This window comes from Camelus bactrianus, chromosome 31 (genome assembly GCF_048773025.1).
Source record: "Camelus bactrianus isolate YW-2024 breed Bactrian camel chromosome 31, ASM4877302v1, whole genome shotgun sequence".
In the NCBI taxonomy this organism is placed as follows: Eukaryota; Metazoa; Chordata; class Mammalia; order Artiodactyla; family Camelidae; genus Camelus; species Camelus bactrianus.
In genome coordinates, this window is record NC_133569.1 from 10,242,970 (window position 1) to 10,315,058 (window position 72,089).

Sequence of the window (72,089 nt, forward strand, 5' to 3'; positions counted from 1 at the left end):
GTAGTTCATTGAGAAGACAAGTGTATGCAACATGTACCACTCATTGGCTTTAAAAAGTGCTCAGAAGTTTTCTAACCAGGGCCTGACTGTTATTCCTAATTAGTAGCTGTTCCTCCAAAATTCAGTACTTTTTTTTCTCATTAAGCATTTTAGCTATCAGGATTCCTCTAAATATGTCTTCATTCAGTTTTATGCTTTTATCATAAAGTTACTTTTTTTATTATGTAAGAATTATGTACTTACCAAGGGCAATCTTTGAAAAAGTTTAAGTGAAAGGAAAAATAAAACTCTAATTTCACAACTTTAAAACAATTTTTAAATTATAGTGAAATTTTAATAAAGTTAAGAATGTGGAGAATTACTGTAACATGCTTATGAGATATTTGGAAAATCTGAACCATCTTTGACGTTAGTTTTGTATGAATAAAAGTTCTATGCTAATAATTTTCAATCATTTCTAAATAAAATGATTTTAACATTTTAATTAGTTGAAAATTGGTTAATCTCAAGATTTACTTAAAGCTCTTAAAAATACTACTCCATTTTCAAAGCAACCTACTAAATTCTAAAGTATATGTAGCTCAAGACATTGAGTGTTTTATCATGGCTGGCTACTTTCTGGCAAATGAGGTTAAGACAGACTTTACATAGAGTAGTTATTTCAGAGTTTCATTTTTTATATCATTTTATTTTCATTTTGGCTTTTATTTTAAATTCTCCTTTCTTCAGTTGTTGTCTCAAAATAGAAAATTTTGATATTTCCCCAGAAATTATGAAGAGCTATAACAAGACTATTCAAAGCATACTTTTGAGAAAAGTGTGGTTACATAGTTACACATTCTGTCAAAACGTGTCACTTGCCAGGCATTCGTTGCTAAAAACCATCTGTAGATAAATAATGAAGATTGATTCAGGGCCATATAAACGGCTTACTATTTCACTTTTTCTTTCTAATGTGTTTCTTTTTTCCCCCCTGAAATCCACATGTATTCATGTAAAAAAAAAAAATCCTCAAAGGATAGAGAAAGAATGTGACCCCTACTTCCCAGAGCTCGCGGTCCCCACCCGGTGCTCCCCAGGGAAGTGAGGGCGATGACGCCCACTCTGGGGTGTAGGTGTCATGGGGGCGAGGCTCTTCTGGCCCGGAGTGACCCACCAGGCACCTTCCTTAGAAGTGAGGGCAGGAAGGAGGGGCAGGGGACTAACAGGGCCCTAGGAGGGTGAAGGGAAGGAGTTAATGTGGGGTGCTCACCCCAGTTTAAAAAAATTAAATTTCTAAAGATAAAAAGTTAAAAAAAAAAAATCAGTGTCTTGGCCTCCTGCCCTCCTCCCAGCACCCAGCCTGGCCCTGTGGCCATAGAGTTCACATCCAGTTCAGAGATTCATGTTCTCCTCTTGGCTCTCCAAGTCAGCACCAGACAGATGCCCGCTGCTCCCAGTCACGTGACTATTGCTGGCACAGGCCACCAGATGCCTGTCCCCTAGTCTCTCAGGTGTCTTGCCCAGCAGGCTCCAGCAGATCCCCTGGGGCAGCCTTGCCCGCTGCTTCTGACATCCCTGGGCCAGCTGGGCCAGCAGCTGGGGCTCCTCTTCCACCAGCTGTTGTAGGCCCTGCTGCTGCCTTGCCACAAGGCATTCATGCCGCTGCTTCTGGGCCTCCTCCAGCCGACGGATCGAGTTGACTGACTCAGTGATGTGCCGCCGGTTAATCTCTGTCAGTTCCGCCTCCTTATTTTTCTCTCTCGTCTTGGCCTCTGAGATACTGTTGTGGTGCTTCCCATCCAGGATCTTCTGCAGTTCCTTCTTCTCCCTGTTGTTCACCTCCTTCAGTCTCTTGAGCTGAGTCATGTGAGCATCCATGACGACCTCTCTGAGCCGCTGCTGAGTCTGTCTCAGATGCTCCAGTCTCCGCTCGGCATCTACGTCCGCCTGGGCTTCCTTCAGCTCCAGCAGACACTGCACCTGTTTCTTCTGAAACTCTTGATACAGCTTTACCTCTTCGTCCTCCTCCTTCTCGTTCTCCCCGCCTAGGACACCTGGCCGGTGCCGGCACGTGCCCTCGGCCGGAGCTTGGGCCAGGCCATCGAGCAATCGCTGAGTGAGGGCGTCCGCCTTCCGTTGATGCTGCTTGCACAGCTCCCACAGGTCTCGCTCCTTCCGGCTCCAGAGCTTCGCCAGGGCTTTATGGCCTCGGAGCTCAACCCGTGGGACCAGGGCCACCTCTGAGAGGATGCTGGCAATGAGGTCGTGGCGCTGACCTGGGCTGCTGATGGAGGCCCTGGTGGGAGAGGTGGCAGGGCCTGAGGGCCAGCGGAGGGAGACATCCAGGGGGCTGGGTGTAAGATTTGGGGTCAGCTGGGGCCCCAGCTGCTGAGGCTAGGTCTCTTGGCATCCTCTGGGCCAGCCTGAGCCTCACTCTCCCCAGTGAGGACGGCCAGCTGCTTGGCTCTGGTCCACCAGGCCAACATACTTGGTGGGGTTGATGAGGGCCTCTGCGAAGTGGATTTTCTCTGTGCCCACAGCGCCCTGCATTTCTTTTATGTCTCTTATCTCACTGGTGTATCATGATGTTTACTTGTCTGATTCCCTTGTCACACTGCTAACTCCCTGAGGCTAGAAACCACATCTATCTCCAGTGCCTGGCACATGGCCGCCACCCAGAAAAGGCAACCCTGATCACTATTACAAACAACTAATTTATTATAAGGTGATCTTATACTCAGTGTATTTTAAATGAGAATACTTTAAGAGGTTCAAGGTAGGATGTAAGCGTTAGATTTGTAAGAAATGCCAATCAAGAATTCAATTGAGAGAAATTTTTCATGAAAGAGATGGTGTTTGGAATGAGCAGGGACCACGTGTTACGCTTCGAGGTTATCAGGACCCTACCTAGTACTGGGGACTGGTACTACCCAGCCATCAGTAGCCACTAGTTGATTCCCCCTTATAAACACAGGCATTTCCAAGAAGCATTCTGAATTTTAGTTTATTTTCTTTCGTGACTTAAGATGAAGCAACACCACCTCTAAAACTGTACCTGACAGTGGACTCACTGTTACAGTGAGCTTCAGGGGTAAATATCGGGACACTAGTGTGGCCCAGCCTCATGAAAGCTGTCATCTAGTTTTAGTGAAAAATGATTAAGGTCCTAAAACTGCTTTTTGCCTTTCAGAAATGGCTTCACAAACGTATTTGAAGATGGAATATTAATACATAAGAAGCAGGCAGCAGGTTGACTCTTAGACTCCCCTTGTACTTGTTAGCTCATTTTAGAGCGCTCTTAATTATAAGTTGTAAATCATAATCAGGCTGTATTAAGGGGCTAAATAGAAGGTTATAATCTTACCCTCCTCCCCATTTCCATACTCCAAGAGACTAAAATAAAACACATCTATCTGCATTGCACTCAATAAAAATAAACACTTTAGAGTCACATAATTGAGAAATACATTTTTAAGTAGGAAACACTGATTAAGATTGTCGTTTTAAAAAACACAAAAGTTATTTGTGTTTTTGTTTCCTTCTGTAAAAGACGTTTTTCTTTTTAAATTATGTGAGAGCTGAGATGTTTATTTTTACTGTGGACTGCTAAGTGTTGGGTTTTTTTTTTAATCAATACTTAGATTGCTAAAATCATGAGGCATCTCTTGCCATGCTTATTACACATAGATCTTTAAAAATGACAGGCTGTAAGACATGTACCTTGATAAATCCACACTGGAAAAAAAGATTTTTTTTCATTGTGGATTCTCCCCTAGCACTACCATCAAATCTACTTATTTAAAACTATTATTGTAAGATGGGAAAAGAGTTATTATGTATTAAAATCCTTTGGGATTGCTTTTAAATGCAGAACTTTTTTTTCCGGATGACAGTATTTTTATTGATGGTTAAGTGCAAGCAGGTGTGAGTGGCTATTTCTCTTTCAGAGGGTGCTGGGCTGAAAGAAGCCGGGAAGGGAGAGCCAGAGCTGAGTTGTGGATGCAGGATTCACTCCTTATTTGGGTGGGAATGCTGCATTCGGAGAGGAAGATTTACTGTGGGACCAGGCATAGGCACGGGGGAGGCCAGCGGCACCAGCTCAGGCCGCACTTTCTATCTGGAGCACAGCCGCGTCGGCAGCCTCGGGTCTCCCAGGATCTTCCTCGGTGCCTCGCGGAGGTTCTGGCTCTGGCTTGGCCTCCAGCGCAGGCTGGGCTTCGGGCTGGCCCTCAGCGCTCCGGCCAGGCCCAAGGCGAGGTGGCTTAACAGGCGTGGGTGCCGGCGCAGCAGGGCCTTTACAGCCCGGTAGGGCCCCTCGCAGGCTCTGGACCTTCTGCACCCGGTGCGCCGCAGCCGCCGCAGCCGCCGCAGCCGCCGCAGCCGCCGCAGCCGCCGCAGCCGCCGCGCCCTGGCCTCCGCGGGCTCCTCGTCGGAGCGCTCCTCAACTTCGGCCTCGGGCTGCTCTGGGCCAGCTTCGGCCTGTTCCGCCGGGCCTGAGGGCTCCGACGCCTTCCGGAAGGCTCTGGCTGGGAGTTCTGCCTCCTCCCGGAAGAGCAGAACGCGGAGCTTCCCGCGCGCCACCAGCAGCCCGCGGTCGGCCTCCCGGCGCTCCTGGGCAGCACCCGCGTACGCGCCCAAGCGCTCCGCCCTGGCCAGCAGCCGCGCCGGCGTGCTGCTCGGGGTGTCGTGGCTGCGACTCGGCGCACCCGGGCCACTCTGGATGCGGCTCACGGGGCCTCCCAGGCCCCGTTGCCGCTCGCGCAGCGCCTCCAGCATGGTGGCCAGCTTCTCCAGCCGGGTCACCGCGGCAACCGCGTGCACCGGGCCCCGGGGCCCAGGCCCCAGGCCCCGGCTCCAGCGCACTCTCCCCCATGACCCCCGACCGCCCGCTTGGCTCTGCGCGCAGCCGCTGTCTGCGCTCTGGGCTGGGGCTGCCTTTCCCGGCTCCTCCCCAGCTCCGGCCCTGCAGAACATTTTTTAAATAACTTAATTAACGTTTGGTCTGTGCTAACCACAGCAAAAAGAAGTTTGCAAGGTTGTGAAGCAACTAAAATTCTCCGACAGTCTTGTTGAATATATAAATTGATACAGCCACTCTAGAAAATTATCTGGTAGTTTTTTGTAAGATTAAACTTACACCTACTTTGTGACCCAACAATTTTGCCGTGAGGTGTTTATCCAACAAAAATGAAAACGTAGGTCATAAAAAGACTAGTACAAAGCTGTGATTTTTGTAGAACTTTTGTAGAAAGTCTATATTTGATCACCTGACCAAAGATCTGTGGCGTTTGATCTGCTGCAGGGAAAGCCTGTCTGCTAGTGTGGACGCATGTGCATTTCTGTCATCGTTCGTGTGCTCCAGTGGAACTCAGAAGAGGCCTGCAGAGTCAGGAGCAGCATCTTTTCCTATTCAATGACCTGTTTGTTGTGGCCACAATCAAGTGAGTATACTCTATACACTCTCCCCTGGTTATCGTTATAAAATTGCATTTCCACTGACAAAGGCAACCTTTCTGTTCTTTGCTTACTATTAGACTGTCTGGACTCTGTTACCATAACTAATATCTGAAGTGAGTTTTACGTTTGATTTGGTTTGGTTTTGAAAAGTGTTTCAGTTATTTATTCATTCAACAGGTGTTCATTGCCATGTTCATGCCACTCTGTGCCATGTTCTCTATGAATACAGGGGATGCAGAGAAGACTGTGATGGACATGACCCCTGCTTTCATATTTTTATGTGTAGACATTGTCTTCATTGTTATTTTTAGCAGTTTATTCTTTTAAACACTTTTTAGAATACTAAGCATTACGTTTGGACTCCAGACATTTTCTCCCAAGACACTGAGGTAAAAGCCTAGATTGCCCAAATGTTCTTTCCCTTTCCTTTTATACACTGTGGGCCTCTGAATTCTTACACATCAACAAGGACTCCTTTCTCTGAGTCGTTGTGCAGAGGTGGAAATGAATACTGTGCTTAGAACACATGATGTTGTAGAACTCAGCCTGATTGGCCAACCATTTTACATCACACCAGTCATTGTTACTTCATAATCAAGATGCTGTCCAACTGGCTTGTAAAACATTCACTCTGCCTGCTTCCAGTCACCCAGCACTCTGGGCTGAGTGTGTAGTGTCAGCGTGGTCACCTGGGTCAGGTCCAGCACACTTTGCTGCAATAACACAGAACAGTGAGAGCCGACTGGCCAGCATCCCATTTACTGGAGGCCTAGTCCACAGCTCTGCAGGTCTGCATGGCAAGAGGAATCAGCTGCCCACTACCCGAAGTGATTTCTTGGGGTCAGTAGAGTCTCTCTCTCTCAGTCTCTGCTTCCTTGATGCTTTCATTCTAATGTGTGGGGGCAGACATTATAAATTGTACTTCGTGTTGAGAAGAAAATAGGGTGCTGGTTGAAGTGAAATATGGGATAGATGTTAGGTGTAGTCAAGGGGGGGAAAATCAATGAAGGATAAAAAACAACCAGCCATTCAGATATTAGGAAGATGGGCAGAGGAGGCAGCAGGTACAAAGGTGGTGGGGAAAGCTTTGCCCTTTGGAGGAGTTAAAAGAAAGCCTGTCACTGGAGCATGATATGCAGGGGAAATAGGCAAGGATCAGGTTATCAGGACCTTTGGGGGCTGCTTTAATTGTCTATTGTCATATAACAAATTATCCCAAAACACAACAGCTTATGAGTATGAATGTCTTTGTACATTTTCTCTGAGCCAAGAATCTGAGCGTGGCTTAGCTGGTCGTTCTGGCTCAGAGGCTCTCATGAGGTTGCAGTCAAACTGTTGACTGTGGTGACAGTCATGTCAGAGCTTAAATGGAGCTAGAGAATCCCCCTCCCACCTCACTCAGGGGGGCTGGCAGGCCTCAGGTCCTCAGCGGCTGTTGGCCCAGGGCTGTAGGTCTTCTCCAGGTAGGTCTCCTCAAAGTGAAAGATCCAAGAACGTGAGGAAGAGAGTACATAAGGGAAAGACCACCCAAAACAATAGCTGCAGCCTTATAACCTGTTTCAGCAGTGGCATACCATCATTTCCAGTGTCTGCTGCTGGCCATGGAGACCAACCTTGGTGCAGTTGGGAGGGAACTACACAAGGGTATGAATATCAGGAAACAGGTGTCATTGGGGACCATGTTGGAGACCAGGTACCATAAAGGCTATGATGGGAGTTTGGATTTTATTCCAAAGGGTTTTAATTAGTTCATATTTAAAAAATATTGTTCTGGCTATGACAGATAATGGATTAGAGGGTTGGCAAGAGTAGAAGCAGGGAGACTCGACAGGAGGTTATTGGCCTAGACCTGATAAGAGATAGTGAGGGCCTTAACTGGGGAAATGGCAGTTACATGAAGGATACCAACCTATTTGGAATATACTGTAGAGGTAACCAAAAGAATTCACTTTTCATGCAACACTAAATGCCAATGCAGTTAACATCCAGCCTAGAAAACAGTGTTTGCAACTTGCTCCATCCCCCATTCTCATTGTTTATGAAACATCCTAAAAAGTAAGAGTCATTTAACAAATCCAGTCTCATCAAAGAGATTGTTAGTCACTAGAGAATAGTAAGCACTCTTTTCTACTCTCCACATCCTCATACCTAAGTTATGCAGTGTCACAGATAAGACATGGGTGGGGAGGAGATCCAGAGAGTGGAGTGGGAGGACGGTGAGCTCACCTACCCCCGAGAACATGTCAAAAGTACAGCTACATGTGGAGCAATTCTCACTGAAAAGGTGGAGACTGGCAGAAAGACTTTTCTACAACCAAGGCTGCAAAGAAAGATCCTCAAGGAGTCAGGTAGAAAGGGAGAAGAAGCAATCAGGTCAGGGCCCCCACCCCTAAGAGGGGACACAGAAGAAGATGGGGATCTCATGGGCTTGCAGATCTTACCTGGGGAGCGAGTGATTTGAAACATATATTGGGCACCGTAGCCAATACCAAGAAGACAAGTCCCTTTGAAAACCAGTAGGAGGGCTGTAAGAAACTGAGTCCACTCATGAAGAATGTGCACACACTCTTGCTTACTCCTCAAACCAAGTGGAGGAGGCAGATTAAAACTGCCCAGGGCTCTGACCCAGTGCACACCCTGGCATTGTCTCTGACAAGCTCAACTCCCAACCAGGGCATTGCCAAGAAGAGTGAGCACTTGGCGGACAGAGAACCAGCTCAGACCCAGCACTGCAATCAAATGAGCCAAGGACATTTGTTACTGGCACTCATGTAGGCGACAGATTGGGAGCTGTCTGGGGCTCTGACTGATGTACTGGGGACTGTCCCAGTGTGCACCCCAGCTGCACCAGGCGGCCACACCAAACTCCTCTTACTCTATCACTGCTCCCCTCTGTGGCAAAGGTGCCACTGCTGGGAGAAGGAAGAGTACACATTTAGAGGGAACAGCACTAGCTCAGACCTGACCCTCAGGGTTTCTGTTCCAGCACCTTTGGACCTGACCCTGCCCCCAGTAGGGTGGTGACGGCCACTGAGCACAGGAGAAGCTCCAGCTCACACCTGGCTCAGGGTGTAGCCCCTCCAGCTCCAGCCCTACCTCTCACCAAGGTGACAGGTGGCAGCGTATCCTGGGAGAAGACGTGACCCACACTCAATTAAGATCCAGCTCTCCCACCAAAGCCACTCAGAATATGCAGACTTCCATAGGCATGCCCCCATACAAGGACACCCTTTTAAGACTAAAATAGGTAAGTGTTTTACCTAATTTCATAGAGACAGAGAAAGTTAGACAAAATAAAAAGACAGGAATTTGTTTCAAACAAAAAAACAAAGAAAAACCCTAAAAAATGATGAATGAAACAGGTAAGTAACATACCAGATAAAAGTTCAAAGCATTAGTAGTCAAAATGCTAACCTGAGCTTGGGAAAAGAGTAGATGAAAACAGTGAGAATTTTGACAAAGAACTAGAAAATACAAAAAGCACCAGTCAGAGCTTGAGAATACAGTAACTGAAATGAAAAACATACTAGAAGGAGCTAATAGCCAGGTAGGTGATACGGATGACTGTATAACTGATCTTGAAGACAGGATAATGGAAATCACCCAATGAATAAAGAAAAACAAATTAAAAAATAAGGACAGTTAGAGGGAACTATAGGGCAACATGAAGAGTACTAATACTCATATTATAGGATCCTAGAAGGAGAAGGGAGAGACAATGGGGCCAAAAATGTATTTGAGGAAATTATGGCTGAAAACTTCCCAAACTGAAGAAGGAGACAGATAACCAGGTACAAGAAGCACATGGGATACTTCCAAAACAAAATGATACCAAAGAGACCCACACCGAGACATGTCACATTAAAATGGGAAAAGTTAAAGAGAGCATTCTAAAGGCAGCAAGAGAAAAATAGAGTCACATTAAGGGAACCCCCTTAAGGCTATCAGCTGATTTTTCTGGAGAAACTTTGCAGACCAGAATGGAGTGGCATGATATATTTAAAGTGCTGAGAGATAAAAACCTACAATCTAGGACACTCTACCAGCAAAGTTGTCACTCAGAATTAAAGGAGAGTTAAAGAATTTCTCAGACAAGCAAACTAAGAGTTCATCAAAACTAACAACCCTAAAACTTGTTAAAGAGTCTTCTCTAAGTAGAAAAGACAAGGCTACAACAAGAAGTAAAAAGTTAGCGGAATGTATGTGTGTATATGCATGACTGGGACATTGTGCTGTACACCAGAAATTGACACATTGTAATTGACTGTACTTCAATTTAAAAAAGGAAGTAACAAGTTACAGAACAGGAAAAATCATACTTGTAAAGGAAAATACGTAGTAAAGTCTGTGGATAAGGACTTAAGTAAGCTAGTATGAGGATTAAAAGATAAAAATTGTAAAAATCAACTATAACTAAAACAAACAGTTAAGGGATAAACATGAAGTTGTAAAATATGACATCAAAAACAGAAAATGTGGGGGAAGGAAGAAAAAATGTAGATCTTTAGAATGTGTTTGAATTTAAATGACTATCAGTTTAAAACAAGTAGATATAGATCAACATATATAAACCCCATGGTAACCACAAATCAAAAACCTACAACAGATACACAAAATCTAAAAAGAAAGGAACACAAGCATTCTGCTAAAGAAAATCATTAAACCACAAAAAAAGAGATAGAAGAACTACAAAAACAACCAGAAAGCAAGTAACAAAAATGGCAATAAGAGTGCATACCTATCAATCACTCTTTAAATGTCAATGGAAAAAATGCTGACATCAAAAAATACAGGGTGGCATCTATTTATATAGAGAGACTGATTTGGATTAAAAAACAAGAAAGACCCTTCTACATGCTGCCCACAAGAGACTCACTTCAGAGCCAAAGACACAGACAGTCTTAAAGTGGGGGGGGGGGGGGGTGGAAAAAGATATTTCATGCACATAGAAAAGACAAAGCTAGAGTAGCAATACTCATATCAGACAAAGTAGACTTTAAAACAAAAGCTGAACAAAGACAAAGAAGGGAATTACAATAAGGGAGTCAGTACAAGAAGAGGATATTACCCTCATTAACATATATGTACCCAGTACAGGAGCACCTAAGTATATAAAGCAGATATTAGCAGATGTAAAGGGAGAAACTGACAATAATACAGTACTAGTAGGTGACTTTAACACCGCATTTACAATGGACAGATCACCCAGACAGAAAATCAGTGCAGGTGCTTTATAAGAATGGCAATAACGAGGGCTTGTTATAGATACACAATGGTTATGAGCATAATAAGTAAGCTTGAGTCCACTCTGCTCAAGCTCAGATTCTAGCTCTGCTAGTTAAGCAGTTTGACTTTTGACAAATTACTTGATCTCCCTATGACATTTCCTTATCTATAAAGTGTTTGAGGAGTAAACCAAATAATATGTGTAAAGTGTTTACAACAATGAATGGCAAATGGTAAGTTCAATAGATGCTGACCAGTAGAATGGAAGTCATTCTTCACGCTTTCAGACAGCCACTTGTTATTTGTATAAGGAAATGGATATTCTTGGCACTTCACTGATCTAGGGAAGGATTTTTTCCAGATCAATAGACACATAAAGCACCCACATGGTATCTGAAGTATCTAATAGAAAGAGAGGTCTGCATTAAAAAACACAAAATGTATGAAAATAGATATGGAAACACATTTTTCCTTCCAAAAGATTCATAGTGTCAGTTTTATGTTACCTAAATAGCTGCCATTAAGAAATAAGATTTTTAATAGAAAAAAAATTTATCTTCAGTTAAGTCTGTTTCATTTTAAAAAATCTAATGATTCATAGCAATGAAAAAATATTGAAATGAAATATAGAATAAAGCCATTGTGCCACAAAGCACTTTACTGTTACACTTAAGTGGTGTGCCCTACAGGAAGCGTAGATGAGGCTTTGAATCTAGACTGTCCTTCATGTATATAGTTCCTGCAAAATCGCCTTTCATTCTATAAATCCTGCCGAAGAGTTTTAGCTCTAAATATTCCATGCGGAGTTTTAGGGGTACTTTCCTGTGAAATATCTTGGCATTCGCTTTAGCTTCTGGTGTTTCCACAAATGGCTCTGAATGATAGGAAATACCCAGGTTTCCAGAATATCCTCTTAATCCTTCCCAGTGCCTTCCATTTAAGTCTCGGGTTCATTATGAGCATTAACTCTGTGAACTAGGCCAAGAGATATAACGGTTTCAATACCAAGGTTCTAAGGAGGTTATGTAGAAATTGTCAAAAAGCAATTTCATTGCCATCTTAAAGAAGATCAACTTCTGAGTCTCCAGGTATAAATATTAATTGTATCAATTGCTTCTTAATATTTTTTTTTCAGTTTAGTGTAGAGTCTATTTTTAGGCTACAGTTTTTCAATTTTAGTCAAAATATATGGGGAAATGGTATGGACAAAATCTTAAGAAACGAAACTTAAAATAATCTTTGCTTCTAAAGATTAGAAAATCTTAAAACTGCCCAGTTGGAAATGCATTATAAATTTCTGTAATTAATTCCAGGTTATATTTTTTAGTGTATCTATTGCTCTTAAGATGAAAATTTTATAAATATTTTTAAAATAATTTTTTCTTTTTTTACTCTTTTGTTCAACCACTAAAATATTTTTGGAAGTATGCAAGTTATAAGTAGTAAATGAATTAATTTTTTGTAACAGCAACAAGTTTAAAAGTAGGGGGCCTGATCCAAATGCAACGCTCAATACAGAAGAATAAAGTCACAAGTTTATGACTATTTGCTGTCATAAATGCAGACATTTGGACTAATACACCAAACGTCTCAAAGGCCTTTTTGGGCCAAGGTAGCCAACCATGTTACCGTTTACCATGGTAGACACCGAAGATAAAAACAGTGAATAAGACGTTCTTTGCCCATGATTAGTGAAAACTATCCTTTTATCACAAGTGCAGAAGTTGTCATAAAATTTAACAAGCCAAATTACAAGAAGTCCCTGTCTGGTTTTTATCTTTCTAGATACAACAACAACCTTAAGATAAAAAATAAAATAAAATAAAGTGACATGTGGACAGCAAGCTGCGTGGATGAAGTGGGAGAAGGCAGCACCAGCGCCGTGGGATCCTTTGTCCTGGGCTGGCCCACCGTGAGCTTGGCGGCCACTTTCAGGTGAGCACCACGGCCGGTTCGTGGGCTGGCTGCTGCGAAATCCCGTCAGCTATGGAATGTCTAGGGTGGAAGGAAAAAAAATTAATCAGATTTTGTTCCAGTTTTGTTATTCTGCTTTTTTAAAGGAAATATTTTCTTCTGATTGATCTGTTCTGAAGCCAGTAACTCATCTTTTGACACACCCCACTGAAGGCTCCTATATGCCTTATATTTTTTCCCAAAGAGCTTTTTATTAAAATATGTGAAATATATTGGTAGATACTGAGAACTCTTGGAATCATTATCTTGGTTTGAGTGATGATTTCTAAAGGGGCTACTGAAACATCTCAAGCACTGTGGAAGAGGAAGGGGGTGGTCAGAGCTCTAGGACCCCCTCTCCAACATCTCTTCCCTTGTGGTCAGGTATTGCTTTATATATTGAGCTTTCAACTTGGCTTTTCAAACCACTGAAGCAGACCTTTACTGAAACAAATTTTATAAAATCCTCCAATTAAGTTTGAATAACTGGTTTATACTCCAAAATTTTCTTAAAAAAATTAATTATAGAAATGAATTTAATGTCATGAAATAATGTGGTTCCTGAGTTGTAGATCATGTTCTGATTTGGCATCTATAGAGATGTGACAATCAAAAGCAAATACATGATACAAGGAGTGAAAGTCCGTTTCCTAAGACTCACTCCTTGGTGGGGATGGAATTGGAGAATGTATGAATAGAGAATCTTTGTGCTCTCATCCTGAACATGCTCAATTGGCACTTTTCACATCAAGGTGAGCCGACCAGAACTCTAACTTGTGATTTTGAACAACTGCATCCTCAAGTCCAGTGTAATGTTGAAAGAGCTGGTTTTCATCACATGCACACAATGTTTTTCTTTCTGCTGCTTCTCTCACTACCATCAAACCCCTCAGACATCATCTTAAAGCTAGAGAACTAAAAATTTTTAAGCTATTAATTATCTGATGAAGGAAGAGCATGCCATGAAGTTCTGTTATGCACCACTGGCCTACCAAAAGATGTTAAGAACTTATTTGGAAGAAAGCATGTGTTTGTATCATTCTCAGCATATCTTCTTTTCCATGACAGATTTCTCTAGATATTATCATCTCCTATTGTTTATTCTCCTTGGAGTTTACAGCTGAAAGGAAGCGATTTCAAGTGAGGGCTGGGACTACATGACATCTTTAGTTGAGTAGTTTTTTCATGAAACTTTTTTTAAGAAGAAGGGAAAATGTAGAAACAAGTTATACAATACATTGTAATTCCTGGGAAAGTACAGCACTTTAACCAAAAGGTTAAGTTAACATTACTAGTGATGTTGTGTGAATATCTGCCCCTTGAAGAGCAATTCACTCCTGTAGCATCTCTCCCCAAAACCCGTAACCTCAATCTAATCATGAGAACAGAATCAGAGAAGCTCAAATTGAGGGATGTTCTGTAGGGTTACCTAACCAGTAAGCCTCAAAACTGTCAAGGTCAAAAAAAAAAAAAAAAAAAGGAAAAGACATAGAAACAGTCACTAAGGAGACATGGTAACTGAATGCAATGTGGTATCCTGGAATGGATCCTTGAACAGAAAAAAGGACATTAATGGGAAAACTGGAGAAATCTGAACAGTCAGGATTCCTGTAGAGGAAACGAAAGCTAGGAGTGAGGTATATAGAGACTTTCTGTACTATCTTTGCAGTGTTTCTGAAAATTTTAAATTATTTCCAAATTAAAAGATTACTTTTGTTTAAAAAAAGTAGTGTTGAGGAGTTCAGACTCTGGTTTGGCAGAGTGAGGTCTCAACAGACTGACCACTCTACAGATAACAATTGTAAACTCTAAGCAAAATACAAACAGCAACAAACTACCTGAAGGTCCTGAAAAGTGAGCAAAAATTAGCATATTTTGGAGAAGAAATGAACCTTGGAATGAGGCAGCAACTTTAGGTGAGTTTCCCATTTTTAAGGCATTAGCTTGAGGGCAGGCTGCAGGCACATGGTGGTGCAGGAAAACCAAACCAACAAAAAGCCGCAGTCTTTCTGGGCTCAAGAACCAAAGTACAGAGTCTGGGTCAGCCACCACCACAGGAATGTGAAGGGGGAAATCTCAAAAAGGAGAGTATCAGAGAAGAGAAGCTCTAGAATTTTTGTTTAGACTGTGTCCCAGCCTCTGGCTGAAGGCTGAACCGCACATGCATGGAACAGACTTAAAGCAGTCTGGAGCTAAGGCTAAAAAAATTGAACCAAGGTGCTGCTCAACACAGGTGAGATAAAGTTTTCAGCTTGAGTCTAATTAAGTTAGTTGTCTGTTAAAACAAAAACATGAACAGTATTTAGCAAATATAACAAAGCGCAGAGTCTCCAAAACAAAGCATTTCTAATGTCCAGAATGCAATCTAAAATTTCTTAACATATGAAAAACCTAGAAAGGAAAAGATAATAAACAAAAGCCAGTCCTCAGATAATTCATATGTTGGCGTTACCGTAAAAGAACTTCAGGCGGCCCCGCCCCCGGCGCGGGCATCTCCCACTCCACCCGGCAGGGGAGGCTGGCGAGCAGCCAGTCAATGCGCGCGCGGCGCTTTCTCGGCGCGCCTCGCACGGGCTCAGCCGATGGACAGTCTTGGGCAGCAGCTGCGAGGGCTAGAGCCCAGGGATGAGTGTGCCCAGGGGAGGTTCCCAGCTGCTTTCCCTCTGCCAAGTTGCCCTGCTTTTGCTTCTCAAGACGCTCTCCAGGCCTCTGCTGTCTCCTATTCACAGCTGACCGGCCCGCTTTGAGCCGTTTTCTCCCGGTGGCAGAGATAGGGCCCTCGCCGGGTCCTGTCAAAGGACAGTGACCAGCTTGGCCTCAGCCTGCTCTGACCCAGGCCTGCCGCTCTGGCTGTGCAGTCCTGGGCAAGTTGCCGCTTCTCTCTGAGCTGCTTGCTGGGCGCAGGGCATCCCTACCCGAGGTGGTGGAGAGGACCCCGCTAAATGGTGTCTAGAATAAGCTTGAGCAGAGTACATGCTCAGTGAATGTAAAAACGCAACTCAGGTGCTTTGTTTTCAAGTCCTGTAGCCAAATGAAGGATCAGTCTCAAGCGAAACTTATGCGAGCCCCAGGGGCCTCCCTCTGACCTGTGGCTGAAGCACGCCCCCCGCCCCAGGCCCAGCATGCGCCTGTCGGTGCTGAGGGCACTGCTGGCAGCTGGCTTCGCCCTGGCCCTGGTGACGGGAGGTGCTGGGGGGCCCGCTGGGCCCCCGAGGGACCATGCAGCCGGAGCAGGAGGACCTGGTGATGGTGGGCGCGGACCACGTGGAGTACCGCTATGGCAAGGCCGTGCCTCTTATCTTCGTGGGGGTCGTGCCCCGGAGCGGCAGCACGCTGATGCGCGCCATGCTGGACGCCCACCCCGAGGTGCGCTGCGGCGAGGAGACCCGCATCATTCCCCGCGTGCTGGCCATGCACCAGGCCTGGTCCATGTCCGGCCGGGAGAAGCTGCGGCTGGACGAGGCGGGCGTGACGGAAAAGGTGCTGGATGCCGCCATGCAGGCCTTCATCCTGGAGGTGAGCCGGCCCACGTCCTCTGCAACAAGGACCCCTTCACGCTCAAGTCGTCCGTCTACTTGTCGCGCCTGTTCCCCAACTCCAAGTTCCTGCTGGTGGTGCGGGACGGCCGGGCCTCTGTGCACTCCATGATCACCCGCAAGGTCACCATCGCCAGCTTCGACCTCAGCAGCTACCGCGACTGCCTCACCAAGTGGAACAAGGCCATCGAGGTGATGTACGCCCAGTGCATGGAGGTGGGCAAGGACAAGTGCCTGCCCGTGTACTACGAGCAGCTGGTGCTGCACCCCCGGCGCTCCCTCAAGCTCATCCTCGACTTCCTCGGCATCGCCTGGAGCGACGCCGTCCTGCACCACGAGAACCTCATTGGCAAGCCGGGGGGCTTCTCCCTATCCAAGATTGAGCGATCCACAGACCAGGTCATCAAACTCGTGAACCTGGAAGCTCTCTCCAAGTGGACCTGCCATATCCCCAGGGATGTGATTAGGGACATGGCCCAGATCGCCCCCATGCTGGCTCGGCCCGGCTAAGACCCCTATGCAAACCCACCCAACTACGGCAATCCCAACCCCATTGTCGTCAACAACACACACCGGGTCTTGAAAGGGGACTATAAAACACCAGTCAATCTGAAGGGATATTTTCAGGTGAACCAGAACACTACCTCCTCCCACTTAGGAAACTCAAGATTTCCAGATCTCTGCAAATGGCTTTGTTGCCGGAAGAGAAGAAACTTTACATTTGAGTGGAAATTGGACCTCTAATCCAAGCATATTGCTTGCTGTTAATTGCCAAATCAGGACTGCTCGTGAGAAATGTATTTGCATATATTTGCAAAAAGCTGAACATTGAAAACTTAACCTTAAATCACTCTATCTTACGATACTCCGGGGTAGAGAAGCAACAGTGTGGAAGAGTTCGGCTTTTGAAACTTAGGTATTTTGTATGTTTCCCCCTCGAGAACTTTTTCTTTTGAAGAAAGGGATTTGCCATCCTCCTTAATTTGCAGGACCACCGTGGTGGCTTTGTTTGTCAGGACAAGGCCCACCACCTGTGCCTCTCCCGTTAACCCTTAACTTTTGAATTCAGAGAATCTATTTAAGAATTTAATATATGAGGCTTTCTTTGATTCCTCCTCAGTTCTACTCAGTTTCACAGAGGAAAAAAATATATATTATTTGAATCAAAAAAAAAAAAAGAACTTTAAAGCAGCTCTTATGACTATGCTTAGAGGGTAAAGGGAGAAGCCAATTAAAATAAATGAAAAGATGGGAAATCTAAGCAGAGAAATAGAAAATATTTGTAAAAGCCAAATGAAAAATCTAGATCTAAAGCTGTAATATCTTAAATTTTTTAAAATCCCCCCTGTAGCCTTAGTTGCAGAATGGAAATTATAGAGAAATGAGTCAGTGAATTTGAAGGTACATTGATAGAAATTGTCCAATCTGAGGAATAGAGAAAACAGATTTTTTTAATGCCTTGGTGCCTAGGAAGAAGCCTCTGCACCTGCTCCTTATAACCATTTCCTCTAGGGTCTTCTGTTTCCTTAGGCACCTCAACTGAATGACACGTGATTCCTAGCTAACTCTCAGGGATGGTAGACTCTTAATCACCTTCCAAATTTGAGGGGATCTTCCCAGACTGTCTTCCCCTTTTTCTTTCTCTAAGATACACTGCTTGCTTCTCTCCTGGCTCTTATCTTAGGTGTTTATGAAACGCTGAAATAACCTTGATTTGGGAGTACTTCTGTTTTTAGTTCTACAAAAATGCCTGAGATTAGGAATTACTAGGGAAGGAAAGCCCTGAATTCTTGTGTAGAGCGAGAGCTAGGGGAAAATGCAAGAAGATTACCAAAATAATCTCAGTGAATTAATTTGTTTGTTCATAATTTGTTTATTTTAAAGTAAAGTATGCTATATATTCAAACAATGGAACACGATGCAGCACTGAGGATGAATGAGCTAAAACCACATGCAGTAAAATGGATAAGTCTCACAAACACAATGTTAAATAAAAGAAGTCGGTAATAAAATATTGCATGCTATATGGTTATATTTATATAAAGTGCCCAAATAAACAAAACTATTGTGTTTTATTAGAAGTCAGGATAGTAGGAACTAGTGCCTGAAAAGGAATACAAGGAAACCTTCTAAGGTGGTTTTCTGTTTCTTAATCTGGGAACCTGTCAAACAGGGTGTGTTCAATTTGTGAAAATTCTTCAAGCTGGACCATTAAGCATTGTACAAGTTCTCTCTGTGTACTTTATATGTCAATAACAAAAGTTTACAATACTGATTGTTTAAAAGGACAGTTTTATTTAATTGCTTTGAAAAAGGTACAAGTCTAAAGAAAAACTTACCTAATTTTTTCAACATAGATTTTTTTTTGCCAAATAAATGCAGTATTTAACATAAATGAACCTAGAAAATCTTCTGTTCAGGAAAGGAGAAGACATCAAAGATTGTAAGGGATTATGAAAGATGAAAATTGGTCAGTGGCAAAGAGATATAATGAACTTTCTGATGACCAATCCTGGGAGATTGCTCATGGAGAAAATTGTTAAACAACAGAGTTAGAAACAAGTTACAAATATCTGTTAAGTGTATTTTTCTGGAGCAAGAAAGTCAGTGAGGTTTCCAACTTCTTGAAGATTAGAAATATGATTTTAAAAGCTACTGAGTAACAAGACTATGTAGAAATGAACTTTAAATTATTTTTAACTTTAAGAATTAAATTAAATGCAGCAGTGACTTCAGAAAAATTATTAATCAATAGTAATTTAGTTGTAAATAAGTTGATCTTAATCAGAGGATTACAGTAATTAAGTTTTCTATGAACTAAATAACTGAATTATAGTTCTGCCATATATAGAGAGAAATAAATGTTTCCTTTCCTGACAACAAACTGGTTTCTGAGCCAAGATATTTCCATCAGTATGCCAAATTTCTCCTTAATCTCTTTAATCTCAAATTAAGCACATTTTCTGTTTGCATGGCACTTAAAACTACAAAAACACTCTTGAGATAATTAGCCCACTTTTACAGATGTGGAAACCAAAGCTTAGAGATGTTAAGTGATTTGCCCATGATAATACGTCCTGCATATATTTTTGAAGCCAGGTGTTGGAATTCCAAAGCAAGTAATTTTTCCAATATAAGGATTTTACTTGTAAGAAAGCCATAAAGTAAGAAAGTGGATCTTTCTTGGATCCTTCCAAGAGGTTTTTGTTAAAAACTAAAACCTGACTGTGTAGTTTTTCCTAATGGATATTTTCACTTCTGGGTTCTCCAGAGCACAGGTTTGCCCAGGGTTGCAGTACCGTGCACCCCCATCAGCAACAATGGGTTGCTGATATTTTGTCTGGATTGATGCTCTTAATTTGTTAGGATAAGTATTCTATGAGTTTAATTGTTCTCTCCCATTATCTTTCATTGCAGTTCTCCAGAACAAAAGGGCAAATGGCTCTCTCTCCTTCAGAGGTATTTTTTCAGTATACATATTTTTAATCTTTCAGGTATAGTTAAATGATTAAATTCTTCTCTGCAGGGATGTGCCCCTGACTATTCCCCTTCCCCTTAGTGGAAATTGTTCATTTGTCCTCAGAATAATCTGAGGTTTAGACTGCATGCCAAACTATGTGCTGTAAATAATGTTCTCTCATTACATGTATTTCTTACTTTCTAGGAAGGAGAACATTGAGGTCTGGATCATGTTAGACAGAATTTAGTTAATAATCTCTCCCATCTCTTTCTTTGTCTCCAGCCTGTCACTTGCAGCTCACAGTTTCCTCAAAGCATGTATTAAGTTTCCACACATGGAGGGTTTTCTGCTGAGCACCTCAGAATTCAATTAATACCCCTACCTCTGAGCATACAGACTAAAATGGTCAACTTAGATCCATCTCTGATTCCTGTGGGCCTTCCCCCTTCCTCCCTGCTCCCCCTTTCCAAGCAGTGGAGATAACCAAGATGCACACTCCCCTGGAGAGCTCAGTGAGAAGGGAAAGGCCACTGCTTTGGTTTGGTCTAATAAAGTGTTATAAATGCTCCTGTGCTGATGAGCCAGGTTCTGGGCATGTCCAGGGAAGGCAGGGAAGCTTTGACGATAAAACATCACCCAGAGGTGCCTAACCTGAATCTGCTTCTCAAGCCTTGCTTGGAATGGATCTTCTCTGTTCTTTTTTGTGCCCATGCCTAATGTCCTGAGAATTTTTAAAGTGATCTTCCAACCCATAATGTAATCTGACTTTGCTGAGTCTTTCCATCTGTCTTTTAAAAAACAGCGTATAAGTATATTGAAAAATATTAGCAAAAATAGATTGATTTGAAAATAAGCCATTAGCAAAATCCATCTGACTCTGTGTTGTTTTGGGTTGTTGTTGCATTTGATTAGATACATCAATCTAGAGAAAGAGAAGGACTACCCGAAGAGCATTCCACTCCTAGTCGTCACCAAGGATGTTGGGAATTGCACCTGTGTAAGTGTTTCTAAGCCAGAAAAAATTAAATTCCAGGTCCCTACATAAGGCAGAGTGCCATGGATAAAAAGAGAGACAGGCAGGTAGACAGAAAGACAGACAGACTGTGTACGTTCTACAGAAGGTAGGCATTTAGAAATACCATGTGGGGAAGTGCATTTTCCTGGGTGTATGTGTATCTTTGTATAAGTGAGAAGCAACCCTAGAGAAAATGAAACAAGAGAAATCCTTATTAACTACAGTGTTGAACACTGACGCTTGGAAGGATATTGCCTGTCAGGTGTCTCTTGCCTTCCTCTGGCGTCCTTGCTTCTCTGGGTCCATCCAAAAGCTGCTGCAGAGGCTTGTTGTAAAGCCATTTCCATAAGGAGATATTTCCTATTAGTATTAAGCAACTTTTTTCCAACTTGTCACTACTTAAGTAGAGATAAGGAGAGAGTGGTTTTGGAAAGTTCTCCATTCTTTGAGTTTTTAGGGATTGAATACCTCAGGTTATTAATAAATGGATGAGCTGGGAGAGATGGTATTTTTAATGGATCAGCATGTTTCTTCCTCACAATTATTATCATATTGGTCAAGAAAAAATTCAGTCTATTTAGCCCTAGTCATTATGTGGAAAGTGATGACTGAAATACAGCAAAGTGCCGCGATGTTATCAGCGATGAGCAAAACGGAAACATGAATATTTCCATGATACTGTGGATTGTCACACATCACAGGAGCTCCAGATCACACAGAGTAGTTTTGTGTGTGGACAAGTATGTAGTACAAAACAGTTATATTTTGGGCAAAAGTTATGCAAAGGTCTGATACAAGTGCCAGATGTCACTGCTTGAGGGAAATACTCAAATTTTTCTCTTCTTTCACTTCTCTTCTAAAACCAGTTCTTTCTCAAGGACACACTTTCCATACACGGCAAGTGTTTAAAAAAAATTTCAAGGTATTTTTCCATGAAAGTCCTGAATGTAACCAACTGCCATAACCACTGAACGAAAGCCAGCAGGAAAACGGTGGTGTTTTTTCTCCCTCTTACTTTGCTACAGAAGGTCTGTGCAGTCTCACACCATAAAAACTTGAGTGGTTGAGTTACCAGTGGATTTCACTTAGCTTTATTTTTATATCATACTGTTTGTGGTCGGGTTGGGTGCTCTGTTCTATCACTAGACCCTGGTGAAGTCCACGATGGTGCGACACACTGTCCTTTGCCCTCAGAAGTTGTTTCATGGCAACAGTCTCCTTTTGGGGAGCCCTGCTGCCAGAAAGAGTGATTCCCCCAAACAGGACTGTGTGTATGAGAGTGTTCTTTATCCTTGGCCTTCAGTTTTGTGCCACCTGTTAGTGACTTCTGCTAATATGGGAAAAACAGCCACATTTTCAGTTTTGTCTTTATTTTGTGTACTAGCCAAAGAAATCTTATCTGCTAAAATTCATTTGTTTTGTCTACCAGAGAGGCATGCAGGGAAAAATACACATCCTATAATTACTGTTTTGAGCAGATGTCTCTAATATTAACAAAAATCATCATCTTAGAAACCAGATAGATTGCGAGTGATTATTAGTATTACAGGATAGATGCTTCACTTTACAAAAGATTTTATATTGAGTGTTTCTTTATATGAAATGGAAAGGTTTTTCAGACTTTAAAGTAAAAAAGCAGAAGCCTTTCATGATAGCTATCTCAAGTTTGCAAAAACATTTCTGCCATTCTGGTAGAAGGTGAACACTGAGCCCTCCCTGTTGGGTTCTGAGACACTTCTGCATAAACCTTGGAGCTGCAAGGAACACAATTTGAAATCAGTTAACAAATTTAAGCAATTTTTCATGTTAAGTAATTGGCTCATAGAGAAGAAATGCTCTATAACAGAGGGATGAGTGATGAGTTATCAGTGGCTTTCACTTAGCTTCATATTTATACACCATTTTGTTTCCATTTATGCTACCTTACTGTGCCATTTAAGCCCGGCTGGGCACACAGCCCTAATTGCTGATTTATCTGATCATTGTAACTTGTAGAACCTACCTATAGTAAATACTTATTTTTTATAGCATAGCATTGTCTTATATTTAAATAATGTCTTGGAATTCAGTGAACTCTATAGATATTTCAGAATCTTGTTATTCTCTTTGTTGTGAACTGGATTTTTAAATAGTCATTTCTCACTGTGGCTTAGTACAGAGCTGTTACAGATACCCTGTTCAAGGGCAAAGCTGGTAACAGGACTGAGCTTTCTGAAATGTTCAGTCTCTTTGCTAGACTCATTGGCTTTAAGGCCTCTCCAGATTTCAGAAATGAAAACCTCGGTAGCTGCAGTGCCTGACATAGAGGATGAGCTCAATAAGTAGTGGGGCTTTTTAATGCTAAACTTGAAATATCTTTTGTAACCAGTTCTAATTCTGATTTTACCTAAACTGGCTTTTTACTATGCAAAGAAATAAAAACCCACACTGTGAAAACAGTACACAGGAAGAAATAGGAATTAATCCAGCTCAGTCCCTTCTTTACTAACATGTTGCATTATGGAAGTAGTCATGGGCTGGATGATCAGCCTCACTGATTTTTTTTCTTTTGGTTGGGAGGGTGATTCATGTAACCTTTCTGAAATATTTTATTCTTTTTCTGTCTGGCTTAAGGTCTTATATTCTGTGAGCCACATATTCTTTATTTTAAGAGAAAGAGATGCTGTATTAAAAGGCATCATATATAATAGAATGAAAATAAATTATAATCAAGGCTTTGTGTTCTATTCAGGCCATGTGCTTTACTCTTTAAACACTTTAAACTAAGATTTGCCTGTAGATAATCATTTGATGATAATTATTTGTTCACCTGTTTAAAATTCTCTATTTATAGCTGTGTTTTTCTATTTCTTTTTTTTTTCTACAGTCTAAAACTATAACAGTAACAAATACAGATACTGCAAATGATGTTATCAATGGGGCGCTACCAATGCTAGGGGTAACTGTAAGTTACTCTGCTAGACATTCTTAATTAAAAACAAACTTTGATACTTTAGATTCATGTAAATATTATCCCTTCCATCTTAAGACAGCTGATTACTAGAGATACTAAAGTTCTGTTTTGTCCCCAAAAATGTAGAAAATAGGGACAGTAGTTTTTTTTTATTCTTTTTGAGGGTTTTGTTTGTTTGTTGTATAAGATTCTTAATAACCTCCTTCCCCATTCCTCACTTATCATTGTATGACTATTCTTTCCCTGTTTCCTCTCTTAGTTCATCTTTGTTATCTGTTATTCTCTTTATTATCCCAAAATTCAATTCAGTCTTAGGATGCAATTCTGAAGGATTTACTCTATAGAATTTTTACATAAATAATATATAGCTAGAAACCACATTCACTGGCTACAGGTTCAGAGGATAAGAAGGATGGTGCCTTTGATGAACTGGTAAATTAAAAAATAAGCTTTGAATTAGATCATGGATTTGAAGACCTTTAGTACTCACACCACATTTTTGTTAGTGGAGAAGATTGGAATGTTTGAGGATGAGGTAGGGAAAGAGCATTGGGGAGTCCCATCTCCTTCTTACCGGTGTATAAACACCACACAGTGGGTCCTTGTATTAAAGTGAATGACTTTCAAAAGGATGGATGCCAAAGGAAACACTTGGACAATACCATTTCTTGCATAAGATTCTCTATATATACGAAGACACGGTGTTACTATGATGTGACATGACATATATTTAAGATATGTCATAGTCTTAAGTATTTTGATTTGCTTGTACACATTGCTATTGTTAAGCCCTTAAGAAAGAACCAAAATTTAGAATAAGATATCTGATTTATTTTAGTTCAATTTAGAAATATATTTAAGGTATAATTAAATATATATGCACTGAGTAAAGCAGGCCCCTCTGCATAGATTTCTAAGCCTATAGAATTATACATTGGAAGAGAGTGAGTAGCTTGAGGGGAAGGAAGGGAGGTTAATTAATGACATGACTCATTTTCTTATTTATGCTTTTCTTTTGGATAAGTGATCAGTCTTATCACACCAAAAGTATTTCTATTCAGTGTGGGATTAGGAATTGAGTCTCTTTGGTTATACTGCTCTAAGGAATTATTAATGTGTACACTACCCTACATGAAAAGAAAGGATTTTTACTAGATTGCTCTTCCTGTTTGCAATAAAAATGTTTGACTAGAGGATAGGAAAGGAAGTGACAAAATAGGGGAGGGGACTTGGCAGGATAGTCTCCTAGCCCATTCCCTTCATTATAAGGTCAGGGTCATGATTTTTAATCAGAAGATAAAGGCAAGAATATTAAATATTGCCATTCTGTTCTGACTTCATTTTAAACATTTTTGCTTTATCCTCTTTTAGAGGATACAGCAAAGTCTGTATAATTTGGTATTATTTCTTTCAAATGGGATTTTTAGTTTTACTGGGTTGTAATTCTGCTAGTGAACAGTTTCATTGTTTCCCACAACTGGGCCTGTTCTCTAGACAGAATTCTTGTCCTTTCTGTCCCCAGGACTGGACTTGCCCAAAATAAAGCCAGTGTACACTGTGCCAACTACCTGTCTCCTCAGAGCCCCTTGGTCAGTCTTTTCTTTCCACTCAGAAGCAGCTGAGTTAATAATCAGCCTTTGAGATTTTACTTTTTCATCACAGACACAGCAGTGTTGTGGTTTTCTGGATAACAAGGTTGTCTTTGCAGGGGCACATTGGAGATTAATTCTAGTGTTCGCTATCAAGTGCAGAGACCTAACAGAAGTCAGGACTCTAAATAAGATCAATTAACCTTTTAGTAAACCAGGAAGGTTTTGGGTTTTTCTGGGGTTTTTGTTGTTGTTGTTGTTGTTGTTGTTGTTGTTGTTGTTTTTACTTTACAAAAGGGCGTGTGTGTGATTTCCCATTCTGTGGGCTACCCATAATACTGAGAGCCTGATTCCACTGAAGTTCATGGATCCCTCGTCATCACTAGGGGAAAAGGGCAAGATTTCTGAGTCCTCTGTTAGGGGTTAGAGGAGAGATGGGTTGTAGGAATCAGCATTGCCACCCGCAGAAACCATATCACCCCCATGAACCATGAAAGCATTTATAGTGGCCCTATGTTTTTGCAAAACATAGAAGTGCCAAAAAATATGTCTTTGTTCAGTTATCAAATGTGAGAGAGTGATTGTTAATTCTTTTATCTCCAAGGGCTCTGAGAAAGAGAACAAGTGTTGGGTGAATTCTGGCAAAGAGGAGGCACCATACCCACTTATTGGTAAGTTTCTGTGAAAATATAAGATGGATTGTGTTTTAATTATAGTTCTAAATGTCTCAGAGAATTGGTCATATGGTCCTAAATTTAAATACTATTAAATAATAAATCTCATGTAATATTCATTTATTCATTTAATAAATACATATATCAAGTATATCCTATGTGCAGATAAATGATAGCTCTTCATTCAAGTAACTAGTGGTATAGAGGGGAAGAGAAATGTAAATTTTCCTTTCTTTTTTTTTTTTTTTTTTCACTTTACAAATAGACCTATTTTTGTCAAACCTTTTAAAAATTTCTTTCTAAGAGAAAGCAAGAAGTGCTGGAATTCCGTTTTCCCTGTATATTTATTTTTCATATTTAGTTCTTGAATCTCCTTTCCTTTTCCTACTGTTTGCCTCTATAGAAAACCTTCTATGATCCAGTCATGCCTCTTAATGTATCAGTGAGTATTTAACACCTGCCCTGTACCCAGATCTTTGCTAGGCATCAAAAAAGAAAATGAAATTAAACCATTTAGATTCCTAAAAATCTTTATTGACTTATTTAGCAATAGGTACTACCCTACCAACTAACTACTTTGCTATTTCTCTAGCCAAATTTCCCAGCACCTGTTTTGAGGAATTACTGGAAAATAGGTCACATCTCACCTTATTTAAATCATTTAGCTACAAAAATATTTCTTGATCAGTGAAGTCCTTCAGTATGGAAATGGAAATAGGGCAATTAAAATAAGGGACAGCATCTGTAGCAAATCTTGAGGTGATGACATTGATGATGATGATGATTTCTGTTAATGATTTTTAAATGCTTGCTATCTGCCTAGCATTATGCAAAGCATATCACATGAGTTATCTCATGTAATCCTTTCATTTACCTGTGAGATCACTACAGTGTAATTCAGGTTTCAAATGATCTGAATAATCTAAATCCAAACTTTTCTATGAAATGTATATTCTCAATTTTTATATCAAGCCATCATGCACATAGCTGAGGACAAAAAATTCCTTGCATTTCCAGTTTATTTCTTAATGTTGTCATTTGTGTAAAAGTCAATGAGCAACAATTAAAGCTGTGATGAAAAGTCAAATAAGTACTTAAAATAGTTATTTTAATAAAATATATTAATTTAATTAAAACTATGTAGATAGTAACTGTCAGGCTTAAAACAACATGAAGCTTCATTTCTAACTCACTAAAAAAAAAAATAGGATATGGGACATGGTTGTTACTTAGCAGCAATTCTCCATTGTATATTTTACTGCACCTTGCAAATTTCAGTTGTGGATTAGCTACTGGCTATTTTGGTAAATCAATTTTGTTTTACTGCTGTCGTAGAAGTCTTTTTTTATTTTTCTGCCTTAGTCCCTGAAAGTTGCTGTAGTACTTAATATCAATGAAACATTGACACTATATGCCTATGCAAGATGAAAAGGAAAAGTTCACTGAATTAGATTCAGTGATAAGTCTGGAATGGAAGAGACCTTACTCTCTGTACTTAAAAAGTAAACAAATCTACAGCACAGTGGTACTTAAGAATTGAGAAAATGAAATTACTCAGTGTACTAAAGATCAAAAACTTATATTGCAGTCAGATGTCCAGGGTTTAGTTTTTCTAGCTTGAAAATTCCTTTTTGAATCTTGTTCTTGTGTCTCTCATACCCTACAGTCTTCCTTCTAACTGTTGCCTGTGAATAACGGCCTCAGAGTGGTGTGGTGGGAGGGAAGCATAAGTCAGACAAGCCAGCCCTTGAGTAACTCTAATTGTGTCTATAACTAATAAAGAGTATAAAATGTCTTCTTTCAGGTAGATATCTTGTATTGAATAATAGTAATAATAGTGATCTTTGAAATATATAGTTATTTGCCCTTTGTATTTAAATACTATCAACCACTAAATTTTACTTATTTGATCCTTATAATACTGAGTGATGGGTAGGATAAATATTTTAAATCATGGATTTAAGGCTGAGAGAGGTCAAGGATTTGCTGAAGATTTACAGAGGTAGGTAGTGTCAAAGGAGAAACTAGAATGCCTTTCAGTATTCTCAGATGTGAACATAGGGAAAGTCAACATGATGCAACTCTCAAACTAACCTGTGCATTCCCAGACAAGATATTCTTTAAAGACTTTTTTCTCTTTGTTTCTCCTCTCTACCCACCCACCCCAAAAAAAAACTACTTTGGTGGGGCCACCTGCATTACACAGTGGTCTCCAACTGTAAGAGTGTGCATGGCGATCGCTCAGTCAACAAAAGGATTCTTTATACCAAAAGTCCCAGGAGCAAATTGCAGGACACTCCAGTCTGTAGCACACATGCTTATACTGACACAGTGCCAGTCAGCCTAAAGTCTACATTTAGATTTTCCTCTGTGTAGGACATGAATTCCCCTACAGGATTACAATGAGTCACCTTCAAGACACGGCACTCCTGATGCAGGGGTTGAAGGACTCCCCCACACCTTCCAACCTCCAAGAGCCCTTCCTCATGGAACAACTGCCCAAAGAGAAGCAGTGCCAATTTATTCTGAAGCCCAGCCGGCTGGCTGTGGCCCAACAACTGGGTGGTGAGTTTTCTCCCTCTTTCATGAGAGCCTTTTTTTAGCAAAATTTTTCACTCCTGAAAACAAAGTTTTCAAAGTTCTTTGCCTTTATACAGGCAAAGACCCAAACTTCCAGCCAGATGAGGTATTTTTTTTTCTTTTGAGTTTTCTAAGTGTTTTGAAAGGAAAGATGGAGCTTTAGAAGATGGGTTTATAAATCAGCGGTGGGGGTGACTGACGGGTAATCAGCAGCTGGTTGTGGTACAGCCTGTTCTTTCTTTCTTAACTGTCCTTCCCCCTTTAGCCTTATGCCCACTGCAGAGTCAAAGGCACCAGGCATGCCTTCTTTGTACTGTAATACATTGCATTGTGTGTTCCCCCTAAATGATCACATTATTAAAAGAAGGCCATCAGTGATGGGTGTCAGGAGATGCTGGTGCCCTACCTGGATCCTGGTACTGATAATCATGTGAAGATGAAGGTAATTTCCACGGAAATCTCTCCTTAGTCTGCTAAGCTAATCTGAATTCCCTGGGAACATAGCCATCTGTTACCCTCCCCATAATAAAGACTCCAGAGTGATAAAAATTGGTGTTCAACGTAGGAGGGCCATCATTAATTACCCTAACCCGTATTTCAGCTTTACACCCTCAGTCTGAAAGTAAGATTGTATAGAAATGAAAGCAAATGTGTCAGACCAAAAAGTGTGAGGTGGGGGTGGGGGGATAGCAGAAAATTGATGCTGAATTTTTGGAGCTGCTTTTGTAAACCTGAACAAACTGGGATGCCCCATGGACAGTGGCCACTGTTTTATGCTCATCCCCCGACACATGCATGTCCAGCCCTGTCTCTTTCGGTTGATGACCTAGCCTCAAACTTTATACTTTATTGAAATCACTGGTCAGGACTCCTTCATCTTGCCAACACCAGCTATAAAAACTGACCCAGCATTTGCACCAGTCCTCCTCTCTCCCACAGAGTTAAAGTGAGTTTTTGAACTCTAAGGCTGTTTACTCACATCTTTGGGGGGTTATGGAGATATTACAGTTTTCCATCCCCTGAAACATGAGCTCCATGAAGGCAGAGAGTTGAGTCTGTTTTGTTCACTGCTATGCTTTCAGCACCTGAAACAGCATCTGCATATATAAATTGAACTCAATAAATATTTGTTGAATGAATGATTTTATTGACAGGTCTGTTGCTGGTACTCATTGAAGACACAAAGGGAATGTCGCCTTTATAACTAAGCTGAGGAAAATGGTGTTTTACTCTTCAATCTTTCAATGCATGTTGTTCAAAATGATTTCTCTGGGTCTCTTGTCAGTAAAATAAATTTATTTTAACTGATTTGACCAAAACAATCAGGGGTGAAGAATCCTAAGAGTTTTACCCAACTTTCTCAACAGCTTGCTTAATTAAACTGTAGGCATCCTCTGTGTGTGAGTCCTCTGTTTCTCTCTGTTGGAAGTTAGGATGATATTGGTTGCAGCTGTAAGACAATTCACACTAAGGGAATGGAGTGACTACAGACCCATGGTGGCAACCTACCTGTGAAACTGAAAGTTTAACAAGTGAATCAGTTTTGTATTTTTTTAATACACAAGATTTGGATGAACAGCTACTTTGGAAACCACTGACTTAGACCAGGGCTCAACAGACTTTTTCTGTAAAGGGCCAGATAGTAAAATTTGCAGATCAAGAGACAGAATTGATGGTATCACACAGGTACTTAAATAACAAGAGGAAAAACAAATTTTCACAAATTTTTTATCGATGACATTCGATACATAGTAATAGAGTACAATTTTGTGTAGTACAGATCTGCTAATGAGAGGAATTGGATTATTTTGGTGGAATAACATTTGGCTTAATTGAAGTATGAAGTTAGTATTCCAATTATCACCATTGAATGGAAAGTGTTCTGATCTGTAGTGAGGTTTTATGTATTTCATCATCTTTGAAAATATCTTTTCACATAAGTAGGTACTGCCAAATACTGACATACCATGCTACAAGCGTACAATTTTAATCGAGCATATTTCTCTCTTCAGAGACATTTGTAGAATTTTGTTAGATCCTTCTTTTGATGTTTGCCTTTTGGCATGTCATTTCATTGCAGATTAATCACTTCCAATTGAAAGTTAGGTAGAAGTGAAAGGCTTTTGAAACATGAAATTCCCCTTTACACAGGTCAATTGCACAGTTAAAGGATTTTCAAATATAGAAATATCCTTTGCACTTACATTGAGGCAGGTAAATACTGCTAGACATGTAGTTTGAGCTCAGAAAATATAACTGCTGCAGTTTTTTTTATGGGAATGGAGATCTTGCTTCTTGTTTTCACTTTAGAAGGCGAGAAAAGTGTGAAAGTAGCTTGACATTACTTGTTCACTAAATGTCATTAAATGTCAAAGTAGTGTTTTTGTTTCCTTTAGATAAGTATGCAGCAGTGGAATTGCTGTGTCATATGGTTGTACTGTTTTTGCTTTTTGGAGAAACCCCCATGCTGTTTACCATGGCAGCTGCCCCAAGTTGCATTCCCACCAACAGTGCGTGAGGGTCCCCTTTCCCCACATCCTCACCAACACTTGTCATTTGTGTCCTGTTGATAATAGCCGTTCTCACAGGTGTGAGTTTCTATCTCATTGTGGTTTTGATTTGCATTTCCCTGAGAATTAGTGATGTTGAGCATCTTTTCATGTGCCTGGTTGCCATCTTTATATGTTTCTTGGAAAAAGTCTCTTCAAATCCTCTGCCTATTTTTAATTGGGTTTTTGTTTTTGGTTTTTTTTTTTTTTTTTTGCTGTTGAGTTATGTGAGTTCTTTATATATTTTAGACGTTAATCTCTTATCAGATATGTGATTTGCAAATACTTTCTCCCATCAACTTATTGAAGTAGGTTGATTTTTCATTTTGTTGACGGGTTCCTTTGCTGTGCAGAAGCTTTTTAGTTTAATGTACTCCTTCATTTTTCCTTTTGTTGCTTTTCATTTTTGGTTGTCAAATGCAAAAAAAAAAAATCATTGCTAAAACCAGTGTCAAGTAATTTACCCCCATGTTTCCTTCTAGGAGTTTTATGATTTCAGGTCTTATATTCACATCTGATCCATTTTGAATTAATTTTTGTGTATGGTGTGGTCCAGTTTCATTTTTCACTTACTGCTCTCCAATTTTTACACTAGAAAAAATCATAATAAAATTTATATGGAATCACAAAAGACCTAGAATTGCCAAAGCATTACTGAAGAAGAAGGAGGAGGCTGGAGGAATAAACCTCCCAGACTTCAGACAACACTACAGAGCTACAGTAATCAAAACAGCATGGTATTGGTACAAGAACAGACATCTGGATAAGTGGAACAGAATAGAGAGCCCAGAAATGAACCCACATCACTTTTGAAGAGACTGCCCTATCCCCATTGTATATTCTGGGGGGTATCCCAGCAGCCCTGCCCCTCAGGCCAGTGCCTTAAAATTAGGAAATGAGTCTCTTTAACACAAAGTCAGTGATTTGGAAAGAACTGCTTCTGCCCTGGGCCCTGGGGTGGGTAGTGTGCACACAAGTGCTTTAAGAAGCATTCCCCAGTCCACCACGGCCCACAGATCTCCTGGGCGTGAGCTCTCTTGGCCTTCAAAGCGAGATGTTTTAGGGGCTTGTCTCTCAGGTGCCAAACCTTAAAAGTTGGGGGGTATGAACCTTTCACTCCTTCTGGAGAAGGTCCAGGTTTTGAGGAGATTTTAAGTTCCCTCCCAACTGTGGGTTGTTGCACAAGGGGTGGGGTTTGTGGTGAGATTGTCTCAGCCTTTTCTAGCCACTTGCCTCTCATTTGCCCAATGTGACAGTCTCTCTGCCAGTTTTTAGGGTTTTTTTCCAGAGAAAACTGTCGCATAGGTAGCTGTAGATACGGTGTGTGCATGGGAGGAGGTGAGTTCAGGATCTTCCTATGTTACCATCTTGCTAAAATCTCTCATTAAAGGGTTTTTTGTTGTGATTATTCTTTAACAATCTATGAGGACAAACTTCTGAGAATTATACTTTTTAATATTCAGCTTCCTAATTGAAGCATGGAGAAACGCCGGCTTGGACCTTGTCGGGGCTGTCTGGGCTGCTAGGCCTTCCTGAACTCCACCGGCCCTGCATTTATATCTCCCTTACAGTTTTTATAGCAATTGCATGTCTTTCCACCAGTCTTTGACATTTGGAAAGTAAGAGCTGTGCATTAAAGCTCTGCAAGAAAGTAAACTTTAATGAGTTTTTTTCCTCTCAGTCCCAGAGGGAACATGAGCTCTAAAATTGAATGTTGTACATAGTAAAAGACATGGCTGCAGCTGAAAGTATTTATAATAAAGCTCAGGACTCAATTTCTGCTTTATCCTGTCTGCACTCATAGGATAGCTGGGTATATAACTTTATGATAGAGCATTCTTCCTAAGAAGTGTATGAAAGCTAAAAAAAAAAAAAAATCAAATCTGATAGTTTTAGAAATAATGAAACCAGATTAAATGTGAGGAAACTAGACTGAATACAACTACTCATCATATGTAAACATACATACTCAACAAACATTTGCAAAGATTGGCATTGCTGGCACACAGGAACCCCCTCCTGAATTTAAGAATGGGCTCAGCTTCCTATCCTGTTCTTTAAGATGGTGCGAGTTGGGGGTGTCAGGACAGGAAGAAAGTACTTTAGTTAACCAGAGTCTGGTATTCCTTCCTGTCCACACACTTCCCGAAGGCTGTTAAACAAGTGGACAATGGATGTGGGGAGGAGGTCCTCTTTCTGGGGAGGAGATTGGTGTCTTGGCAGCTCTGTTTGAGGCTGCTGTGGACCTATGCCCTGGGCAAAGTAACACTTTTCAAACATTATCCTACTTAATTCTCTCAGTGAGGCTGTGAGCTGTAGCTGGTGTTCTCATGTTAAAGTGAAGAAGCAGGATAAGTCACTTGCACAAATAAATATCTGAAGTCTAGCTGGGCTCCTGACTCCTGAAACAAAGACCTTTGCACCTGGGTGTATGAGCATTTATGATGCACTTCCTGTATTCTGAGGAAGCCAGGGGTGGATGATGGTCTAGATGCTGTTCAGTAAAATGTTTCCTATTTGATTGTCTTCCCACGATGTGCCTTTTTTAGTATTTGGTTTAAGTTGGTTATGCTGAGGAAATAAACAGTATGAAACACTTGCTTGAAATGAGCACTGGGCACTGCCGACCGTCCCCCCCCCCGCTCCCAGAATCGTCTCCTTTGGTGTCCCCTCCCCCTGGAATCATCTCCTTCATGTCCCCTCCCCAGAATCATCTCCTTCGTGTCCCCCCCTAGAATGTTCTCCTCAGTGTCCCCCCACCGGGATTGTCCCCTTCGTGCCCCGTGGTCAGAGAGAGCTGAGGGGTAAAGCACCATCTCTGGCAGCATGGTTGGCTGTCAGGGCCTCACAGCCAGAGCGTGATGACCAGTTTCATGCACTGTCCCTGGGGAAAAATGTAGTCAGACTCTATGTGGGCGCCACCTGGGGGCCCGTTCACCTCAAGAGCTGTTTCGCATCTGCCCCATGCAACGCAGGCTTCGGGGGTCAGCCAGAGGTTTGGGCAGAATTCATGCCCATTATTTGGGTTGGGGCTCCCACTAGTCTGTCTGCTCCTTCCTGGGGTTCCCCCTTCACCCTCCAGCTGCTGTGGTCACCTCCCTCTCCATTATAAACTTTACTGTGGCAAGGGCGAGTCTCACTCATGTTTTCATCCATCCATGCTGCCTTGAACATACTTTTTAAAGTCAGGAACCAAAAAATACATGAAAACTCTGCAGTTGGAAAGAAAGGGGGGAACATAGAGCATTAGCTTCCTGCCTCTGTGCTCGACAGCAGAGTGGGGCATCAGGTAGCAGAGCCTTCTTGTTCTCAGAGAGCATCTTCATAGCGACGCCTCCTCCCCTTCCCCCAGGTCTCCTCCCTACCCTTTTCCTCCTCCTCCTCCTCTTCCTTCTCCCCTTCCCCCTCTCCTTCTCTCTCCTTTTCCTCCTCCTTCTTCCTTTCTTTTTCTCACTATTGAGTTGTGGTCTAATTTGATCTTCAGCTTTTTTGTTCACTTTGTCTCCTCTTTAAAATGGCCTGTGTGTTGGTATGAAATGCTTTGTACTGTAAGTTCAGTAAAGGGGGAGCCCTTCTTTCACCTTTGAAAATTTGGTGCCAGAATTCAAGCACATAGACCAGTGATGTCCCCAAAATGGGGGGGGGGGGGAGAATAACCCAAGCACTTAACATTTCCTTACCTTATAAAATGCTGAGCTGTGGTGCTGAGCATACTATAATCTTATAGAAATAAGATTAAGTGAATTAAATTAGTTTTGCTAATAATCTCACTTCTTCCTTAGATTCAGGTCAGAAGATGTTTAAAAGAAGAAGCTCTATCATTAACTGGGCCTTCTGGTGGGGCTCGAGCACCCACCTGGACAACCAGCCCATGTCACCAACATCTCTGAAGCCAGGACAGCTCTTCGGAGTGTCTTTGCCAGAAATTTGTGAGAACAAAAATCTACCCAAACCTCTCTTGGTAAGTCTTGTTTTGGTCTGTAACACTTAACAGGAAAGGAGAGCTCTGGAGGGAAACTCTACCCCAAATGGAAAAATTGTGGACACTCATGGCTTTGGCTGAGAACCTTTATTATTACTTCAAAGAATACAAATCTTGACTAAGCTATTGCAGAATCATAAGGCAGATGTGATGGGGAGAGATGGTCTGGTCTGCTGGCGGCAGGAAAGAGCAGCACACACCTGCTCAGATCAACTAGAGTCTGTCTGCTCCGTGGACGGAGAATGCACTTTATCCCCACGTTCCTCTCACATCCTTTCTTGAACCCTGTGTTGTTCAGAACATGACTCTTTCAGTCACCTTAGTAGCAGGGACTAAACCTCATACTTTTTATTAGTGTTCTAAGTGTTTAGGCATGCAGATACATCCTCTGGCATTTAGTTACCTTTTGTATGTAGAACAGATCAGGTGAAAGCCACTGAGTGTGCATGGTCTTCAGTGAAGGTAGTAAATGAACCCTGTCAAGCAGCAGTTATTGAGTGTCTGGTACCCTCCAGGCCGTCCCGGATTACTGGCACTTCATGCTCTGCTGTGTGTCTGTGAGTACCAGATGCTAGTCTAGCCAATTTATCGCTGGTCCTTCACAACAGAGTTAGAGGGTAGTTGTCACCATCATCACCATCACCATCACCATCTCCATCATTCCTACTTTACAAATTAAAACCCCACTCCCCCCCAAAAAAACCCTCAAGTTTACTGAAAGTCACACACAGCAAGTCTGAGCCATAACTAGGTCTCAGGTCCTGTGGGTTGCATGTCTCCAACACCCACTCTCTTCCTCCTAGGCAAGTGTAGGACACGCAGCTGGAAAGGAAGCAAAATGAAAGACTGATCAGAATGGAATGGGACAGAGAAAGCTTCCTGGAGGTGATGATTTTGGAGGCTGATTTTAAAAGAAGTCAACACAGGGAATAGGATGAAGTGTAAAGTCACATGAAAAGAAAGACAAGCAAGTGGAGGATGAGTTTGGCAAGAACATTTCCATGTCTGGGGACAAGATTTCATGTTAGAGAACAGTGGGCAAAGAATAGTGAGACAGGAGGGAGAAGAGGTAACAGGTACCTTGAAGTGACTACTGGATCACTGAAAAAGGACAGTCACATGAAAGCAAGTGTTGAAATGTAGCAAGAACAAATGGGAGAAAATAGATTTAGAGAGACACACACACACACACACAGTGACTTTAATCCACTGCACTGGCAGCCTGTCCAGCCCCAGCCCTTCAGTGCCTCCCGCCGGGCCGCCCCGGCCCCTGGCAGCTGGGGAGGTCAGCGGTGTGTTCTCCGGCTCCTTCTGCGTGAAGTGCCATTTTAATTTTTGTTTCCTTTGCTTCCCCATAGGATATGCTTTTCTTCCTTAATCAGAAAGGACCCCTCACAAAAGGGATCTTCAGACAGTCGGCCAACATGAAATCCTGCAGAGAGCTGAGAGAGAAACTGAATTCCGGAGTTGAAGTACAGCTAGACTGTGAATCGGCTTTCGTGATAGCCTCTGTCTTAAAGGTGGGGAACGCACGCCCTTCATCCCCCCCACAGTGGAGCTCTGGGGGAAGACAGCTGCTCTCCCTCATTATAACGCTAGTCCCATCTGCGAAGAACCATCATAGTTAGAGTCTCACAGCCAATTAGCTATTTGGTAAAAGTATTTGTAGCAGAAATTCTTGTGGCAAAGATGTCTATGGCAAATAAGTTTACTTACAGCAAAAAAAAAAAAAAAAAAAACCTGGAACCCAGCCCCATGGTCACTTAACTCACATCCATAGTTGAGTTAGACTTCTTCTAAAATGTTTTCCTCGCCACATTCTTGAAAATGCCTCACATCTTTGCAAAACCTAAAGTCAAAATGAGCTTTCAGCAGAGCTCTTGACCACAGCAATGGCTTCTGCAGACCAGTGTCAGGCTGCCGTCTCTCAGCAGGCTTGGAGTGTGCCTGCACCAGGGGTAGGGACAGGGCCCCAGCCTGTATCCCAGGGCCTGGAGCATAAAACCCAAATTCAGGAAAACGTGGTGAAGAAGGCTCTTACATGTCCCTACTCCTAGTCAATTGCTCACAGAACCATACTTTATGAATTTAGGAACAATCAGATGTCTCTTGGTAAAAGGGCCATGTCTGCTCTTAAAACAATCCCTGCCATAGACTTTGACAACAAAGTATCACTCAGAAGAGCTGGAAAGCGGGAGCGGGGAGCATCTTGTCTATTTTACACAGGGTTTGCACTTGCCTTTCAGTCATGGAGCTCAGTAGAGATACGTGTGGTGCACTAGCTGAGTGAGATCCGTGTCAGAGACATGCATGCATGATGGATTTTTCTTTGCTTTTTTTTTTTTTATCATATAATTAGGCTTTCTCCCATCTCTTAATTTAAGAAGTTAAAGGCTATGTTTTAGAAGATTTTCCTAACTCTGCTATTCTTCACAGCACTATACTCCTCAAAATTTTGAACTAAATTGTTGAGGCTGTTAACAAAGAAGTTCGGATATAAAAGAGTTAAGCTGCATTTCACATTGCAGAGAAAGTAATTGTACAAGAATAAGCAAAGGGTGAAAAATAATCCAAATGATTGGAAAGTCTGGTTAGATGGGTTCCAACTAATTAAAGCTTTGTGATCATGGAACTGTGCTTTACTCTCAACTTTTTCCCAAGTGGTTGCAGGAAAGGAAATACTTTTTGCCAAAAGTTATTGAGCTTTTGTTTTGTTTTGTTTTGTTTCTTGTTTTTGAGACTATTTGGGAGTGGTACTTAAGTTTTCCCTTAATTTTTCACTTAGGCTGGTTTTGCTTAAATATAAGCTTCACTCTGAACTATAATTGGAATAAAATTGCTTGAGAAAGCATAACTCTGATCCATCAGACCTTTGAGGAAAAGTATGTTTTTTAATCCTGTAAGAGTCTCATCTCAGATTAATCTGGGAGCTCTGCTGATGGCTGGGGCTCTGCCTTTGGAGGGGAGGAGACTTTGAGTTGAGTGCTGGGTGCTGGCGATTGTAATTCAGAACCAGCTTTCACATCCTTCTCAGCTGTGATGGTTGTTATTTCATAACTTGTTATTCCAGCTGTGGAGAGTCCATTGCGATGTTACGACTTATCTTTCAAGTGTAGGTTTTAAGACTTAATGATGTTTTTCTTCAAGACAGATCATAAGTATGTTTTCCACTGAGGTTTAAAAAGAGAGCTATTGTCACTGCCCCACTTTGAAATAACAGATTTCATCTCTTCTGAATATGACTTGTCAAGTAGGTGCAGCACAAAAATTAGTTAGGAATTATGAAAATTCGATAGCTTCCCCCCCAAAAGAAGGTAACTTTTGTGATGATGCATCTGAATCATGAGTATCCAGGTACATCTCTCCTGGAAAATACAATAGAACAGAGAAAGACTTTAAATCAGTCACTTTCCTGCTTATTAACCACTCCAAAAAATTGTCTGATAATAGGTAACATGACCACGAAGAGGCTTTTAAATTATTTTAGAATCTCAGCTATAGTTAGCTGGCCTTCCCTTGTCCCTCGCTAATATTTGGCCATAGGACATACAGAAACATTTCAGTAATGACCCCCTGCTATGTCTGTGACTGTGCTTGGCATTGAGTGTATGCAGTGAAAGGCAAGGGTCTGGTCTGGTCCTGCCCTGAAGGAGCTCGTAGGCTCATGGGGGACATGCTCACCTCATCAGCTGACTGCAGCACCGAGGCCCAAGGCCTCCACATTAGTCACAGAAACATGATATGTATGTCACAAGTTGTGTCACCTTTGGTGAGGCACATATGTAAGGCTGCTATTTGATTTCCCAGCAAGAATTAAAATTACTCCATTGCACACCTGTCTCCATGTGATAAGCAGGAACTTGCAAGAGGGTGGTCAGCCATGGGTCCAGCGCTTAGACATGGAATTGGATTTTCTCTGCCTGAAGTTTCCTAAGGTGGAGATCAGACTTCGCAAGCTTGGCTTGTTAGGGCCGTGCCAAAAGCAACAGAGAGTGTTGGCCTAGAAAGGAAAGGAACATAGGACCAGGACCAAAGTGTGTTTACTTTTAAGCTTTTTTATAAACAAATGTCAAACAACAAACTCCCTTGGTCAGATCCTACGTGTGTCATAGTCTGGTTTCACCACACCCAGCCCCACAAGTGCTCTCAGCAGGAGTCTCAAAGGCCGGGAAGGATAATGTATCAGGGACATGTTATTTAATATACATTAGGGATGAGGGTGTTGCCCCAGGCTCCCAGAGCCAGCCATAGCCTGGAGTGCCTTCTCCCCTCCTATGAAGAATACAAGGAGAAATTCCAGACACCTCTGGATGGAATTAGTCACCAGTGCCACTGGAATCTAAAGTTCTAAATTACCAGGGACTTTGTTTTATTTACTACCCTGTTCCTGGCACCTCAAACAGTGCCTGGCACAGATGAGTAAATATGTGTAGAATGACTGGATGACTGACTACCACATTGTGACTCTCACAGATACCTTTGTGCATTTCTTTTAACTAGTGACTTGAGAGAGAGAGAAAAAAAAAAGATTAGGATGGTTTGCGAGACCCTGCCATGTTATACTAGTTTGCTAAGATATATACAAACGAGGTTTCAGCCCAAACAGGTTGTTCTTTATCTTTCCCACTGTAGTCCAAACCCCAATTTCCCCCTGGTTTTTTGTTAGAAAAAAATCAAAGCATATTTTTCTGTGTGTGCACATCATCGGAGGGCTGGCACAGAGCTCTGTGTATTCCAAAGAAGGGTGGACTGAACTTTCCAATCAAGTGTCTTCTTTCTAATTTCTCCAGTACAGATTATTAGAATAACAATTTAAATTTTTTTTCCCTCTGTATAAGGATTTTCTATGACATATTCCAGGAAGCGTATTTTCATCAGATCTCTATGATCATTGGGTCTGTGTAATGGATGAAGGAAACAATGAGGAGAAAATAAATGCAGTTCAAAGGTAATCATTCCAATTTGGTCATTTCTCAAAAATACTTTAAAAAAACATTTTATAAGCTTGTCTGTTAATGTAATAATAACTATCAAAGTCATATCCATAGGGGCCAGTTTAAAAATAGATTTAGCAACTGTCATTGTTATTATTGGCTTTTTTCCTATACTTATTAATATGGAATACTCGACCATTATACACCTTCTGTATATTCTAATCTGATAGGCACTGAAACCCATTAGACTAAAGCTAATACTGTAGACACAATCTACAATTTATGACCTTAATTTTGGTAAACATTTAACTAACCAGATGATTCCTTATATACTTCATTTAGCAGCCAAATTCATACAGAGAAAATTCCTTCCCCTCAAGGAACTCGCAGTCTAGTAGAAATAGACAGATAAAACCCAGAATTCCAGTGCGGTGCAGTCAGTGCTTTGACAGGGTATGAAGGATGTGAGGACAGTCCAGAGAGACAGTCAACTCATTGAAAAGTGTCAAGGGAAAAGGGAGTTGCAAAGCCTCAGCCTGATCACAGAGAATGCTTATCTGTCCTCATGGAAAGGGAAGTTGCTGGCAGAACCCAGCACCCCCATTCCTGGGTATTTCCCACATCATAAGAGAATAGGAAAGAAGTGTCCATTAATGAAAGGCAATACTTGCGTTTCTGTGAAACCCAAGAATCCCAGTATCATTTATTTGTAAACGCTTGTTTAATGCAGTGTTATCTTGAGCAACTTTCAAATGTAAATCATTACCTACACACAGCTACTGATGGTGTAAGTGTTGAAGACACCAGACTCAGAGCCATTTACAAAATGCTGTCTCTGCTTTCATGACAGCTTGGTGGGAACTGTTCAGAGACAGGGAACCTGAGATTCTGTATGTTGTTCGCTGTCTAAAACTTTGTATTCTAGAAGCTATTAAAGGATGATTTTAAAAGGCCAAAATTATGGCTCTCATATAAATATACACACATGAAAGAAATTTTATTTAAAACATGAATTAATAAAGAGAACTACTAAGATGTTACTGCCGCCAGTTCAGAGAAGGTGGTTAACTACCACAAGTTATAGAAGTTGAATCAGAAATGCTGAAATGAATTTATAAATAGATAAAAAAAAAAAACTGGCTTTTTCTGCTGGGGCATGAGGCAGTGCAAATAAATCACGTATCTCTTCACCAGAGAGAATTGTCAGGTCTATGGACAAGTATTATGTGTATTGCTGTCAATATTCTACAGTTTACAGAGGTGTAAAATAACTCAAAGGCTCAGGGACCCCACAGAATCTGACACCCCAAAAGAGCACACTAGGAAATGCCTTACTTTCCATTGAATACATTCAGTAATCTTTTGGCCCATTTTAATCTGTCATAATTTGTCCCTACAAAACCATACTCATTGTCAGTCTGTGGTGCTGAAGAAGCACCTCTCTGGTATTTATGCAACAAGAGTCAGATTACCTGATTTTCTTCCCCAGGTTGTGATACAGGAAAACGGGGCACAAGAGGAGGGCTGTGTCCCAGGTCTCACTTGAGTCCCTGGGATGCACCCCACCAAGTGAGGGTCATTGGCTTCATGCAGGAAAGAATTCAAGAGTGAGCCAAAGTTGAGTAAAAGTAGATTTGTTTAGAGAGATGTACACTCTGTAGACAGAGTGCAGGCCGTCTCAGAATGCAGGAGAAGGGCAGAGGGGAGCAGGGTTGGGTGTTTTGTTTAAAGAAGAAGCAGACACACAGTCCATAGACAGAGTGCTGGGCATCTCGGAAGGTGAGGGAGCAAGGAGGCCATGAGTGCAGTGTTGCAAGTTTTTATATGCTAACAAGTGAGAGAATTACTCCAACTGCTTTGAGGAAGGGGCGGGGATCCCCAGGAATTGGGGCACCACCCTCTCCTTGACTTCCATGGTCAGCCTCAGAGCTGTCATGGCACTTGTGGGTGTGCCGTTCACGGTGCTAGTACATTACAGTGTGTGTGAGGGAGCTCAGGGTCCACTGGAGGTCAGATCCCCTTCCATCCTGGTCCTCAAGGTCCATCAGAAGTTGACTTTTCCTCCACCTTGGTGCTAACTGCTGTGTCATTCCTTTAATGGCTGTGTCCTGCCCCCTTCCCTCCTGTCTCAGTTGCAGATTCTTGTTGGAAAAAAGCAACAACCATGAATATATGTGTGTATATATATATATGTATTCTGGATGGTAGTAAATGATGGTGAATGATAATTTAAAAATCCCTTATCAAGTACAAAATCGGAACAGTAGGAAATATACTGTTATAAGCTTGACTGACGTGTGAAAGTGGTGCCACTGAGATAAAGAGACATGGGACAGAACTGACCTTAGAAGCTGGTGGAGCAGAGTGTAAGCTCTCAGGATGGAACTGGGAGTCTTTGTGGCAGAGGCTTGAAAGGTTCTAATCCAGAGACAGAATATACAAAATAAATGAATAAACCCCATGAGTCTTACTCTCTCCCCTCTGTAAGACAGTCCTCGCTCCGCACGTACCATATGAGCTGAAACTCCTGCATATCTGAACTGTGTTTCTGTCTGCGTGGTTCCCCATGAAAAGTGAAGAAAGGTTGCCCTGTCTACAAGTTTTCCATGAAATGTCTTGCTTAAAGAGCGCTTTTGTCTGTCTTTAGGCTATTAGACCAGCTCCCAAGAGCCAACGTTATTCTGCTAAAGCATCTTTTTGGGTTATTGCACGAGACTGAAAAACACGCCTCATCGAGTCAGATGAATGCATTTAACTTAGCGGTGTGCATCACTCCAAGCGTCCTTTGGCCTCCTGCTTCCTCCAGCCCTGAACTAGAAAGTGAATTTACAAGAAAGGTAATGAAGTTTTTCATTTTTGTGCCCTGGGGGACTGAGTCCCCATTTTGAACCTAAAGTTTGGGGTATTAATTCTGAAAGACATGTTCTTAAGTACATCTTCTTATAAGTCTGAGATCATTGACTGTTCTGTCCTCTCCTGGTAGACTGCAGAAAGGTGATTTCTTAAGCAAAGAAAGTGATAGTAATTGAGTTACTTCTGTTTTCCCTTTAAGGAGGCAAAACAGCTATGACTGAAACCACAGAGGAATAAGACCAGTTGAAAAGATTTTAAAAAGAAACAAAATACTTTGAAATTGAACAGTTGCAGGTGGAAATCTCAGCCCTCCCCACTTGCCAGATGTACAATCTAGGTCAGAATTAGTTACACTGATCCACAGTTTCCTCATCTAACACAGTGGAGGTGGGGATGGTACCTTGCTCACTCAGTACTTACTTGAAATCACACTCCTGCAGTACCTGGTGGTTAGTGCAGGGATGGGGTACTGATTCCTTTTCCTCCCAATGTTCGGCCTGTTCCTTTGCCTCAGCTATTGGGGTAAGAAGACTATGGAAATGTTCCAGTTTATCTCAGTGGAGGCACAGCGCTCCCCAGTGAGCTCTTCTCCAAGCATCTCCAGTTCTGGCTCCTCAGGGAGGGAAATGCATAGGAAGAGGCTGCTCAGGCAAAATGTATGCTTTTCTCTCCAGCTGTCTCTCCTTCACAGTAAGTCCACAGAGGATGCCCACTTCCCACACTTATGACAATGGCCTTTTACATAAGAAACATATTTTATAAGTCTTTATCTAACGATGCTTCATGAATTTTAATAAGAAAGTATATTTCTTCATCCCAAATGCCCTGTAGAGAATACTTAAAATTACCCTAATTTTAAAGACAGGACCATTAGTATCAAAATGTTAGCATTAAACCAAGGCCACAAATAATAATTAAGCCACTGGTTAAAATCAATTTCTATACTCAAACTACTCTTGAAAGTATCATGGTTTTTTTAGGGGAAACAGTTCTGTTTAGTTTTCAAGGAGATATGAACTTTGAATTTTTCTCAGGATTCTTTTTTTTTTTTTTTTTTTTTTCAGTTTGAACCAGGATTCATACAGGAAGTGTGATTTATAGGTGCACTATGTGAAAAGTAGCCCTTCATTTTTGTTCCTTTTTTGTACAGGTTTCTCTGCTTATACAATTTCTGATTGAAAATTGCTGTAGAATATTTGGAGAAGAAATCACTTCCCTTTTGGAAGAGGTTTCAGTGACATGTGATACAAAAGAGAATGCCTCAGGTATTGTGAATAATGGGATTGTTTTTGTGTGTGAGAAATAGACACACATGTGAAGGTCAGCGAGGGCACCGGTTACCCTGCAGCCCAGAGCAGCTCGGGTGAAGGGGGCCTCTCACCTGGGTCAGGGGCCGAGGGCTTCTGCCCCTTCCTTAGAAGGCCTGCTCGTAGGTCAGGCTGTGTTAACACTGTGGTTGGGTTACAAAGAGTATAAGACAAGGTTCCCAAACTCCAAGAAGTTGTTAGTGGCAGAATTTTAACTTTTTTTTTTAAATAAAACCTTACAAGGATATACAATAGAACAATTAACAGACTTACAATATAACATATTGTTATATTGTTACAATATCTTACAATATAACAGAACTGCTGTGGTTGAAACTGGAGTAGGAGACCCAGAAGCAGGCCTGGTCTGGTTCCTCCTCATCTTCCTCTCCAAGGTCCCTGACACCTCTCAGAAATCCAGCGCCCTGCAAAACACTTGAGAAAACAGCTAGCTTCATGGGGCAGGGCAGGGTGTGTGGGGCTTGAAGACATTCAGCCTTCCAGAATACGAATGCCTGCACCACCAATTCTTGGTTACCTTTGAACAATTATTCTGTGCCACCATAACGTTAGTATCTTCTCCTGTAATTGTGGGAAACCATAACATCTAACTGGTATGATTGCCATAAAGAATAAACAAAGTAATAGATATTAAAGAACTTTGTCAAAGGGAAATTGATAGGGTTGGTAAATGATTTCTCTGAGACTAATAGAGTTAATTAGGTATATCTGCCAGCTAATCCATTTAATAAAAGACAGAGTCTTATTCAGAACCTGGATGTATTTGCATTAATTTCTTCATATTTTTTTTTTTTTTTACCATTTCTTAGTATTATGACATGTGTTCATTGTTTTGAGGAAGTCTTACTTAAAGAAAGCCTATTTCTTCAGGGACTCAGGTAAATCTAGTATACCGCAAAAATTTACTTTTAATTTCTGCACTAACAACTAGAAAGATTATGAAAGATGCTTTCTTGAGAGTAGGAATTTGAAAAATCTGCATGAAAACAGAATTAAACTAAACATCATAGTTGTTTAGTTTTTTTTTTTTTTAAGGCAGCGTGTATTTGAGGCAAGTGCAAATGTTAATCATGGTTTGATTTTTTCGACAGATATCTCTTGCTTCCAGCTGAATGACAGCATGGAAAATGAGCTGAACGAAGAAGTCAATGCTCCGTGCAGTGACTTAGTAAAGAAACTCAGTCCAGGCAGCAGAAGCATGGACTCCATGTTAACCCTCATTGACTATGACCTCGAGCAGCCTGAGGCAGAAGGCGTTTTAACCCTGAGCAACTTTGACTTAGACGGTCCTAAAGGTGAAGACATCCAGGTGGAACAGCCCAGTGAGCCCGTGCCGGTGGCCGCGGCGGCAGTGTATAGAAAGGCCTCGCTGCAGGACCAGACCAGTGCCCCCTCTGGTACGAGCACACCCGGCCACCTGTCTGCAGCTACGGAAGATGCTCCAAAAACCCCGAGGCAACAGCGGCGCTGCTCGGAGCCCAGCATAGGCTACCTGGGTTCAAAGCTTTCCTTTCTCAGGGCATTTTATCAGAAAAGGATATGCAAGTCCAGCTGCGATGCAATTCTCCTGAAAAAAGATGAGAACCATCTGAGTCAGAATCCACCCCTCCAGGAAGAGGGTAAGACAGGTTTTAAAATGAGTTTAGTCACATGCACTGATGTCAAGAAAAATGCCACTGATAAAAATGATAAGAAAAGCTTGTGTGATAGCAAAGGAAATCGTGTAAAGCTTTTTCCTAAATCCAAGCCAGTGACCATTTCTTACAGCTGCCTGTCCTCACACGATCGTCCCAGGAACCAGCCCTTCACTGCAGACATGGCTGGGTACTCCCCGCCATGCACAGCAGAGCCCCTCAAGGGCTCAAGGAGGTAGCAGTGCTGCTCAGAGCCCAGCACTGATGACCGGCGCTGCAAACTGACCTATCTCAGGGGACTTTATTCAAAAAAGCAGCAGCACAATGCAAGCTGTGACACCAGTCTCTTGCACGGAGAGGAGGATAATCTCAAGAAGCACAAGTCTTTGCAGATGGAGGGGCAAAAGCTTATCAATCAGAGCTTGGTCATGGGGATCGAGGTTGGCAAGAGTGGTGCCACAAACCAGAACACTGAGAAGGTCTTCCCCCCAAGATTAAATATTTGCCTGAGGAGTAGCTATTCCAGCTTGTCCTCCCCTGACACGTCCCCATCTGGCTCATTAGTGAGTTCCCAAGACAGCGCTTTTTCTCAGATTTCTGAACAGTCAGTGTTTACACCCACTGAAACATCCTCTCCAGTAGATTGCACTTTTCAAGTTCGAGGAAAACAGGAAGAGCTTTCTTCTGACTTCAGCAGTTCCAGCCTCATTTCTGGAATTCCTGGTCCCTTATCAGGGCAGTCCAGCAGCCACCTGGCTCATACAAAAAAGGACAGCCTAGAGGGGCATTCACAAATGCATTCTATAACTCTTCACCCCAGCACAAGGTTGAGAAATGGTATAGCCAGTTTGAAAAATTGGTCCCTCAAAAAGAAGTCAAGGGCACCCAGACCAGAAGACAATAAAGCAGGTTCCCTAAAAGGACCCATGGAGCCACCTCCACATGCTCCTGGCATTCCAGAAGCCAGCACACTGCAAGAGAGACAGACAGACGTTCCCCAAAGGGCTGCTGAAGGACTTGGAGCTGTGCAAATAGCCCAGTGCTGTAGTTCTTACCCCAGCCAGGACTCAGAGAAGGACAATAGCTCTCCATCCAGCCTGGCGGAAGATGGACTTGAGCTTGGTATGAAGTACCCTGAGGAAGGAGAGAATGATGGACAGTGTTTTCCTGGTACTCTGCCTCTAGAAGGATCCTCACCCAGCTCTTTGACAATGGATGACGTGTCCAGTCCAGACTCAGAGCCAACAGTGGTTTCTGATGCTGAGGACACACATGTAACCAAAGACATTTAACCACAATCAGAATCTAATATCTGCAAGGACAGAATCCGGGCTACTAATAACATAAAGATAATAATTACTATGACCCCTGTGTATAGAATAACCAAGACAGGTAGCATCAAGGTTATCACTGCTGATACTTAGGACAACAAAAGAATCCTCTTTATTGAGACTATTTGGCAAAAAGTTGAGACTAAAAGATTTTATCACCTAACTGGGAGGCTTTTCCTTATTAGAGCATGGATTGATCCTGTCATGTATTTTAAGAGATCCCAGCAGAGGACTAAAGATGCAGCAACTTCTCTAGAGGAAACATGCCTTAGATGACATTAAGAAGGCCAGGATATCAAAAGTGAAGAATGAAAACTATGGACAGAGGGGGAAGTCTGCAAAGAAACCATCCACATTCCATGAAATGTTTTTAATAAGTAAGCAAGAAAAATGCCAACAATCAAAGCATTAAGAAGGAAAGCATGTCAGATGATCAAGGAAATCACGTCAGACTTTTCCCTGAAACCAAGTGAGTGGCCAGTTCTGAGAAATCTCATAGTCAATCACGTGCCCTCACAGAATCATTCCAGGTACCAGCCCACTAAGGCAGCTAGAGTGGAAAAAATGTGAGGGATTCGAGCCATAAGTACCATGACATCATAATTTTTGTTGGTCATTTCATTTTTTCATGAGTGTTTCACTGTTCTGCAGAGGCCCCCCAAACACAGCTGTGGGGAGAAAGAAGGAAATGGGTGCTCATTTCAGTCTTTTTCCAGAGGTGCCTGAGCCAGGAACATTCTCCAGAAATGCACTTTTCCCTCCTAGGAGGTGCCCTCCTGACAACATTCGCTATCTTGGTGAGGAGGAAGAGTCTGCAACAACAGTCCTTCTTTGGTACACGGTCACTGTTGCCAACAGGTGATAAAAGCAGGACTCCTCTTTGCTGAAATGATTTTCTGAAACTTGTCTCTTGGATTAATCTGCAGAAAAAAAATTACTGACAAATCCTACCTTTTCCGATGGCCATTTAAAGCTAAGAGAGCAGTTTTGACGGCTGGCAGGTTGTAAACAGTCACAAAAAAAAAGAGCCACCACAGTCGCTGTCGGGCCTTCTTTCAAACACTCCTCGACGTTGGATTTTCTCACCGACAGAACTTTTTACATCTTTTTCTCCCAAATGATTCACGGTGTATACCCCATTGGTTAATTCCACTGGGGCATGCACCGCAGTGTAAACCCCATTGGTTTATTCCACTGGGGCATGCACTGCTGTGCAGACCCCATTGGTCTATTCCACTGGGGCATGCACCGCGGTGTATTCTCCATTGGTTTATTCCAGTGGGGCATGCACCGCGGTGTAGTCCCCATTGGTTTATTCCACTGGGGCATGCACCGCGGTGTAGACCCCATTGGTTTATTCCACTGGGGCATGCACCGCGGTGTAGAACCCATTGGTTTATTCCACTGCGGCATGCACCGCGATGTAGATCCCATTGGTTTATTCCACTGGGACATGAACCGCGTTGTACACCCCATTGGTTTATTCCAGTGGGGCATGCACCGCGGTGTATTCTCCATTGGTTTATTCCAGGGGGGCATGCACCGCGGTGTAGTCCCCATTGGTTTATTCCAGTGGGGCATGCACCACGGTGTAATCCTCATTGGTTTATTCCCCTGGGCATGCACCGCGGTGTATTCCCCATTGGTTTATTCCACTGGGGCATGCACCGCGGTGTAGTCCCCATTGGTTTATTCCACTGGGGCATGCACCGCGTTGTAGTCCCCATTGGTTTATTCCACTGGGGAATGCACCGCGGTTCAGTCCCCATTGGTTTATTCCACTGGGGCATGCACCGTGGTGTACACCCCATGGGTTTATTCCACTGGGGCATGCACCGCGGTTCAGTCCCCATTGGTTTATTCCACTGGGGAATGCACCGTGGTGTACACCCCATGGGTTTATTCCAGTGGGGCATGCACCACGGTGTAGTCCCCATTGGTTTATTCCACTGGGGCATGCACCGCGGAGTAGACCCCATTGGTTTATTCCACTGTGGCATGCACCGCGGTGTAGTCCCCATTGGTTTATTCCACTGGGGCATGCACCGCGGTGTAGTCCCCATTGGTTTATTCCACTGGGGCATGCACCGCGGTGTAGTCCCCATTGGTTTATTCCACTGGGGCATGCACCGCGGTGTAGTCCCCATTGGTTTATTCCACTGGGGCATGCACCGCGGTGTAGTCCCCATTGGTTTATTCCACTGGGGCATGCACCGCGGTGTAGTCCCCATTGGTTTATTCCACTGGGGCATGCACCGCGGTGTATTCCCCATTGGTTTATTCCACTGGGGCATGCACCGCGGTTCAGTCCCCATTGGTTTATTCCACTGGGGAATGCACCGTGGTGTACACCCCATGGGTTTATTCCAGTGGAGCATGCACCACGGTGTAGTCCCCATTGGTTTATTCCACTGGGGCATGCACCGCGGTGTAGTCCCCATTGGTTTATTCCACTGGGGCATGCACCGCGGTGTAGTCCCCATTGGTTTATTCCAGTGGGGCATGCACCGCGGTGTAGTCCCCATTGGTTTATTCCACTGGGGCATGCACCGCGGTGTAGTCCCCATTGGTTTATTCCACTGGGGCATGCACCGCGGTGTAGTCCCCATTGCTTTATTCCACTGGGGCATGCACCGCGGTTCAGTCCCCATTGGTTTATTCCACTGGGGAATACACCGTGGTGTACACCCCATGGGTTTATTCCAGTGGGGCATGCACCACGGTGTAGTCCCCATTGGTTTATTCCACTGGGGCATGCACCGCGGAGTAGACCCCATTGGTTTATTCCACTGGGGCATGCACCGTGGTGTACAACCCATGGGTGTATTCCACTGGGGCATGCACCGCGGTGTAGTCCCCATTGGTTTATTCCACTGGGGCATGCACCGTGGTGTATTCCCCATTGGTTTATTCCACTGGGGCATGCACCGCGGTTCAGTCCCCATTGGTTTATTCCACTGGGGAATGCACCGTGGTGTACACCCCATGGGTTTATTCCAGTGGGGCATGCACCACGGTGTAGTCCCCATTGGTTTATTCCACTGGGGCATGCACCGCGGAGTAGACCCCATTGGTTTATTCCACTGGGGCATGCACCGCGGTGTAGTCCCCATTGGTTTATTCCACTGGGGCATGCACCGCGGTGTAGTCCCCATTGGTTTATTCCACTGGGGCATGCACCGCGGTGTAGTCCCCATTGGTTTATTCCACTGGGGCATGCACCGCGGTGTAGTCCCCATTGGTTTATTCCACTGGGGCATGCACCGTGGTGTATTCCCCATTGGTTTATTCCACTGGGGCATGCACCGCGGTTCAGTCCCCATTGGTTTATTCCACTGGGGAATGCACCGCGGTTCAGTCCCCATTGGTTTATTCCACTGGGGAATGCACCGTGGTGTACACCCCATGGGTTTATTCCACTGGGGCATGCACCGCGGTTCAGTCCCCATTGGTTTATTCCACTGGGGAATGCACCGTGGTGTACACCCCATGGGTTTATTCCAGTGGGGCATGCACCACGGTGTAGTCCCCATTGGTTTATTCCACTGGGGCATGCACCGCGGAGTAGACCCCATTGGTTTATTCCACTGGGGCATGCACCGCGGTGTAGTCCCCATTGGTTTATTCCACTGGGGCATGCACCGCGGTGTAGTCCCCATTGGTTTATTCCACTGGGGCATGCACCGCGGTGTAGTCCCCATTGGTTTATTCCACTGGGGCATGCACCGCGGTGTAGTCCCCATTGGTTTATTCCACTGGGGCATGCACCGCGGTGTAGTCCCCATTGGTTTATTCCACTGGGGCATGCACCGCGGTTCAGTCCCCATTGGTTTATTCCACTGGGGAATGCATCGTGGTGTACACCCCATGGGTTTATTCCAGTGGGGCATGCACCACGGTGTAGTCCCCATTGGTTTATTCCACTGGGGCATGCACTGCGGAGTAGACCCCATTGGTTTATTCCACTGGGGCATGCACCGCGGTGTAGTCCCCATTGGTTTATTCCACTGGGGCATGCACCGCGGTGTAGTCCCCATTGGTTTATTCCACTGGGGCATGCACCGCGGTGTACTCCCCATTGGTTTATTCCACTGGGGCATGCACCGCGGTGTATTCCCCATTGGTTTATTCCACTGGGGCATGCACCGCGGTTCAGTCCCCATTGGTTTATTCCACTGGGGAATGCACCGCGGTTCAGTCCCCATTGGTTTATTCCACTGGGGAATGCACCGTGGTGTACACCCCATGGGTTTATTCCACTGGGGCATGCACCGCGGTGTAGTCCCCATTGGTTTATTCCACTGGGGCATGCACCGCGGTTCAGTCCCCATTGGTTTATTCCACTGGGGAATGCACCGTGGTGTACACCCCATGGGTTTATTCCAGTGGGGCATGCACCACGGTGTAGTCCCCATTGGTTTATTCCACTGGGGCATGCACCGCGGAGTAGACCCCATTGGTTTATTCCACTGGGGCATGCACCGCGGTGTAGTCCCCATTGGTTTATTCCACTGGGGCATGCACCGTGGTGTATTCCCCATTGGTTTATTCCACTGGGGCATGCACCGCGGTTCAGTCCCCATTGGTTTATTCCACTGGGGAATGCACCGTGGTGTACACCCCATGGGTTTATTCCAGTGGGGCATGCACCACGGTGTAGTCCCCATTGGTTTATTCCACTGGGGCATGCACCGCGGAGTAGACCCCATTGGTTTATTCCACTGGGGCATGCACCACGGTGTAGTCCCCATTGGTTTATTCCACTGGGGCATGCACCGCGGTGTAGTCCCCATTGGTTTATTCCACTGGGGCATGCACCGCGGTGTAGTCCCCATTGGTTTATTCCACTGGGGCATGCACCGCGGTGTAGTCCCCATTGGTTTATTCCACTGGGGAATGCACCGCGGTTCAGTCCCCATTGGTTTATTCCACTGGGGCATGCACCGCGGTTCAGTCCCCATTGGTTTATTCCACTGGGGAATGCACCGCGGTTCAGTCCCCATTGGTTTATTCCACTGGGGAATGCACCGTGGTGTACACCCCATGGGTTTATTCCACTGGGGCATGCACCGCGGTTCAGCCCCCATTGGTTTATTCCACTGGGGAATGCACCGTGGTGTACACCCCATGGGTTTATTCCAGTGGGGCATGCACCACGGTGTAGTCCCCATTGGTTTATTCCACTGGGGCATGCACCACGGAGTAGACCCCATTGGTTTATTCCACTGGGGCATGCACCGCGGTGTAGTCCCCATTGGTTTATTCCACTGGGGCATGCACCGCGGTGTAGTCCCCATTGGTTTATTCCACTGGGGCATGCACCGCGGTGTAGTCCCCATTGGTTTATTCCACTGGGGCATGCACCGCGGTGTAGTCCCCATTGGTTTATTCCACTGGGGCATGCACCGCGGTTCAGTCCCCATTGGTTTATTCCACTGGGGAATGCACCGTGGTGTACACCCCATGGGTTTATTCCAGTGGGGCATGCACCACGGTGTAGTCCCCATTGGTTTATTCCACTGGGGCATGCACCGCGGAGTAGACCCCATTGGTTTATTCCACTGGGGCATGCACCGCGGTGTAGTCCCCATTGGTTTATTCCACTGGGGCATGCACCGCGGTGTAGTCCCCATTGGTTTATTCCACTGGGGCATGCACCGCGGTGTAGTCCCCATTGGTTTATTCCACTGGGGCATGCACCGCGGTGTAGTCCCCATTGGTTTATTCCACTGGGGCATGCACCGTGGTGTATTCCCCATTGGTTTATTCCACTGGGGAATGCACCGTGGTGTACACCCCATGGGTTTATTCCAGTGGGGCATGCACCACGGTGTAGTCCCCATTGGTTTATTCCACTGGGGTATGCACCACGGTGTAGTCCCCATTGGTTTATTCCAGTGGGGCATGCACCGCGGTGTAATCCCCATTGGTTTATTCCACTGGGGCATGCACCGCGGAGTAGACCCCATTGGTTTATTCCACTGGGGCATGCACCGCGGTGTAGTCCCCATTGGTTTATTCCACTGGGGCATGCACCGCGGTGTAGTCCCCATTGGTTTATTCCACTGGGGCATGCACCGCGGTGTAGTCCCCATTGGTTTATTCCACTGGGGCATGCACCGCGGTGTAGTCCCCATTGGTTTATTCCACTGGGGCATGCACCGCGGTGTAGTCCCCATTGGTTTATTCCACTGGGGCATGCACCGCGGTGTAGTCCCCATTGGTTTATTCCACTGGGGCATGCACCGCGGTGTAGTCCCCATTGGTTTATTCCACTGGGGCATGCACCGCGGTGTAGTCCCCATTGGTTTATTCCACTGGGGCATGCACCGCGGTGTATTCCCCATTGGTTTATTCCACTGGGGCATGCACCGCGGTGTATTCCCCATTGGTTTATTCCACTGGGGCATGCACCGCGGTGTATTCCCCATTGGTTTATTCCAGTGGGGCATGCACCGCGGTTCAGTCCCCATTGGTTTATTCCACTGGGGCGTTCACCGTGGTGTAGACCCCATTGGTTTATTCCACTGGGGCATGCACCGCGGTGTAGTCCCCATTGGTTTATTCCAGTGGGGCATGCATGGCATTGTAGACCCCATTGGCTTATTCCACTGGGGCATGCACTGCGGTGTAGACCCCACTGGTTTTTTCCAATGGGGTATACACCATGAATCATCTTGGGACAAAAAGATGTAAAAACTTCTGTAGGTGAGAATATCATCGTCGAGGACTGTCTGAAAGAAGGCCTGAAAGGCACTCTGGTGGCTCTTCTGTTCTGTGATTGCTCTTCTGTTCTATGACTCTTTACATCCTACCAGCCCCTCTCTCTCAGAAGTTACACCTCTCCTGAATTATCTCCATGGATGATTAGGCCTTGCCAGACATTACAAAGGGACAGTCAGGAATGGCTGTGCACCTCCCTTCATTTTAAAGAGTTACTTATTGGAAATTTTTTAGAACCCATTTGACCTCTTTAGTTCAAATTCCAATGACCTTTTCTCCCACAAACTTGCTTATTCCAAATCGCCTTTCTTAGCCACCCAGAAACTTTCATGCCAGATATGCTTCCCCTGTTCTCCTAAAGATTGCATTTTTTTGTTATGAAAAAAAATTTTTTCTGTAAATTAGAGGAAGTCCTTTCAATATTAGCTATAGGTGCTACCTACCTCTTGGGGACATGGCACTTTTTGTCCTAAGCATTATAATAAACCTTTAGATTTCTGTGTCCAAAGAGCTCCTTTATGACACTGGCCATCTCAGTCACAGATGTGAAGTAGATTTTACCTTATCACCAACCACTCCTATATTGAGAGTCCTCCAACTGTCCCTATGCATCTCATGTGATATGATATATGAGAGCAGCAGGGATTTCCCTCACCCTGCGGGCACACTACTGTCAGAACTGCAATATGTGAATGAAGCTGTATGGCTTGGATTGTCTTCTCCGGAAACAAACTTCTTCTCTACTTAACAAAATAATAGTTCTAGCCATGTTTTTGTTTTTCTCTTGTATTGACGGGAGAAAATCATATGCCCAGTTTGAAGCAGAGAAAAGAATAGACACTCAAGTTCTTTAATAACCATTTCTACTCTGTGTTCCCTTAGATACTCCTTACATACTTAATGTGAATACTTAATATTGCTGTAAAGTATTATATTGTATGATTTGAAGACAGACTACATGTCATCTTATTACACTCTTGTCAATCTATAAAATATTAGACTGATGCTTTATCTAAGATGCTTTTGAGTTTGTATAATATATCTTGACAAATTTTACTACCATATGTTATGTAAGAAATGTGTATTTTTGTACTTGAAGGAACTGCTGCTAACTTTTAAAGTTGTTTGATTTTTCAAGGCACTGATAATGGATGTGTATGAAGTCCATGCTATGTATTAAATGGAACACCGTTCTTCAAAAGTTAACAATCCCACCAGAGTAATACTGCCCTTTGTGTAACTGTTTTAGCTAATGAGCTCAATTTCTGCTTAACGTTGGGAATTTCATAAAATGTAAATAATGCTGAATTGGAACTTTGAACTTTTCATCATAGGCCATGGTCAGTCTTTCCAGAAAAAGATGTTTTTTCTATTCTTATCATTTACCAAACAAGTCATGCTTTAGACACAAAGTCTTCATTTTCTTAGGTATTATATTCTCACGGTGCTCCTAGAATCAGATGCACATATAGTCTACATTCTTACCGCAAAAAAAAAAAAAAAAAAATCAACTCCGTTTGATGGTATAAGATCTTCTTATCTAAATTTGAACCATTCTGACCAGAGTGTCCAGTTGATTCCAGACATACCCAGTTATCCCAGGATGTCTGGGTCTGGATACTACAAGACATCAGTACTTCTAAGATCATGTAAACTTAAGCAGTATTACTGGTTTCTTGTAACTGCTGCATTTTTGCCCTCTCAAAGTTCATGGAGTTCACTCTGTGTGAGTCAAACACCATTTCAAAGAGATTCAAAAATATATATACTACCTTAGTCCAGAAAAAAATGATTTGCTTTGAGCAGCAAAGACCTACAACCCACTGTCAGAAATGTCACTGATAAAATTTGGGCAATGTACACATATACTGATGTTCATTTCTCCTTAATGTTAAACAAATAATTTTTTGCTTTTAAAGAAGAATCTTATTCTACTGTGAAAACATTGGATTCAATAAATTATCTCACATTGTATTTTTCTGCTTTTCATGGTGTGATATTGAATTGAAAGCGTCTAATATATCCTTGAACCAGTGGCATATTTTGTCTGTTGAAAGGTAACTGAGACTATTATGTATCTTAGTCCTACTTATGGTAGTAAATGTTTAACTGATATTTTCCTACCTGGTGATGTTTTAATGACTTGAGAGGAAGTCTTTGGAAAGTGTTTATTTCAATATGAAGGAAAAAATTGAATAAAGTTGGGTAAAATGTTAACTTTAAAAAAAAAAAAACCTATTCTGGTTATGAGGATATCTCATAAGCTAACTTTCCTGCTGAAAGGAAGAATACTCTTGAGTTCTGGGTTTTCTACACCAAGCATGAGTCTCCCTTATTTCTGAGCCACTTATGGGTATAAATCCTTTGTGTTTTTTTTTTTTTTTTTTTAAGTAAACTCCTTAACCTTCAGTTCTGCATGATGTCAGATGTGTGATAGAATTGGCAGAAGGCTCTGGGGTGTGATTCAGAAAATTTTGCTTCCAAATCCTCAAAAAAAATATACACAGGATGGTATTATATATTGTTACTTAATTTGTACAGCATGTGTGCTCATTGTGCAGTGCCAGAGTGCACATATGTATGTAGGTAGACAGTTCAAAGTGCTTCTCTAACCTATTTTAATTTGTTAATGCAAAGTAAATATGTTTTCTGTAGTTTTATATTATATGACAATGTGAGATGCAGGTTTGGGAGATGTTGAGATTTAAATGCTAGTTGTTTTGTCTAGGTTTGATTTTTAGATTACAACAACTTCGAATTCAGTTTAGAACTCCTCACAGCCTCTTGATCTGCTGTGAGGAGTGAATAAATTAGCTAAAAACCTATACTTGTGAGGCAGGCCCATTACTTTGAGCAAGTAAAATAGATATTTTAAAGAAATACTCCATCTTTCCCAGGTCACAGGGATGGTGATTATTACAGCCTAAAATTTTTAGAAGGAAAAGACACATTCTATCTTTGCCCCAAGAATGAGATGACTAAGAAGCAGAGAGTCTTCAAAATACATGAACACAGAGAAGCTTACTGCTTGAAGGCACAGCAAATGAATAGAGGGGAGGAAAGCCGGAGATGAGCTAATTCAAGCAAGAAACTGAATCACAAGGAGTTAAGAGAAAATTGAGAAAAGGGAAAGAGTGTGGCAGGAGGGAGATAGAAGTGTTACAAATGATATAAATGCTAGTCAGACAGTGTAATTTTTATTGGCAGGTACTGTTCTAGACCCTAGGATACAAGGTGAAAAAGGATAGCTTGTTTCTGTCCTCAAGGACTTCAACATAACGTGGGAAAATTAGGCTGCAGAGAAGAAGGGGAGCAGTGAACACCCACTGGGCACTTGCTGTTGCCTCCATGCACTGGTGATCTGCACGTTGTTTGTTTTATTTCATCTAGTGTTCACCGTATCCTATGTGGTGGGTACCTTCAGAACCTCACTCTGACTCCAGGCTCTTTTTTTCACCTTTTCTTAAAATAGGCATAATAATACTTCTTCCATAATAAAGCAGACACAAGGTGTGTACACGAGGACCCATCCAAACCTTACTAAGTTATTGTATCTCAGTTAAGTATCTCTAAGAAAATCCCCTCTCCCCTCCACACGCCTTCCAACAAGGACACCTGCTGATGCCACATGCTCACTCAGAGCTGTGGCAGTGGACAGAGCAGCAATTGGAACTGTAAGAGGGGGACATGCAAACAGAGCCCCCCTCAGCCGGGCTGGGTCTGAGGGATGCTCTGACCTATGGCTCTACCTATCCCCCACCTGGCATCCAACACAGGCCACAGGTGACGGACAAAGTCATAGGAGCTGATTTCAGTCAAGGCAGCTCTCCGCATCCTGTTGCACTAGATCAACCAGTGGTTGGTCTGGTGTCATGTAGACAAAACAACTCTTTGATGAGTAAGTTTTTCACTTCCCCCAGCTCAAGTCAGCATGAATCTAGGGTGGTGCCTGCCAAGTATGTGGGCAAATTGGGGCCCCAAACATGTTGCTGTTTGCCATGCTGGAGGCGGCCCCGCTTTCCCGCTGCCCTCAAAGGGGTTTGGTTTGGAGTTGGGGGCAACAGAAGGAAGCTAAGACTGGGAAACTGACAACTAGGATGGGGCTAACCTGAAAAGGTCTCAGGGGTTTCCCAAGTTTAGTTACTCTCTTGTCCAGAGTGGGGTTGGCAGAGACTTTGACATCACCCCAGCGTGTGCCTGTGTGTGACTGACCAGGCTGTAACAAACGCTTTCTTGGAATCTGAGGTTAAGAAAGATGAAGGGCAGGGGCCGCCTGTCTGTCTGCAATGGGCATATTACATAATAATAGCTTTCTCTGATCTTTCTTCTGCCTGTTCATGGTTCCTCTACTTCCTTTCAACTTTGTAACATGACACCCAGCTGCTGGCTTCTTATCTCTGCTACCTGCCCCCACCTCCAAAATCTCCTTAGATTCACACAGAGAACAGAGACCCCTCCTGTTTTGAAGCCTGGAGGATCACACCATTTCCCTTACCATCCCTCTGTTTGCTGGACTCGTTGTTTAGTGATGCTGTAGCCAGTTGAGGACCATTCATCCTGCCTCCATGTCTCCCTCTCCCAGTTTAGTCTAAGGTTACTTACTCGGGAAGTTCACATGCCCCCCTAAGCCAGGAGGACCCATCTCAGGGCCAGGATAAAGCCTAGATTTGAATATTTCATCTGGAGATTTTCCACTCCTACATAAACTCAGGAGATGAAAAACAAGACTGCTGACTTTCTTAGACTGATGCTTGGAGGATAAAAAAGACCCCTGTGCCATCAGGCTGAGCCCAGGAGAGATGGCATCTCCCAGGGCTGCACAGCTGAGGGGCAGGGGAGGTTCGGGAGCAGGTGGCTTGGTGATGAGCAATAACAGGGCTGGCCCAGGTCAACACTTCTGGGTCTGAGGACTCCTAAGCTGCTGGCTCAGTGAGAATATAATGAGAGTGTTTTCCAAGTGTCCCAAATTTGGAAACATATCATTCCCATCAAAATAAACAGATTACTTTGTAAAGAGTTCTCTGCCTGCCTTTTTCACTCCTTCTAAAAAGGAGAACTGTGCTTTGAAGGAAAAAAAAATGCCCTCTGCATAGCTTTTCTCAAAGACACTGTGATGAGCAGGAGTTCCCTGTCAGGGCTCCCCAACTGCCTGGGCCTCTCAGAAGCAGAAATGGAGACACCCACATAATCTCAACAGTGAAAAAGCCAATTATCAAACTGCACAGGCTAATGATGATATTAGCAGCAGCAGTATCCTTTACTTTTCGATCTAATTCCTGAACTTAGTATGTTAACTTTGAGGGGAAGTAAGGTCTGTGTCCTGACAAAAGAAATTACCTGCAATCACATAAGTGTGTTGGTTAGTTTTTGTGGGGGGTTTGGGGAATTTGGTGGAAAAGAATGTTAAAAATTGAGAAAAGAAGTAAGAATCCACAGGAAAAGGAAAAACCCACTAGGAAAGGCAAATATGTAGTAAGGACTGAGGATCAACTGCTTGAATAAGCCAGTACATAGTTTAAAGACAAAAAATGGCAAAAGCAACTATAACTGTAATAGACAGATAAAAGATAAGCAAGAAAGATGTAAAGTATAACATAAAAAACAAATGTGGGGGAGGGCAGTTAAAATGTAGCTCATTTAGCATATGATTGTACTTAAATGACTATCTTATTTAAAACAAGTAGATATAATTACAGGTCAACATATATGAAACCCATGGTAACCACAAAACAAAAAATCTACAATAGAACATAAAAACTAGGAAGAAAGGAACACAAACATTCTGCTAAGGAAAATCATCAAACCACAAGGAAAGAAACAGAAAGAAGAAATGAACATAGGAGAACTAGAAAAACAACTGGGAAACAAATCATGAAGTGGCAATAGGTTCATCTCTATCAGTAATTACTTTAAATGTCAATGGACTACATGCTCTTGATCAAAAGACAAGGGTGGCTGTTTGGAAAAAAAAAACAAGAGTCATCACTATGCTTCCTTAAAGAGACTCACTTCAAAGCTAACGATGCACACAGACTGGAAGTGAGAGGTTGGAAAAGGTATTTCATGCTAACAAAAACAAGAGAGCAGGGAAAGCAGTTTTCCTATCAGACAAAATAAACTTTAAAACAAAGGTTATAACAAAAGACAAAGAAGAGCATTTTGTAATGGCAAAAGGATCAATACAAGAAAAAAAAAGTATTCCATTCCTTAACACATGCACCCAAAACAGTATCATCTAAATAAATATAAAAGCAAACACTAATAGACATAAAGGAAGAATTGACAATAATATAATAATAATAGGGGATTTTAAAACCTCAACTTAAACGAATGAACATGTCATCCAGACAGAAAATCATTAAAACAGCAGTTGTCTTAAATGATACAATAGACCAGTTGGTCTTAAAAGACATTACAGGACATTCCATTCAAAACTAGCCTAATACATCTTTTTTTTTTCCCCCCAAGTACAAAGCCTTGCTCGGGACATGAAGCAAGCGGGTAAGAAGAGCTGAGAATTCCAAGAACAGACCAGAAAAGTGGCTCACTGTAGGAAGAGGCATCCAACAGATCAGGCATCACCCAGGGATCCCAGGGCTGGGTGTTCCCCAGGGATGATAGCAAAGGTTTTGAGGAAACAACCATGCCGGATACTGCTCTCTGAATGAATACAGGCATACAAACAACAAAAATAATGATGATGAAAACTGCAGCCTCCCATCTCGCCAGCCGCCTGGCTTGGGGGCAGCCTCTGGTGCCCCAGGTTTGCAGGACTCGCGTGTTGAGGTCAGCCTCCCTCCTGGAGGCCTGCGCGGTTCGGTCAGGGAGCAGCGGGGCAGACCGCAGCGGCGGCAGCAGAGGCGGCGGCGGGAGAAGGGGGCGCTGCCCTGGGCCAGCCTGTGGATTAGCTCCCATCTCCCCAGCTGCCTGGCTTGGGGGCGGCCTCTGCTGCCCCAGGTTCCCTGGAGGATTATCCTCAGGTCAGCCTGCTCCTGAGAGGCAGGCGAGGTGCAGTCAGTGTGCCAGGGCGAGGGCAGCGACAGCGGGAAATGGGAGCACATCCCCCGTCTAGCATGGAGCAGCCCCAATCCTGCCATCTCCAGCGCTGCTGCTGCTGCCACTGCCGCCGCCGCCCCGCCCCCCTGACCACAGCCGGCCTGCCTCCCAGGAGCAGGCTGACAGGGAGAAACTCTTTCCAGGAAGCTCTGGCAGCAGAGGCTGCCCTGAGGCCAGGCAGCGGGGGAGATGGGAGCAAGTGGGCTGGCTCTCCCAGGGTAGCCGCCATCCGCTGCCTGCTGTCCGTCCCAGAGGCCGGGCTGCACCCTTCCTCCGGGCACCAGCATCAAGCACTCAAGGCCCACTGGCGAGAGGTGTGCAGCCCGGGACCATCCTGACCCATGGGCTCAGAGGAGGCACTGGGCAGGGGGGTGGGGTGGAGGGAGGGATGGGGGCGTGGGGGTGGGGCACGGAATTGGAATGGCCTCCAGCCCCGCCCGCCCTGGCCGGAAACCTGGGACCCAGGGCTGTGTGCCTGCAGTCGGGCCCGGGATCCCTGTCTGGAGGCTTTCGCCACGGAGATCACAACCTGGACTGGGTCCCGCTCCCTCGAGGAGAGGGGTGAGGGGATCCGCTGGGGTAGGGGTGCACTCCGGGTGTCGGCTGTCGGGGGATCCGGCGGTGAGGGGGGACAGGCTGAGGGGGAGGGGTTGCTGGGAGTGGAAGTGACCCGGCTGAAGGGTGGGGGGTAATTCAGGGGTGAAGGGTGATGGGACTACCTCTGGATGGTGGGGGGGACCTGGGGTGAGGCATGAGGGGTCAGCTTGGTTTGCGGGGGCTGTAGCTTAGGACCTAGTGGGGCACATACCTGGGGCAGGGACTTGGTTGGGAGGAGAAGCAGCCTTGTCTTAGGGGTGCAATGGATCGGATCAGGGACCTGGCCTGGCAGGGGGTGGGGAGGCATTGACTGGGTCAGGGTCGGCGAGCTGGGAGAGTGGGGCTGATGGGGTGTGGCCTGGCCCTGGGCCCGTGGTGGTTCTAGCTGGGTGCCGGGACCCTGTGGGGGGCGGGGTGGGGGCGTTGGGGTTGGGGACCTGGCCAGCCCTGGCCGCGGGCTGGGCGCGCCCCACCGCCCCACCGCCTGTCTCCACTCGCAGCATCCCTACTGCAGGAACCCCAGCCAAGCGTCCGTGCTGCGGGCGAGCAGGAGGGGGAGGGGCGCACACAGCCGTGCACGAGCGCGCCCAGAACGTGAGGACGCTGGGTGGGATCTGGGTGCTCCTGGACCAGCTCCCGGAGGAGGAAGGCGGCCTGGGGTCTGGGCCGCCCGCCGCTTGCTGTCGCCCCTGCTGCTGTCGCGGGACAGGTAAGGGGGTGCTGGTCTGGGCTCGCAGGTCAGGGAGTCCGCGGGTGAGGCCTGGGCTTTGCAGCTGGGGAGGCGCACGGTGAGGGAGGGGTGCTATGTGAGGTCCAGGCCGCGCGTCCTGGTTGGGACCCTGAGGCGGGTCCCGGGCCTGCTGCCCTGGTTGGGGTGCCCCTCCCCCCAATTATTCACTGAACCCCGTGGCTTTCTTGGCCGCTGTTCATATGCGGGTTTGGGAAAGTGGGAGCAGCCCCGGGAGATGGGAGGGCGCTGGACGGCCCTGGACCATCTGAGACTAGTCCTCAGGCCAAGCGTGGCCTTCCCACGCAGGTGGACCTGCCCTGGGAGTGGAGGCCGCCCCGGACCCTGTGGGGCACAGGCGAGCTGGGGGCAGAAGAAGGGGCGAGGCCGGGCCTTTGGGAGCTTGTTAGCCTGCCCCCCGAGATCTAAAGCTTCTGACCAGTGTATTTTCTGTCTTTTGAGGACTCTCCCTCCTGTTTTCCACAGTGGCTGCACCAAACGACATTCCCACCGACAGTGTAGGAGGGTTCCCTTTTCTCCACAGCCTCTGTAGCATTGATCCTTTGTGGACTTTTCAATGATGGCCATTCTGAGGTGAGCTGACACCTCATTGTAGTTTTGACTTGTATTTCTTTGGTAACTAGCAACAAAGAGCCTTTTTTCATGTGCCTCTTACTGGTCACTGGTATGTCGTCATTGCAGAATTGCTTCTTGAGGTCTTCTGCCCATTTTTGGATTGGGTTGTCTTGCGATTATTCAGTTGTATGATCTGTTTCTATATTCTGGAAATTAACCCCTAGTCAGTCTCATGTTTGGCAAATATTGTCTCCCATTTCATAGGCTGTCATTTTGTTCTGCTTGTGGTTTCCTTTGCTGTCAAAAGCTGATGAATTTTGTTTGGTGCCATTTTTGTGTTTATTTGTGCTTTTATTTCTATTGCTTGGGTAGACTCTCCTAGGAGAACATCACTGAGGTGTATGTCAGATAATGTTTGGCATATATTTTCTATGCAGAAACCAAATGGTTAACTCTGAGAAATGAAATACAGTGCTTGAAATAAGAATTTTACTTGATGACATTAATAGATATTATAATTCATGGGGAATAAAATAATTTTTATTTATAAAAATAAAACAAACTGAAACAGACGGAAAGATACTGAAGACAGGAGTAGATTAAAAATTTGTAGGACAATGTTAATGAATGTAACATGTATAATTCAAGTTGAGAAGGAAGAGAGAATTTAGGGGTGAGGCAGGGAGATAGGAGGGGGAAAAAGTACAAAAATATATATTTGATTATAATAAAACAGGTCAGTAATCAACAACAGGGAGAAAAACAAAGGAAGCCACACGAAGGATCATAACGGTTTTATTGCTCAGAATAACTAATATGAAGAACTCAAAAAAGCAGCTGTTGTGAAAGATATAGGAGCAATTATTGACTCCTCAAAGGAAACTATGCAAACGGGAAGACAGCAGAAAATTTAATTTTAAAGAAGAGATTCACTGAAACGGGAACCAGGTTGCAAGTTAATCCAGTTCTGGGTGAGATGTGGTTCTGACAGCAGAACACTCTGGCACAATATAGTCCAGCTTAAGGATTAATAATAATAATATGTGCTATGTGCCAAAACCTTTTCTAAGCTCTTTATATGCATTATCTCATATCTTAACATTCTAAGTTGCAGCTACAGTTGTTACTACTTTTTGCAGATGAAAGTCAAATTCCTATAGTTGTGCAACTGAATAATGTCCTGCAATGAGAAATTGGTAAAATTATGATTGAAATCAGTGCACCTTGACTCTAGTGATTTTTCTGTAGTTTTCATAATTGTATAATTGTATTTCATGGTTGTATATGCAAAGTGATGAATGAAAATCCTATTAGGTACCCAGGGCCAGACAGGTACAGAGGTGAGGAGACCGTCTGATCCTTCTTTGTCCTGAAAGCAGGAGTAGTTCTGTTCATGAGGGCACAGTGACTGTCGCTGACAAAATTCCTCTCAGTATTGTTAAAGCTTATATATTAAACCCTCTATGACTAGATGCTGTTATTCTTTGTCTTCACAAACCACAGGAGAGGTTACTTGTTATTGATTGATGCCATACAGCCTCAATAGTATTGTTTGGGTGGTCAATTTTGGCTGCTTTTCAATGGGTTAAAGAAGCAGTAAACTCAGAAGCGTCCATATTGTTTTATATTGTCATCAACAACAAAACAAATCCAGACTTGGTAAAAAAAAATCTGACTTGGTAAAAAAAATCCCCAGTGGTTTTGAAAATGTTATTTTATCTGTATGCTTTGTCCTACATCAGTGTACCATATATGCACAGAAATGTTTCTTTACTCTTTATTATTTTTTCAAATCTATTTGATTATTCTTACACCAATGCCACCTTATTAATGCCTTCATACTAAATCTTGATAATTTACAGGGTGATTCTCTTAGCTTTGCTAGTCTTAAGAATTGTCTTGTGCATTCTTGGCCTTCATGGTTTCCATATAAATGTTAGATTAATCTTGGCAATTTCCACAAAAGCAATTAAATATTTTTGCCCTTTCAGAGAGGTCTACTGACATACTTCTTTCTGACACCTTGTTACAAATTTTGAAAGTGGGAAAGACATCATTTTTGGGAGGCTTCCGTAGGTAACAGAAATCACAGTCATTTGGGAAGAACATGTAGAAAATGCCTTTTTCCTTTGCTGCACAGAAGGGAATTGTAAAGTTGTCTTGATGATGTATGTATAGGAGAGAAGTACACATACAAGGGTCATGACAAAGGTCACCACAGCACAGGCGATGACCACCTGCTCTATAAGGCATGTTTCTGAGCTGGAGATCTTTAGGAGAAAGGCTGCATCAGAGACAAAGTGGTCAACAACATTGGAGTCATAGAGTTCCAAGTTTAGTTCTAGACTAAGTGGGGGAATTATCAACAAGCCAGAGGTCCAGCAACAAAGGATGAGTCTTCTACAGACCTTCTTGTTCATGATAGTCACATAATGTAGGGGTTTGCAGATGGCTATGTATTGATCATAGGCCATGGTGGCCAGGAGAAAAAATTCAGTATCAGCAAAGAGGCCAGTAAAAATACTCGAATGGCAAAATTGTCATATTCGATTGTCTTGTCACCTGTTGATAGGTTGTACCAATATTTGGGAGCACAAGCAGATGTAAGTGAGATTTCCAAAATGGAGAAATTTTGTAGGAAAAAGGACATAGCAGTTTTCAGGTGAGAATCTCTGAAGGTGAGGGAGATGATGGTTAGGTTCCCAGTTAGATTCAACTTGTAGGTGAGAAATAGAAATGTGAAAATCACAGTCTTCATTTGTGGATCATCAGTCAACCCCAGAAGGATAAATGTTGTTATTTTGTGGTTTCTCATCATTGACTTCTGCCTTTGACTCAGTCTGCACTTATGATTCAGAGATATTTGATATGAGGGGAGTGATATTAATGTCACATAGGAAAAAAAGTATTACTCAACAAACTATGTGAAACTATCAGAGATGTAATTAAAACATTTTTATTATAAATATTGTTTTCTATTTTTCACAATTATAAAAAAGTTTTACAAGAAGTATCATAACTTTTTATTGGAATATTTTCAGAATAATTGCTAGAAGTAAAACTTCTTCAATAAATTGGAAGTTTATTTTTAGAAAGATAATGAGCTAATCATGTAGGGTAAAGTAATTAAAATTACCCTCCATGTCACCAGTGCAATAGTAACTTTGGATAGACATTCATGTTATTATTAGCAACTTTTTTTCTTTATACAGCATGAGGATTATTACCTTAAGTTAACCAGGGATTTATCTGTGTCAAGGCTAGGTTCCAGGTTATTTTGAGGTATAAATCACATAGAATGTATGTGTTATAATTGTACAATTTGATTAATTTTCACAAATTTATACACCTCTAAACCAAAATCCTAATAAAGACAGAGCATTTCCATCTTTTCTTATTTCCCCCCTCTCCAGTCACAGGCAGCCAGCCATGTACTTTCTGTCATTATAGGTTCAGTTTATTAAAAGTCTATTGTGTTTTCTAGGGTTTTGTACAGTTGAATTATACTGTATGTATGCTATTGAGCCTGGCAACTTTCACTTAGCATAAAATTTTGGAAATTCGTGTTTGTTATTGCATAAGTAACTCATGAAAAGTTGATTTTAGTGACTTGTGTTAAAATTAAAGCTTTATTTAAAAGGGTGAACATACACAAATGAAACTACCACCACAATCAAGATAGTAACATAACCATCACTCCCCAAGAGGTGCAATTCCAAAATTCATCCAATTGTACATCTGAAATATGTATAGTTTACTGTATAAGAGAATGACTATAACTCAATTTAAAAAAATTTGGTGGATTCAGTATATTAATACCATTTTGAAACCATTACCATTATCTAAATTTAGAACATTTTTATCATCCCCAAAACAAAACCAGTATTAGTCACTTCCATGCCCCACTACTTCCAGTTACCAGCAAGCAAAAATCTATATTCTGTCTCTGTGGAATTGTCAATTCTGGACTTTTCATTCAGTGGAAAATTAGGATATGTGGCCTGTTGTGACTGGCTTCTTTTGCTTAGCATGTATTCAAGGTTCATTCATGGAGTAGCGTATATTATTTCTTCATTTCTCTTTTTTTTTTTTTTTTTTTTTTTTTTTTTTTTTTTTGCCAAGTCCTCTTCTGTCGTATTGATGTGCTGCAGTTTGTATATCCATGCATATGTTGGTGGACATTTGGGTTGTTTTCACTTTTTGGATACTATTGTGAATCATGCTCCTATTGCATCCAGGTTCAAATTTGTGTGTTTACATATATTTTCAGTTCTCTTTGGTATGTGCTGAGGAGTAGAATTGCTGGGTCATTTGGTTACTCTTTGTTTAATTTTTGAGGAATTACAAAGTTGTATTCCAAAGGTGATGCACGATTATGAATATTCAGCAAAGAAACATTGTTTTGGTATCTTCACATCTTTGCCAACTCTTGTGTTGTCTGCTTTTTTTTGTTTTAACCATCCTAGTGGGTGCAAAGTGGCATCTCATTGTGGTTTTAATTTGCATTTCATCAGTGATTAATGGTGTTGAGTATCTTTTTATGCGTATTTTGGCCATTTATATATCTTCTTTGTAGAAATGTATATTCAGAGTCTTTGCCTTTTTAAAAATTGGGTGTCTTTAGTTATGGGGTGTTAGAGTTCTTTATATATCCTCTATAGAATTCCCTTATCAGGTATATGATTTTCAAACATTTCTCCCATTGCATGGGTTGTCTTTTCAGTTGTTAATAGTGTTGTTTAAAGCACAAAAGCTTTAATTTTGATAAAGTCCAATTTATGCATTCTTTTTGTTATTTGTGATTATGCTGTCATTTCTAAGAAACTGTTTTTCAATCCAAAGTGACAAAGATTTAATGTATTTTTCAAGAGTTTTATATTTTTAGCACTTACATTTGAGCCTTGGGTCCAGTTTGAGTTAACTTTTGTTTATGTTGTGAGGTAGGTGTCCATTTTCACAATTTTGTACGTGGTTATAGAGTTGCCTCAGCACCATTTGTTGAAAACCTGTACTTTCTTCATTGGATGATCTTGGCACTCATGTTGATATGTGTTGACCGTAAATGTAAGGGTTTACTTCTGGATCCTCAGTTCTAATCTGTTGGTCTAAAATATCTATCCTTATACAGGATAATATTTTGATTACTGTAACTTTATACTAAGATTTTAAAGTCAAGAACTGGGAGTCCTCTAGTTTTTTTTACCTTCCAAGATTGTTTGGCTTATTTTTTATCCTTTTATTTCCACATGAATTGTAGTGTCAGTATGCCACTTACTGCAAAGTGGCAGCTACAATTCTGATAGGGATAGCAATGGATTTGTAGGTTCATTTGGGGAGTATTGTCATCTTAACAATATTAAGCCTTCCAGATGATGACTATGAGGTATCTTTTCATTCTGAGGCTTTCTTTAATTTCTTTCAAAATGCTTTGTAAATAGTTTCAGAATGGTTTTATAATCTTATACTTATTTTGTTAAATTTATTCCTATTTTGTTCTTTTAAATGTTGATATATTTGGAACTATTTTCTTAATTTCATTTTCAAATTGTGCATTACTAGTGTATAGAGATGCAATTAATTTATTTTATTGACCTTGTACCCTCCAAACATGATGAATGTAGTACTTGAAACAGTCTTGTCCATTTTGTGGACTTGCTATCTACGTGATCACATCACTTACCAATAGAGAGTTTCACATCTTCCTTTTCTGTCTTTTTTTTTCCTTTTATTTATTTTTCTGTCTCTAATTGCCCTTGTAAAAACCTCCAGGGCAGTGTTGAATAGAAGCATTGAAAGCAGACATACAATGTATAATTTTTTTATGTTACTGGGTTTGTTTTTTAAGTATTTTGTAGAAGATGTTGATGTCTATTCACAAGGAATATGTATTCATAAGGTCTGAGGGTTTCTTTACTTGTGATGTGTATGTCAGATTTCGGGATCATAGTAATCCTGGCCTCATAGAATAAATTGGGAAGTGTTTTCTATTTTCTCCAGGTGTTTGTGAAAGACTGATGTTTTATTCTCTAAACATGTGGTAAAATTCACCATTGAAGACATCTAGATCTTGGGTTTACTTTATGGGAAGTTTTTTTTTTAACATTTTTTATTGAGTTATAATCATTTTACAATGTTGTGTCAAATTCCACTGAAGATCTCAAGTTTTCAGTTTTACATGAACATACATATATTTGTTGTCACTTTTTTTTTCTCTGTGAGCTACCACAAGGTCTTACATTTCCCTGTGCTATACAGTATAATCTTGCTTACCTATTCTACATTTTGAAATCCCAATCTGTCCCTTCCCAGCCCCCACCCCCTTGGCAACCACAAGTTTGTATTCTATGTCTCTGAGTCTGTTTCTGATTTGTATTTGTATTTGTTTGTTTGTTTGTTTTAGATTCCGCATATGAGCAATCTCATAAGGTATTTTTCTTCCTCTTTCTGGCTTACTTCACTTAGAATAACATTCTCCAGGAACATCCGTGTTGCTGCAAATGGCATTATGTTGTAGGGTTTTATGGCTGAATAGTATTCCATTGTATAAATATACCACCTCTTCTTTATCCAGTCATCTGTTGATGGACATTTAGGCTGTTTCCATGTCTTGGCTATTGTAAATAGTGCTGCTATGAACATTAGGGGGCAGGTGTCATTTTGAAGTAGGATTCCTTCTGAATATATGCTCAGGAGCGGGTTTCCTGGGTCACATGGTAAGTCTATTTTTAGTCTTCTGAGGAATCTTCATACTTTTTCCACAGAGGCTGCACCAAACTGCATTCCCACCAGCAGTGTAGGACGGTATCCTTTTCTCCATAGCCTCTCCAGCATTTGTCATTTGTGAACTTTTGAATGATGGCCATTCTGACTGGTGTAAGGTGATACCTCATTGTAGTTTTGATTTTCATTTCTCTGATAGTGATATTGAGCAATTTTTCATGTGCCTATTTATCATTTGTATTTCTTTCTTGGAGAATTGCTTGTTTAGGTCTTCTGCCCATTTTTAGATTGGGTTGTTTGTTTTTTTCTTATTAAGTCATATGAGCTGCTTATATATTCTGGAGATCAAGCCTTTGTTGGTTTCATTTGCAAAATTTTTCTCCCATTCCGTAGGTTGTCTTTTTGTTTTACTTAATGGTTTCCTTTGCTGTGCAGAAGCTTGTAAGTTTAATTAGGCCCCATTTGTTTATTCTTGCTTTTATTTCTATTGCTTGGGTAGACTACCCTAGGAGAACATTTTTAAGATGTATGTCAGATCATGTTTTGCCTATATTTTCTTCTAGGAGGTTTATTGTGTCTCGTCTTATGTTTAAGTCTTTGATCCATTTTGAGTTTATTTTTGTGTATGGTGTGAGGGAGTGTTCTAGCTTCATTCATTTACATGCTGCTGTCCAGTTTTCCCAACACCATTTGCTGAAGAGCCTGTCTTTATTCCATTGTATATTCTTGCCTCCTTTGTCAAAGATTAGTTGACCAAAAGTTTGTGGGTTCATTTCTGGGCTCTCTATTGTGTTCCATTGGTCTATATATCTGTTTTTGTACCAATACCATGCTGTCTTGATTACTGTAGCTCTATAGTATTGTCTGAAGCCTGGGAGAGTTATTCCTCTAGCCTCTTTCTTTTTCTTCAGTAATGCTTTGGCAATTCTAGGTCTTTTGTGGTTCCATATAAATTTTATTATTTGTTCTTGTTCTGTGAAATATGTCCTGGGTAATTTGATAGGGATTGCATTAAATCTGTAGATTGCCTTGGGCAGTGTGACCATTTTAACAATATTGATTCTTCCAATCCAAGAGCATGGGATATCTTTCCATTTTTTGAAGTCTTCTCTAATTTCCTTCATCAGTGGTTTATAGTTTTCTGTGTATAATTGTTTCACCTCACCTCTTTGGTTAGATTTCTTCCTAGGTATTTTATTACTTTGGGTGCTATTTTAAAGGGGATTGTTTCATTACTTTCTTTTTCTGTTGATTCATCGTTAGTGTAAAGAAATGCAACCGATTTTTGAACGTTAATCTTGTAACCTGCTACCTTGCTGAATTCTTCCATCAGCTCCAGTAGTTTTTGTGTGGACCTTTTAGGGTTTTCTATATATAGTAACATCATCAGCATGTAGTGACACTTTTACCTCTTCTTTTCCAATTTGGATCCCTTTTATTTCTCTCTCTTGCCTGATTGCTGTGGCTAGGACTTCCAAGACTCTGTTGAATAGGAGTAGTGATAGTGGGCAGCCTTGTCTTGTCCCAGATTTTAGTGGGAAGGTTTTGAATTTTTCACCATTGAGTGCTATGCTGGCTGTAGGTTTGTCATATATAGCTTTTATTATGTTAAGATATGTTCCCTGTATACCCACTTTGGTGAGAGTTTTTATCATAAATGGGTGTTGAATTATATCAAATGCTTTTTCTGCATCTGTTGAGATGATCATATGGTTTTTGTCCTTTCTCTTGTTGATGTGATGTATTACATTGATTTATTTGCATATGTTGAACCACCCTTGTATCCCTGGGATGAACCCCACTTGGTCATGATGTATAATATTTTTTATGTGCTGTTGGATTCTATTTGCTAATATTTTGGTGAGGATTTTTGCATCTATGTTCATCAGTGATATTGGCCTATAATTCTCTTTTTTTAGTTGTTTCTTTGCCTGGTTTTGGTGGCTTCATAGAATGAGTTTGGGAGTATTCCCTCCTTTTCAGTCTTCTGGAAGAGCTTGAGAAGGACTGGTAAGAGTTCTTCTTTGTATGTTTGGCAGAATTCTCCAGTGAAGCCACCCGGTCCTGGACTTTTATTTGTAGGGAGATTTTTTTATTGCTAATTCAATTTCATTTCTAGTGACTGGTTTTGTTCAATTGGTCAGTTTCTTCTTGGTTCAGTCTTGGTGGACTGTATGTTTCCAGAAATTTGTCCATCTCCTCTAGGTTATCCATTTTGGTTCCATATAGTTTTTCATAATATTCTAATATGATATTCTGTATTTCAATGTTATTTGTTGTAATTTCTCCATTTTCCTTTCTTATTTTGCTTATTTGTGCTCTGTCTGTTTTCTTCTTTGTGAGTTTGGCCAGAGGTTTTTCGATTTTATGTACTCTTTCAAAAAACCAGCTTTTGGTTTGATTGATTTTTTCTGTGGTTTTTTAAATGTCTATTTTATTTATTTCCTCCCTGATCTTTATTATTTCCTTCCTTCTGCTGCCTTTTGGGGTTTTTTGCTCTTTTTTTTTTTTTCTAATTCTTTTACCTGGTGGGTTAGATTGTTTGAGATTGTTCTTCTTTTTTGAGGAAGGCCTGTGTCACTATAAACTTCCCTCTTAGCACTGCCTTTGCTGTGTCTCATAAATTTTGTGTGTTGTGTTTTTGTTGTCATTTG

General features: G+C 42.5%; 6 pseudogenes; 2 read left to right on the forward strand and 4 right to left on the reverse strand.

Annotated features, from left to right (window-relative positions):
* Positions 1–601: 601 nt before the first annotated feature.
* LOC141575714 (1-phosphatidylinositol 4,5-bisphosphate phosphodiesterase beta-3 pseudogene) lies at positions 602–2,915 on the reverse strand (annotated as a pseudogene).
* A 323-nt stretch (positions 2,916–3,238) lies between these two features.
* On the reverse strand, positions 3,239–4,992 carry LOC141575695 (caveolae-associated protein 3-like; annotated as a pseudogene).
* On the forward strand, positions 4,953–48,999 carry LOC105073371 (rho GTPase-activating protein 20-like; annotated as a pseudogene).
* On the forward strand, positions 15,373–19,535 carry LOC141575694 (protein-tyrosine sulfotransferase 2 pseudogene; annotated as a pseudogene).
* A 13,740-nt stretch (positions 49,000–62,739) lies between the features above and the next one.
* LOC141575729 (olfactory receptor 6C68-like) lies at positions 62,740–66,670 on the reverse strand (annotated as a pseudogene).
* A 119-nt stretch (positions 66,671–66,789) lies between these two features.
* LOC123618453 (olfactory receptor 6C2-like) overlaps positions 66,790–72,089 on the reverse strand; it is an 11,213-nt pseudogene continuing 5,913 nt past the window's right edge.